A 65340-nucleotide genomic window follows, 5' to 3' on the forward strand; every position below is an offset into this window, starting at 1 on the left:
TGGCATGCTTGCCCTGGGAACCCAACCACCATGTTGCAAGGAAGCCCAGATGACAAGGAGATGTCACGCACATGTTGTGGTCAACAGCCCCAGCCACGCTCCCGGTCAATAGGCAGCATGAACTGCCCGGCCAGTGAACAAATGAAACATGAGATGATTCCAGCTAACAGCCTTCAAGTTTCCTAATTGAGGCCTTAGCTATTGTAGAGCAGACAAGCCATTCCCACTGTGCCCTGTCTGAATTCCTGACCCACAGAAAGTGAGACATAATAAGTGATTGTTGTTTTAAACCACTAAGTTTGGCATGTATTGTCACATGGCAATAGATGACTGAAACAGAGAAGATTTGAGGATTAAGTGATTAATACATATAACGTACTTAGGACAATGTGTGGCACCCAGTAAGTAGTCAATAACTATTGCCAGTACTATTTTTTTAGGAGAATGATCTTCATATGGAAAAAGGTAGCTGATAATTTATAAGAGAAAGATGGAAGCCCCAGTGGGGTGAGTAATTATGAGAGAGGGCCTAGTGGCTTTGAAGAATTTAAGGCTCTTGGTCTGGCTGGATAACATCTCAGGGAGAAGCCGTAGGTGTTCACACGTCCACTTTGAGAATTTCTGCCACAGAGGTGGTGCCAGAATAGGGAAAGGATTTGTTTTCTAAAGTGGGAAAGAAACACAAGCTAGAACCTAGGTGAGCTCAAAACATAAGTTATTTAAGCCTCTTGATGGGGAATTGACTGTACTCAAGAGGGTACCCAAGGAGGGATGTCTGGTGGAACACCAAGGCGCTCTGTTCAGCCCTCTGGTGACTTTATTGAAGATGTATGTGGCAAGCTTACAAATCTGTAGATGATGGAAAGTTGTTGAATTTGAAAAAAAATCAACATGCACTACAAGTTTTCATAGTCGGGCATTTTAGAGCTTGGATCTTAGCTCTGCCTCCTAGGAACACTCATTCTGGGCAAATTAAGTAACCTCTTTAAGCCTAGTTTTCCTTCCATCAAGTGTGGACAATAGCACTTACCTTGAAGGGTTTTAAGAAAATGTATGTAAAGTTCTCTGCCTGGCACATATTAGATTTTCACAACATGCAAATTATCATCATTTTTCCATTATTCATGCAGAAGAGAATCAGCTTCCAGAGATGTCCTGAAGCCCAACTGGCTAACTCAGTGAGGTAAAATGTAAAGCCCCTCCCTAGAATCCAAATACTAAGAGCAGATGGACAGGAGGGATGAGATGTTTCTTAGCAACCACCCACTGATCAAGGATGTATGGTTTTTAAACCAAAACAGCTCGAAATGAGTCAGCAGGCAGATGAGGCTGCCCCAAAGATGATGGGGGTCAAAGATGCATTAACAGCAGATCAAGAACGAGTGAAGTGATCCCCAAACTTTGCTCTGAATTAGCAAGAATGTATTTTGGCCTTTTCCATTCAGTTCTGAATGCAATTCCTCCCTAGTGAGGAAGGACTCAAAAGCCAGTTTCATGGGGGATCCAGGAAGGGATGCGGAATGCTTAGCTAGTGAAAAGGAGTCTTGGGGCCCATGAAAATTGCAGGTCTCTGAAAGGAATCACAGAGAAGACAAACATGGTAAACTCAAGGATCAGACCAGGCCAATGACGCAAAGCCACATGTTGGAGGATGGAGAACTTTCTAAGCAGCCTCCTTGCAGCAGATACCATTGGTGCTCTCCCAGATAGGCTGAGGACTATGCCTGGGGGCTCATCCTTCTTTTGGAAGGAGGTCCCATTCCATGATGGCTGGGAGCTGTGGGTGGTTCACCGTTCCTGCACTGCAGAGAGAAATTTCCAGGCGGGATAAGCTGTTACAGATTCTCAAACCCTATAGAATATAAGCCTCTCTGTGGTGCCAAGTCAGCTCAGCTGGCTGAACTCAGGGCCCACATGAGAATCTGCTCTCTGGCTGAAAGTGAGACAGTCAACATCTATACAGGCTCTGGATATCCTTTTGGGGTAGTCTGTGATTGTGTTATGTGATGGAAAACCAGAGGATTTATGACAACAGCTGTGACTCCAATTAAAAATGGGAAACAGGTGTCCGACCACTTAGACCCCTTGCGATTTCCAAATGAGGTAGCCAGGCTTAAGGAAGGAGCACATAGAGACGACAGAGCCCCAGAAGCAAAAGGCAGTTCCCTGGCTGATGATAAACATGCTGAGCTGGCTGCTCAGGAAGCTGCTGCTCTCTCACCTCAATTGGACAAGGTATTAAATCTACTTGGCTGACCACCTGACCCTCTAATTGAGGAACTGAAAATCTCCCCATTGAAAGCCCAGGCAGACTCAGTCCTGGACGTGGTGAGGAAGGAGTCGGAGAGCTGCGACTGTCTCCAGGGCTTCCAGCTGACCCACTCTCTGCGGGGCGGCACGGGCTCGGGGATGGGCACGCTGCTCATCAGCAAGATCCGCGAGGAGTACCCCGACCGCATCATGAACACCTTCAGCGTCATGCCCTCCCCCAAGGTGTCGGACACGGTGGTGGAGCCCTACAACGCCACCCTCTCCGTCCACCAGCTGGTGGAGAACACGGACGAGACCTACTGCATCGACAACGAGGCCCTCTACGACATCTGCTTCCGCACCCTGAAACTGACCACCCCCACCTACGGGGACCTCAACCACCTGGTGTCGGCCACCATGAGCGGCGTCACCACCTGCCTGCGCTTCCCGGGCCAGCTGAACGCGGACCTGCGCAAGCTGGCGGTCAACATGGTGCCCTTCCCGCGCCTGCACTTCTTCATGCCCGGCTTCGCGCCCCTCACCAGCCGGGGCAGCCAGCAGTACCGGGCGCTGACCGTGCCCGAGCTCACCCAGCAGATGTACTGCCCTTCCCTAGAACCCAAATACTAATGGCAGAGGGACAGGAGGGATGAGGTGTTCCTTAACAGCCACCCAAGGAACAAAGGTGCATGGTTTTTAAAGCACGAAAGCTTAATATGAGTCATCAGCAGAATGAGGCTGCCCCAAAGCTGATGTCGTCAAAGTTAATGATAGTTTTCAATCAAGAACAAGCCAAGTAAGCCCCTAGCTTCCATCTGAACTACGGAGAACATATTTTGGCCTTTATCATTCAATTCTGAACAAAATTGCCCCCTAGGTGATGAAGGACTCAAAAGCCGGTTTCATGGGGAGCCCAGGAAGGGACAGGGAATGCTTAGCTAGTGAAAAGGACTCGTGGGGCCCATGAAAATTGCAGGTGTCTGAATGGAATCACAGAGAAGACATATGTGGTCCATTCCAGGGCCAGACCAGGCGTGATGCAAAGCTCTATGTCAATGGGTGGAGAGGAAATTTTTAAGTAGCTTATTTGCAGCAGATACTTCCTTCCCTTCTTTCTCAGTTCTCATTCCCCAAATGGGGCTTCTGGGATGGGCTCCCTAATAGACCACTTGTATTCAAATCTTCTCTCAGGATCTGCTTCTGGGGAAACGCAAGGTGAGACACTCATCAAAGAGGAAATGGTGGGTTCACTATCTGTTGCTGTATAATAACTTTCCCTGCCATATGCCCCTCTCCATAACACAGCAGTTGCTGCTCCAAGGCCCGGGGGAGGTTGTCTCTGCTGCCTCCAGCTGGAGAAAACACTCTGCTTTCAAAGGCTCATGTGATCAGGTCAGTCCCACCCAGATAATGTCCTTATCTTAAGGTAAACCAATTTGGAAGCTTCATTACATCTGCAAATTACCATCACAGCTGCTCCTAGATTAATGTTTGATTGAATAATTGGGAGAAGGTGTGTGTGCACCAAAGGCAGGTGAATCTTGGGGACATTTTAGAATCCTGCTGACCACAGATGGAGTGGAAAGAACAGGGTGTTTGGAACCAGATGGACCTGTGTTCCCACACTGATTTCTCTCCTTACTGGCTGTATGGCCTGGGGCAAGTATTCTATCTTTTTGAACTTTAGTGTCTTAATCCAGAAAATGATGAGAATAGTACCAACTTCAGAGGGTTATTGGGAGGATTAGATGAAAGAATATATGTGAAGTATCTGTCACGTAATAGGAAAATAATTGGTGAATGGTTCTGTAGGGAGCACCCTGTCAAGGGAGGTATTCAAGGATTGGCTATATGTCTTCTTGTCAGGGATTCTGCAAAGGGGGACTGTGATGGTTTGAAGCTGTATGAATCCCAGAAAGACATGCTCTTAAAGTTAATCCATTCCTGTGGGTGTGAACCAATGATAAGCAGGATCTTTTTTTTAAAATTCAGTTTTATTGAGATATATTCAGATACCATACAATCATCTACGGTGTACAATCAACTGTTCACAGTACCATCTTATAGTTATGCATTCATCACCTCAATCTATTTTTGAACATTTTCTTTACACCAGAAAGAATCAGAATCAGAATAAGAAATAAAAGTAAAAAAGAAAAAAACAAGGAAAAAAATATGTAGAGCCCCCTTGAGGAGCCTGTGGAGAATGCAGGTGTATTGGCCTGCCCCACCACAATGGTTGCTAACATGACCACAGACATAGGGGACTGGTGGTTTGATGGGTTGAGCCCTCTACCACAGGATTTACCCTTGGGAAGACTGTTGCTGCAGAGGAGAGGCTAGGCCTCCCTATGGTTGTGCCTAAGAGCCTCCTCCCGAATGCCTCTTTGTTGCTCAGATGTGGCCCTCTCTCTCTAGCTAAGCCAACTTGAAAGGTGAAATCACTGCCCTCCCCCCTATGTGGGATCAGACACCCAGGGGAGTGAATCTCCCTGGCAATGTGGGATATGACTCCTGGGGAGGAATGTAGACCCGGCATTGTGGGATGGAGAACATCTTCTTGACCAAAAGGGGGATGTGAAAGGAAATGAAATAAGCTTCAGTGGCAGAGAGATTCCAAAAGGAGCCGAGAGGTCACTCTGGTAGGCACTTTTATGCACAATATAGACAACCCTTTTTAGGTTCTAATGAATTGGGGCGGCTGGTGGTAGATACCTGAAACTATCAAACTACAACCCAGAACCCATGAATCTCGAAGACAATTGTATAAAAATGTAGCTTATGAGGGGTGACAGTGGGATTTGGAAAGCCATAAGGACCACACTCCACTTTGTCTAGTTTATGGATGGATGAGTAGAAAAATAGGGGAAGGAAACAAACAAACAAACAGACAAAGGCACCCAGTGTTCTTTTTTACTTCAATTGCTCTTTTTCACTCTAATTATTATTCTTGTTGTTTTTGTGTGTGTGCTAATGAAGGTGTCAGGGATTGATTTAGGTGATGATTGTACAACTATGTAATGGTACTGTGAACAATCGAATGTACGATTTGTTTTGTATGACTGCGTGGTATGTGAATATATCTCAATAAAATGAACATTTAAAAATAAAGTTAATTAAAAAAAAAAAAAGTGAAAAAGAACACCCAAATCATCCCCCCCATCCCACCCTATTTTTCATTTAGTTTTTGTCCCCATTTTTCTACTCATCCATCCATATACTGGATAAAGGAAGTGTGATCCACAAGGTTTTCACAATCACACTGTCACCCCTTATAATCTACATTGTTATGCAATCGTCTTCAAGAGTCAAGGCTACTGGGCTGGAGTTTGGTAGTTACAGGTATTTACTTCTAGCTATACTAATACATTAAAACCTCAAAAGTGTTATCTATATAGTGCATAAGAATGTCCACCACAGTGACCTCTCGACTCCATTTGAAATCTCTCAGCCACTGAAGCTTTATTTTGTTTCATTTCGCATCCCCCTTTTGGTCAAGAAGATGTTCTCAATCCCACGATGCTGGGTCCAGATTCATTCCCAGGAGTCATATCCTGTGTTGCCAGGGAGATTTACACCCCCGGGAATCAGGTCCCACATAGGAGAGAGGGCAGTGAGATCACCTGCCAAGGTGGCTTAGCTAGAGAGAGAGAGGGCCACATCTGAGCAACAAAGAGGCACTCGGGGGGAGACTCTTAGGCACAATTATAAGCAGGTTTAGCCTCTCCTTTGCAGTGACAGGCTTCATAGGGGCCAGCCCCAAGACAGAGGGCTCAGCATGTCAAACCATCAGTCCCCAGTGTTTGTGAGAACATCAGCAACAATCCAGGTGAGGAAGTCCAACACCTCTGCATCCTCCCCCAGCTCCTCAGGGGGCCCTGAATATATATTTTTATTCTCTGCCCAAATTACTTTGGGATGTGTTGCTATTTCACTCTAACCTATACAGACCTACCATATCTCACTTCCTGTTCAAAGTTCCATGTAATTGTGGTGTTTGAACAAACTGACTGTAGAAGTTATATTGTTTAGAAAATATGGATCCTGCACCAAGTAAACATCTCTTCCCTTGGTCTCACATGGAAGTTGAAGTTTTAACACAGTCAGTTTCAGCCTTTACCTTTTGGCCCAATTTGCCCTACTCTTAACCAGATCTGCTTCATTCATATCTCTAATTGAAGTCTGGGCTCTTTTTCAGCTTTTTTTTTTTTTTTAACAGTAGCTGTATGCGTTAATACTGACATTCATATCTGCCGAGCTCTAGCTCTGAGTTACAGGTGTCACTCAGATACCCAATGTTCCAGAGACCAATCAGGTTATACACCAAGGAGCAGGATCTTTTGAGGAGGCTACTTAGGTTAAGGTGTGACCCACCTCGATCAGTATTGGTTTTAATCCTCTTATTGGAGTCCTTTATAAACAGAATGGAGAGAGAGAAAGAGAGAGAGAGGGAGAGAGAGAGAGAGAGACAGACTACCATAGAAGCAAGAAGCGGAAAGCTTCTTTGACCAGGAGACACTGCACAGGATCCGAGGGTCGTTGGCAGCTGGTCTTTGGAAGAAAACCTCACCTTATGATGCCTTGATTTGGACATTATCACAGCCTCAAACTGTAAGTTAATAAATTCCTATTGTTTAAGCTGACCCATTTCATGGTATCTGCTTTGAGCAGCCTAGGAAACTAAAACAGGAACCAACATAGATTCGTTTTGGAATATCTTTTTATTTAAGAATATAAGATTTTAAGGTTGCTTTTAACCATGAAAGTCTATAGTTTTATGTCAACACCCTTGGGAGAGTTAATATACTTATTCATCAGAGTGGGGACTTAACTGATTAATATTAAATTACTTCCTTGGTACAGATTTTGATAAGAAGGTAGAGCTTGCCCACTGAAATAGGGGAGGAATAGCCAAGAGATGGGATAAATAATCAAAAAGGAAACATGACCGCCCTAACAATTTCACTTAGGATGAGCTCTGATTCAATAAGTAAGTTAAAATTGCAACCCTGGATATCTACAGTGGAAATTCCTGTCTTAGGCTGGGCTGGGAGTAGCAATCTAAGATTTTTAGAGGAACCACTGCAGGGCAGAGGTCCCATTCTAACTTACCTCTCACATGTGTTTTCTGGTTTCCTTGTCTGGCTTTTTCATCGATTCCTTCCAGTCTAGATACAAGATTGCACACAGATTCCGGTGCTTGCATTTTCTGTGGGCAACTGGACAGCTCATTTATTGATTCAGCTCCTGATCTTGCTTAGTCTCTGTCTTTCCTTGCCCTTTCCATACTCAGCCTATGCTCCTTCCACCTTGTGCTGGGGACTGAATCACACCCCCCACAAAAGACTTGTTCAAGTATTAATCCACATTCCTGTGGTGTAAGCCCATTTGTAAATAGGACCTTGGAAGATGCTATTATTAGTGAAGGTGCAGACTCATTTGTGAACAGGATCTTCCAAGAGCCTGTTCAGAGGAGGCTAACTTGAATCAGGGCAGGCCTTAATCTATACAACCAAAGGGCCTTATAGGCAAAGGAAATTGGACACAGCAGTGAGAAGCAGCCAGAAGTCAGAGAAGGCCTGGGGGAGACCATGTGACAGAGGCAGCGATGCCAAGGAACCCCAAGGATTGCAGCAAGCCAGCCCCACAGTGCTACAGACTTCAGCAGAAGAAGGCATGGCATGTCGAGACCTTGATGGTGGACTTCTACCTTCCAAAACCCTGGGACAATAAATTCCAGAGTTTGAGCTGACACATTTTGTGCTATTTGTCATAGCAGCATTGGCAGACTAGATGCCTCATTAATTCCAAAACTCTCCAACCTTAAAAGTTATCTGTTATTTGCTCAGTATACAAGTATTCCATGAGTTAACAAATGTTTAACTTTGAAACACCCAGTACATAGAAGTATCTGGTAGCACATTGCTTCTCTATCCTATCACTCTTCCCTCCCCCTCCTCCTACACACACACACACACACACACACACACACACACACACACATACACATTGTGCCAGTTTGAATGTATTATGTCCCCCAGAAAAAGCCATATTCTTTGATGCAGTCTTGTGGGGTGGACATAGTGGTGGGGATTAGGTTCAAACATTTGGATTAGGGTGTTTCCGTGGAGATGCGCCCCACCCAACTGTGGGTGATGACTCTGATTGGATAATTTCCATGGAGGTGTTACCCTGCCCATTCAGGGTGGGTCTAAATTAAATCATTGGAGCCATATAAATGTGCTGACAAACCAAAGGAACTCAGTGCAGCTGAGAGTGACATTTTGAAGAGGAGCTACAGCCAAAAGGGACACTTTGAAGAAAGCACAGGAGCTGCAGATGAGAGACATTTTGAAGACGGTCGTTGAGGGCAGACTCTTGCTCCGGAGAAGCAAAGAGAGGACGGATACCCCAAGCGCAATTAAGAGTGACATTTTTGAGGAACTGTGGTCTGGAGAGGAATGTCCTGGGAGAGGGCCATTTTGAAGTCAGAACTTTGGAGCAGATGCCAGCCACGTGCCTTCCCAGCTAACAGAGGTTTTCCGGACACCATTGGCCATCCTCCAGTGAAGGTACCTGATTGCTAATGTGTTACCTTGGACACTTTATGGCCTTAAGACTGTAACTGTGTAACCAAATAAACCCCCTTTTATAAAAGCCAATCCGTTTCTGGTGTTTTGCATCCCAGCAGCATTAGCAAACTAGAACACACATACACATACACATGCACATACACATACACATAGAGCAACCAAGCTGTTCTTGGCCAGTGAGCCACCTACTGGCCAAGGAGGGGAAAGTCTGATCCAAGACCTCTTCCTCACCACCTCCTTCCACTTCCTCCGAGGCAACTGTGCATACAACATGCTCCTCCCTCTACCCTTTCAACTTTCACGGCTGTGTTAAACATCTTTCAGATGATGTATTTTCCAAATATTTGCCTCCATCTTCTTTACTGTCCTTATTTCTTACAGTTATTTTTAAAAATTCTCATTATCTATTTGTGAACCTACACACTTCCTTTTGGAGGCACTACCCCATGTCATATAAAAAATACTTAAAAACTTAGTCTGTAAACTTTTTTCATTAATTGTAATTTATATATAATGGTATTAAAGTTGAGTTGCATTTGACCAATTGACATGAATGTTCTGTAGATATTTGAGTAAACATCTATTAATTTGACTTTGGGAGTTTTCTTCTCATATTTTGGAGTCATTACCTTTTCCCCCCCAGATCTCACTTTCTTAAATCTTGAAAACTAGCAAGGATGATGCTTGTCATGCTTAATGTTGAAATTGGCCTTACCGATAAACTTAAAAGAGTGGAAGTACCAAATGTTTGCTCTAATTAAGGAAAAATATATAATTGTAGCCATGTTGCATAAGCATCAAACTATGAGTATTAAAATTTGCTGTCATCACAGAATAAATTTAACAAAATCAACCCACTGCACATTTAAAATATTCCTAGTACTATTTTTGTACTACCTGACAATTAGGCATAAATAATAACTGATTATAAATGTCATATTATTTTTATACATTCAAATCAGTTATTTCAGGGATTTAGTCAGGAAACAAGGGAAAAAACCACAAACACAAGAAACCACATAGTGGCTTCTGTGAAGACCCCTGGCTGTGCAACTGCAGCAGACACAAGATACTGGATTTTTCCATTCCTTAAACATGCTAGGCCCAATAAATGCTTTTTAAAAACCGTACCTCAATATCATTTTAGATTTTTTTAAAGGCACTCCATATATATTTTGTAAATGCAGTTTTACTGAGATATTTTTACACACCACATAAACCATCCCAAGTATACAGTTACTGGCTCACAGTATATTCACATAGTTGTGCATATAGCCCCATGATCAATTTTAGAACATTTTCATTACTCCAGGAAAGAAATGAAAAGAAAAAAATAAAACCCTAATCCTCCTTATCCCTCCCTATTATTGACCCATGGTATTGGTGTACATTTGTTACTGCTGATGAAAGAGTATTAAAATATTACTGTCAACTATAGTCTATAGTTTGCAATAGGTACATTTCCCCCTCATAAACCCCTCTATTATTAATTCCTTATAATAGTGTTGTACATCCTCTCTAGTTCATTAAAGAAATTTTTTATTTTTGTACAGTTAATCATAGACATTGACCACCACAAGATTCACCGTGTTAGAGATTCCTGTGTTTTAACTTACAACTTTCCTTCTGGTAACACACATGACTCTAAACTTCCTCTGTCAACCACACTCACACAGCATTCAGCACTGTTAGTTATCCACACAATAACATGCTACCGTCACTTCTGTCCATTTCATACTTTTAAGTTCAACCTAGTTAAACCTTCTGCACCTATTAAGCAACTGCTCCCCATTCTTTAGCCTCATTCTGTATCCTGGTAACCTATAGTCTACATTTTATGTCTGTGAGTTTATGTATAATTAGATCATGTTAGTGAGATCATACAGTATTTGTCCTTTTGTGTCTGATTTATTTCACTCAACATAATGTCCCTAAGGTTCATCCATGTGTCGTGAGGCACTGCATAGTTTGAGTCAGTTTTCCTCCCAGGTATTTTATGAGTTGGGTGGTGGTTGATTTTTTGTTCCTTTTGCAAAGACCATTGTTTAGAAAGCTTTGTGGAGCACGTTGGGGGTGAGGAAGGGAGCGGTGGCTTCTGTATTACAGGCTAACATACTAGCAGTGTGGAATGGGGGTGCTGGTTAAGGGATGTACTCTTTCTGGGGGAGCAGAGGTGGACAGATGTGGTGGTAGCAGGGAGAGAAAGGCTGAGTGGCATCAGACACATGGATGGGTGGGGGCCTTGCTGGGCCCACCCCATGGGGTGGCAGCTCCCCCACCCCTCCCCTGCTGGAGCTTACTTGCTTAAATTAGAAGGCAGAACTACTAGGCTCTCTATATCCTAACTGGCTTCCTAACACAAGGAGGAAAATGTTGGAGTAAACCTTTCGGTAATTGCCATTTCGCCTTAAAAGTGAAATGGAACAAACCTGAGCTTTGCAGTTTCCAAGAAAAATGACACTGTCAGTAGCCAGCGAACTGAGGTTTTGGCCAGACAGAGGACAGCAATTCCTTGGCAACCCAGATGATGGTGACGTGTGAAAGAGGCCTGTGTGCAGAAAATAGGTGGCGAGAGAGCCAGCCAGTTGAAAAGTGCCCAGTGCAGGCTCTCTTAGCTCTCCTGGACTTGGGGCACTGGCCCAGGGTCCACCCTCCCTGCCAGACAAAAAGAAGTGCTCTTGGTTGTCCTGAAAACCCTTGGGGTCCGGTGTGGGAAAGAGCGTTTGAGTTCTGCTGTTTGTTCGTCTCTACAGTGCCACCTTTCCTTCCGCTAATAACCTTACTGACCCATGCAGATCATAATATGGAGATGTGTCCAAAGTACCATGGGGCACACAGGAGGGAGCCTTTCTGCTTCAGGAGAACTTTGCAGAGAAAGTGACTTTGGAGCTGTGTCCTGATTTATGGAGAAGTGCTCCCCAGAAGAAAGAGAAAATGGCAGGAAGAGAATAACATCCATTGTGATCGCTAGGATTTCTGCATTTGCTATTTGGTCAGGTGGTACTCTAAGTGCTTTCACATATTAATTCATTCAGTCCTTTTAACAACCCCAGGAGTCCCACTTGCCAGTGAGGCAACTGAAGCTCGGAGAGGTTAAGTAACTTGCCTGAGGTCACACAGCTAATAAGAGGCAGAGGGAGGATTTGCACTCTCTCCAACCACCTGTACTCCTCTTGGAGAGTGGGGATGGGTTGCAGTGGGGGTGGGTGGGGGATCACTCCAGTCATGTGAAACGCCTTGGCCATGTGAAGCAGAGAGAGTTGGCTCAGAGAATTCCGTGTGGCCCAGATACTTTACGGGGCGACTGGCAGAAGTTGGGAGAAGGTGACATGGGTCTGAGAATCAGTGAGATTATGTCTGATTTAAGTCACAGTATAAGAAAATATAGTATTTCTTCATTCTTAATGTCAGAGGCAAAAATAATTAAAATTATGTTTAAAAGGAACAAATGAAAACACCTAAACAACCCACAAATAGGAATATAATAGAAGATAATATGTCAAAACATTAACAGCGAAAAATACACATCTAGAGAATACTAGATGTATGTGTGCTCTTTAGCATTTTCCAAATTTTCTAATTTTCTAATAAAATATTTATATAGTATATGTTTATATACTATGTGTGTATTACATGGAAGTACAGGTATACATACATATTCTTTTTTTTTTTTTTGGAAATAGTGTAAATGAGAATTTGACATCTGGCCAGGAGTGACATCTTCAGTTTTGTAAGGCCCATTTTGTGGCAAAAAATGATGCATCCTGGGATGTGACACTTTGCAGAAAGTGGCTGAAAAACATTACTACATATTTACTCCCAATTATTATTGTCATCTGATGCAAAATGGTGTACACTTTGGTGGGGTTGAGTATCTTTAAAATAAATTAAATTGGGGTTCAGACTGTTTATATCTCAGATAGTCTTCTTAAAACAGGAAGTACCTTCAGTACTTTAACAAAAATTCTTTGTCAAGAGATGTTTTACTTAAAACCTGAAAACATACGCTCATAGTTGCAGGGGCAGACGAGTCATTTTAGATGTGATTCTTGGGAAAGTAAAGTTGGGGGTGTATGGTTCCCAGATCCTTCTCTGAGGTTACAAACAAACAGGATGTAAGACTGTTCCGTAGCAATTGAGACAATTTTATTGCTGGGATGGTTCTTGAGTTTTCATTATTCTTCAGAGGAAACAGATGTTTACAAATTTCAGAAGCAATTCTACTTCTAGGTCTATACCCCAAAGAATTGAAAATAGCAATTCAGATACATGTACACAATGTTCATAAGAGCTTTATTCATAATTGCCAAAGAGTGGAAATAACCCATGTCCATCGAAGGATGAGTGGATAAGCAAAATGCACGTATACACACAATGGAATATTATTCAGCCATAAAAAGGAATGAAGTCACAATGCATGTGACAACATGGATGAATCTTGAAATCATTATGCTGAGTAAAAGAACCCAGAAACAAAAGGACACATATTGTATGAGTCCACTTATATGAAATACATAAAATAAACAAATTCATAGACACAGAAAGTGGATTAGAGGTTCCCAGGAAGAGGGGAGTGGGAGTTAGTGCTTAACGGGTATAGAGTTTCTGTTTGGGATGATGAAAAAATTTTGATAATGGATGGTGGTGATGATGGCACAATATTGTGAATGTAATTAACGCCACTGAATTGTACACTTAAAAGGGCTGAAAGGCAAATTCTGTTTTATATATATATATATTTTTTTCCCACAATAAAATTTAAAATTGCTTAGACCATTGAAACATATTTCAACTAGATCCTGTCACCTTTAGACATGGCATCAATTTAATAGTACCAATCAATCTTGTAATACCACATCTCCATAGGACCCTTTCATCAGAACTCTCTAGAACATTCCTGTTGGGGCCCTCTGAAGGGAAGAGAGGAGAAAGGGCATGTAGTGAAGATAAGATCTTGCATCCTTTTGTCAAAGACACACAGAGCCAGTCAAACCTGTTACCCAGAATTAAGTTCTCCCTTCTCTAGTCTGAATTTATCATCCTCCTCAGATGCCTTCAGGCTAGGGGTGGTGAGCTCGAATGCTTAGTGACATCAGGTCTGAAGCAGGAAATGACATGTGGCAGCAGGACATCCGTCCATCGTCGATGCCCTCCCCTATCACCCTTGCCCAGGAGCCCAAGAGCTGCTCCTTTTTAAAAACAGAGATAGAGATAAGGAGAGTATGGGGAAAAACAACCTTGTGACACGACTTTTTCTGGAGAATCAGTTGGCTCTGTTTCCTCCTGTTATTATCTGCCTCCGTGCAGTACAAAATAGCCCTGCTTGGTGACAGCCTCGTGGTGTCTGGGATATCTGCGACTGGGGAGAGCAGGAACTCACAGCCTTCAGATGAGTCACCCTTAGCTGGGCAGGCAGGATTTTAAAATCTGCGTGTGTGTTTCTCTGATTAAATGCTAATAGGGGCCCAGCTGTATGGGCTGCTACGTACCTTGGGTGGCAGGAGGAGCAAATTTGGGAAGAATGCTGGCTGCCAGTAATCCAGAAAGCAGGTAATCTGCAGTGCCTGGGCCCGCCCAAGTAAATGCTGTTGTTCGTTTATGTACTGCGTTTTCACTAAATGCCCGTCCCCAGCCATTGTCTCTCATCCCCACGACTTAACAGAAGCAGATTTCCGTTCTGTAGATTGGTCAGAGAGGCTCAGAGAGGTTAGGAGATTTACTTACGGGACCCAGCTAGGAAGTAGTAGCAGAGTGGGCAGTTCCATCCAGAACTCCACCTGCTAGGGGGTTAGGGGTCCCCGTTTCCCCAATATCATTCTCTGCTCCTGCTCGGCCCCAAATATCCACTTTGAATGAAACAAAAAGGGCCAAAAGGCAATTCCCTCCAGAAAATCTTCATTGGACTGCGCAGTTGGTAACGTATTCTGGGAGCAGGGTGATTCCCTGGAGAGGCCCCGGAAGGCTCCAACTGGTCCGAGGACCAAAGATATGGGCGGTGAAGGTGGGTTGAGGCCAAGGTGGAGGTCAGGTGGGCTGTCCAGGGAGAAGGCCCAGCGCATGGGGAGGGGCTGAGGTCAGAGGGGAGAGTGGAAAAGAAAGCACCAGAAGGCCATCCCCAGGCTGCCAGGGCCCCTGGCGGGTGCTGGGAGGGCTCAGAGGGCCTGGGCAGAGGGGTGAGGGGGCCTGACTTTACCCCAAGAGGCTACCCACAGATGACCGCATTCAGTTTACACCTCTAAGGTGTACCAACTATTAACCTGGCAAATAGGATGAATATTATTTATAATTACAGCATTGCCTGGGGTTTTACGGGGAGATTTTTCCTCCATAAACATGATGTGCTTTCATATATAGCTTCTCATTTCCTACTCACAAAGTTGGTTGGGGGGTACCTATAATTATCATCATTTTATAGGGGGAAGCAAAAGAAGTCCCCAGGCCCCTGCCCTTGCTGATCACAGTTTAAGATTATCTCTAAGCCTTTCAGATGCAGCCAGGCTTTCTTCCTCTAACTCCTTTACTGGCTTTGTGGCTAGTCAACTCTTTAAACCTCCTTTCTAAACTGGGAAATTGGGGGAGCAATAATGCTTACTTACAGTACAGGCTCAATCCAGATAGAGTGCCCACCACATATGTCATTTAAAATTTTCTAGGAGTGGCAGTTTCACAAATTAAAAGAAACAAGTGCAATTACTTTCAAAAAATGTTTCATGCAGCATATCCACAAATATCATTTTGATACATAATATAAAAATGAGTAAAGAAATATTTTACATTCTTTTACCTTGCTAAGTCTAGGAAATCTGGGCTGTGCGTGTGTGCATGTGCTGAACTTACAGAGCAGATCTCAGCTCAAACTAGCCACATGCAACTGCTCACGAGGCCACCATCTGGGACAGCGCAGGTCCATAAGCTGCCGCGAGGATGTGGGGACAAAATACGCGAAGCTCACTGACGCTGGCTGATGCTTGAACGTGACTATATGCCTCTCTCTCTCTCACGCGCCCACACATGCACGCAGAATTTTCCCCTTTTAAGTCGCCTTTCCAAGGACCCAAGAGCCCCAAGCAAACATGTGACAAACCCTGCGTCCTCGATGCCTCCGAGTCCCCCTTCCCAAGCCTTTCCCAAGCCCACCATCCTCTTTATAGCCGCACCCCTGCTCCCCTCGCTGCCCTCACCTCTCCCCTCCGGGGTGGGGATGTGTGTGTGTCCTTCCCTGAGCCCTTCCCCCCAGTCTCTCCCGGCATCTACACTCGCAGCGAATCCCCTCCCCTAACAGACACGGAGCGAGGACCCCGCCCGGGATGCAGGGACCATAGCAAACAGCTGTAGACCCCACTAAAAACCGCGTCAATTCTGGGCTCCCTACTCCGAAAAGGGTCCACGGCGTCACTCCCCGACCCCGAGCCCCCGGAAGCGAGGACAGCTTTTGAAGGCAGCCCCCCACGCCCCGGTTTCGGGGCCTCGTCTTCGGCCCCTCTGGGGGTCCAGAGGGACCGGGACCGGCTGGGGCTGCGGCCTTTTTCCAAGGAACTAGCGCGGGCGCGGGGGCGGGGGCGGCGCCCCAGGATTGGGGAGGGGGTTGCTGACGGGTTCCAGGACCTGACGGTTCTTCGCCGCGGGACCCCGGCCCATGCGCCCCCGCCGCGCCCCGGCTCCCCCTCGCGGCGCCGCAGTCCCCCGCCCCGCCGCCGCGCCCCATTACCTCACTCCGGGCGGGGGGCGGGGGGCGGGCCCGGGGGCGGGGCGAGCGCGCCCGCTGCTATAAAAGGGCGGCGGCGGCGGCGCGCAGGGTCTCTGCGCCCGCGAGCCAGCCGGTCCCCCTGCACCGACAGCTCCGAGGCCAGCGCCAGCCCCGCTCCGCAGCCGGCACCATGCGCGAGATCGTGCACATCCAGGCGGGCCAGTGCGGCAACCAGATCGGCGCCAAGGTGGGCGCGCCGCGCGCGGGGGGTGGGGTGGGGTAGGGCGCCCGGGGGAGACGGTCCAGGGCAGGGGGAGGAGAGGAAGGGGCACCCGATGACGAGGACAGGGCGGGGGCGGTAAAGCTGGGGATTTCGGCGGCCCGGGTGGGCGCAGGGCTCGTCCTGGCCTCTGGGCGGGGCCCAGGAACCCGCCCGACTTGCCGCGATGCACCGGCGAGGCGGCTTGGGCGCCTTGTAACCTAGGCGCCTTTGAAGTCCCCTTCGGGCGCGACCCTGCTGCGGGGTGTAGTGGGCATTTGTCCCCGCGGGGATGTGAGCCGCTGATTTGGATAGGGGCTAGGGTCCTATTTATCCGGTAGCCTCAAGGTGGCATTTAATCTGTATATTTTTGTCTCTCGTTTGAATGAAAAAAAAAAATGCCATGTCATTGGGGTGACGGATGTTATAGAGAAGCTTCTCGGTAGGTCACCCAGAAAAGGATGCTGGATACAGTCTCTTAATATGGGCACTGATGTCTGGAAAGGATGACATATAATGTGAGAGGCGCGTCGAGAATGTACAGGCGGCGTGTCAATTACTGGCGGGGTCGGGCGGTGCGGAGCGGGCCAAGGCGCAGGGGTGTGGGCGTGTGTCTGCGGAAGGATGGGGTCTCTTTCAAATCCGCCATATTGCACACCCCAACCTCCACCCCCTTTCCTGCTGTAAATTCACAATGGAGCCTCCTCCCTCATCACGGCCAGCTCCTTCTCTCCCGCGCCACCCCACCCCCAGCCTCCTGCCTGCACTGCCCTTTCCATTCGTGTGGTCAGTGCCTGGAGGCCAGTATGTAGGTCAGTGGTGTGAAACTGATGCTTGCAAGGTCTGGATGGGTTTGGTGCCAGGAGACCCTTACCCTGGGGAGGGAGTTGCAAGATGAGGTGGTCCATCTGCCAGGGTCCGTCTTGGTGGGGGGGATGCTGCATCCAACACTGCCTGGCAGGGGGGCGGGGAAGCAGGGTGTCAGAGCCTTCCCTGCCTTGCCAGATTCTTCCAGAAGGAGACCTGCAGTGCCCACCCTCCTCCCCCCACTCCCTGCCTTTCAGTCTATCGCTCTAACATGGCCGATGCTCTGCGGATTTCCAAGCCCTGCTGCAGCAGCAGCTGGAGGAAACAGGGGAGTCTGTCTAGAACTCCCCTGCCATGATGGCTGCTGCCCCAAGGAGGTGGGAGGAAGGAAAAGGGGCTTCTTGAGGGACAGTTAGGATGGCAGGCTAATCCGCAGTTCCATTTATCTTTTTCATCTCAGTTTTGGGAGGTCATCAGCGATGAGCATGGCATCGACCCCACTGGCAGTTACCATGGCGACAGCGACCTGCAGCTGGAGAGAATCAATGTCTACTATAATGAAGCTGCTGGTAATTTCTAGATTTTTTTTTTTTTTTTTTTGTCTTATCAACCTTGCTTTCCATCCTGTGACAGACAAAAATGTAACTGGAATATACATGTGACAAAGAACTGCTTCTGGCATTTATTTTAAATGCCTGCTGCTAAAATACATATTTTATAATTCCCTAAGACTGCAGCATGTTTGACGTGGCTAAACATGTTAATTATCTCCCTTTTTAAAACAGAAAATACTCCGTTTGTCTCTGATGCTGGAATGTTCTCTAATGAAATCTGATGTGAAAGCCGCTTGGGGCATAGCCTCTCTCCCGAGATTCCTTTGCCAACAGTGGGTCTCATTCCAGTTTTCCTTCCCTGACAGGGAACAAATACGTACCTCGGGCCATCCTGGTGGATCTGGAACCTGGCACCATGGACTCTGTCAGGTCCGGGCCATTTGGCCAGATCTTCAGACCGGATAACTTCGTGTTCGGTAAGTGGGTGGGATCGGTTGGAACTGGCCATGTGCTTCACTTTCTTCCTAATGTCTCTGACAATCATGATTCTTTAGAGTTCAACAGTGTGGAGAACTGTGTCCCTGCAGATACCCCAAGTCTCAGCCTGACTCCACCCAGACTGTGAGCCCTTCCTGTCTGGCCACTCTCGACAGCTCAGAGCAACACTCCAGCCCAGAGTGGGAGTGGGATGCTGTGTCCTCTCCATTATGGAGGCACCTTGAAGGTTTAAGAATAAAGAGCAATGAAAAGGCTTCAAACACGAGTTAATGGGCTACTGGTAGTTTCAAAGGCCAAATGACAATACGTAACCACTGAGGGAAGCCAAAGGCCAAAAAACAGGTTGTGACTGCATAGTTCAGACACCTGTTCAGAACCAGTCTTTTCCATCTGATTATATTGTGCATTTTAATTGTACATAATTTAAGGATGTACATCATGCCTGCAGTCTCTCTTAATTTTAAAACCAGTTGGGTTTAGTTCAACCTACTTCTTTTTCAGCTACTAACCTCATATGACCCAAACTTTTTTTTTTACTTTATTATGATCCTCAATGTTTTTGAAGGTCACAGCTACAGAAAAAATTATTTCTTAAGGTAAAAGAGGGATATCAAAAAAGAAGGATCTGCAACTTTAAGACAGATCTTACCTTCTCCAAAGTCAAAATTACTACAATTTAGAATTCCTTATGTTATAGTTTCTAATATTCCCTTTTCCCTCTGGCAGGCCAGAGCGGTGCTGGGAATAACTGGGCAAAGGGCCACTACACAGAGGGAGCTGAGCTGGTGGACTCGGTCCTGGACGTGGTGAGGAAGGAGTCGGAGAGCTGCGACTGTCTCCAGGGCTTCCAGCTGACCCACTCTCTGGGGGGCGGCACGGGCTCGGGGATGGGCACGCTGCTCATCAGCAAGATCCGCGAGGAGTACCCCGACCGCATCATGAACACCTTCAGCGTCATGCCCTCCCCCAAGGTGTCGGACACGGTGGTGGAGCCCTACAACGCCACCCTCTCCGTCCACCAGCTGGTGGAGAACACGGACGAGACCTACTCCATCGACAACGAGGCCCTCTACGACATCTGCTTCCGCACCCTGAAACTGACCACCCCCACCTACGGGGACCTCAACCACCTGGTGTCGGCCACCATGAGCGGCGTCACCACCTGCCTGCGCTTCCCGGGCCAGCTGAACGCGGACCTGCGCAAGCTGGCGGTCAACATGGTGCCCTTCCCGCGCCTGCACTTCTTCATGCCTGGCTTTGCGCCCCTGACCAGCCGGGGCAGCCAGCAGTACCGGGCACTGACCGTGCCCGAGCTCACCCAGCAGATGTTCGACTCCAAGAACATGATGGCCGCCTGCGACCCCCGCCACGGCCGCTACCTGACGGTGGCCGCTATCTTCCGCGGCCGCATGTCCATGAAGGAGGTGGACGAGCAGATGCTGAACGTGCAGAACAAGAACAGCAGCTACTTCGTGGAGTGGATCCCCAACAACGTGAAGACGGCCGTGTGCGACATCCCGCCCCGGGGCCTCAAGATGTCAGCCACCTTCATCGGCAACAGCACGGCCATCCAGGAGCTGTTCAAGCGCATCTCGGAGCAGTTCACGGCCATGTTCCGACGCAAAGCCTTCCTGCACTGGTACACGGGCGAGGGCATGGACGAGATGGAGTTCACCGAGGCCGAGAGCAACATGAATGACCTGGTGTCTGAGTACCAGCAGTACCAGGACGCCACGGCCGACGAGCAGGGCGAGTTCGAAGAGGAGGAGGGTGAGGACGAGGCGTGAGAACTTCTCTGAATAAATTGTGCATCCTTCGTGAACTTCAACTGTTGTCCTCAAGCATGGTCTTTTTATTTGTACACTATGGTGCTCAGTTTTGCCTCTGTCAGAAGTCGACACTGTTGATGTAACAATGTGGAGCTCCTCTAAAAATTACAGTATTGTCTGCTAAGATATCTATACTAATAAAAAAGCATGTGTTCGAAATATTTTGGTCTCTTTAATTTTGCTTCAAATAATTATTTTTTCACTAAAACCTTCATAATAAGCATGATGTTTCAGGGCATAGTAACTTTAGCAACAATATAGGATTTCTACTTTAGTACTTTTAATAGCCTTCCTGCCCTTTTATGGACCAAACATTAAGATAAGAGAATCTTTCAAAAGTGATACAGGAGTGCATTGTAGTTTGGGGATAAAGCAAGTAAATCGAGGCCCTTAGCCAAAGACTTTCTTCTATTTCTCTACTTTTCTTTGAGTAATATGATAAATACACAGATAAGTGAACGCTTGGATCTCTCAGATAAAACATACAGTGTATATTCAAGGTGCCCTAAAACAGAACACTATTACAACACTATTAGATGCGCCACCTAAAAAATTTCATTTGAAAGGAAAATAAATCACAGAGGGAATTGGTTTTTTAAGGCAATGGCAGAAATTCACAACTTAATGTTAAATGATCAGATTTTTAATTTCTGTAGCTATTAAAACTAGAGGATGCCTTTACGAAGTCATTATTTTTCCCTGCTGTTAGAACACCTACCCATTTGATCAGAGGCCCTTGTTACAGAGGTGTCGGGAGGCTGGGCAGGCCCGGGAGCTGTGGGGAGGAGTGGGAATTTCCAAGGCAGGGATAACAGCCATGACTGAGCCCCACACCAAGGAACCACTAAGACTCAGGAGTTTCTGGGACATGTTCACAAGAGGAAGTCTTCTACTAACTGGTTGAATTCATCTGCAAAGCGTAAGTGCAGGTTGTGCTTGCCTTCCGGCATCAGATGCAACCTGAAAAACACAAAGCTTGTGATCAGTGGCTCGTTCATTTAAAAAGTGCTCACATTTTGTTTCATGGTTTCTACCGGGGAGAAAATAGTAAGGTAAGTAACACGAACATTCCATGAATACAGACTTCAGGTAAGTCCTGGGCAGTTACAACATCAGATTATAACCGCAGGTGGCTATGGAACCACATCACTGAACAGCACAGCTCAGTGAATTTGGAATTCCATCATGCAACCAATGGTTTGATTATCAGGTTGACTGAGAGTGTGGGATGGGATCTGATGGTTACTTAAAAAAATGTATCAAATGAAGTTGGAAAGCTGACAAAAATAAATGTCCAGAACTCACTGGACTGGGGCAGGTGTTTCTTGGGGTACCAGGGAGTGTGGGGGTGCAAAGCCATTCACAGCCACTGCCACCTGCTGTTCAAGCTTCCAAATTCCCCATTTTTTACAATCTATATATATAGTATAGAGTGTTGGACAAATAAGTCTGTACATAAGCTCCTGGACATGCTGTTGAGAATTGTCCTTAGAATTGTGCCTTCTGAGACAAACTTCACTCTCCTCATTTGCATCTTGTTTAATAAAAGCAGCCTTCTCTGAGTTCTACATTTTACTAATTTGCCATAAATTGCTCAGAAACAGTAAAAGCTGTAAACAAACTAAAGCTTTTGGGATGTAAGTGCAAATTCAAGCTATTTTGTCTGCTATGACAACTGGACATTAAAAGGACTATATTGGGGCAAAATGCTAGTTTGCCACATGGCTTAATTCTCTGATCTCTCAGCAACTCTGAGAGCTCTGAGAGCCTCGATGAACACTATATGGGGAAAGGTAGGCTGGGGAGAGTAGAGCTGTCCTTGGAAAGTTCTGGGCCTCCTGCAACTCAATCACTGGGGAAATGAAGGAACAAGATAATCCAGACAATCTAACTGAAAGTAGGATATATTGTTAGCACCTTTCAGAGGCCCTTGGGAAACCATTAATAATAACCAGTAAATTCTAAATTCAATTTAATGAATTTTAGTGAAAAGAAGGATGAGCTGTACCAACCCAAAGGTAGGATCCCAGTTGCCCTACACAAGGGATAGGCTCAAGGCCTTTATTTTTCAGAGGCAGAACAGAACCAACTGCCAAGGATGCTAAGAGGTCACAGAAGGGCACATCTAGGCTGAACGTGTCCTCGTCGGTGCTAAACTAGATTCCAAGGCAGGGAACCCCGACTTGCCAAACATGAAATCCTCTGTGGAGGCCATCCAAGCTGGTCATCATGTCCCCTGCCCCAGTCCATGAATCTAGCCATGAATCCCTTTCTTGTAGCCATTCTGTGCTATCTGCACCCTTCCTAAAGGACTTGCAAAATTTGGGGGAAATAAAATCGAGCTCCCTTTCATTAAAAATAGGGCGGAACTGATTCCTGTTTTGAGGTATCATTCAAGACTTCACCGGGCTCTGGATGGCTGGGTGAATGAGGTTATGAAAAAAATGGCCCTTCTCCTTGATGCTTTTCAGTAGCCATTTCAAGGTCCTTAGTGAAACCCAACTAATTTAGATCCCATGCAGGTTTCACTATGCTTAAAACCTATTGCATATTTCTCTTTGAGAATAGTACACGCAATAGATGGGTGTAAATATATAGCTGTCGAGGCAATGCAGCAACTCTGCTGGTGATCTAGATTGTCACCAAGTAACAAAAGGATCTCATCACATGCTCCATGGAGAATGGTTTTCAAACAACCATATTCTCTAGGAAAATAGTAGGAGATTCCTACCCCCAAGCACACAGCTCAGTGGGAAATGAAGGAGCCTCTGGGAGGTCAGTGCAAATCCCCATTTGCTGGGCAAGACTCTTCATCACATTTGGCACCTTTATGAAAAAGGGAAGTGATTCTAGGTCTTTTGAGGAATTAAAAGATGTTTAATTCCACAGAGTAGGTTCAGCGGTTCCTTACTTTTGCTTGATGTGGTCCTTTGAGAATGCTCATTTACCGTCAAGGTGGCATATGAGAAACACTGGCCCTATAATGTTACCTTTCCTTCCTCATTCTAACCTTTTACCATTGCAGATAGGAATTCAGAAAGTCACAGACAGGAACAAGGCCCGAGGCCCTAAGGAATAAGCTGTCACATTTTCTTCACTTTTGATGACTGTAATAAAACTCTAAATTTTTTAATCCATGAACCTGTAAGTTCCCAGTAAGTTTGCAAACATTCTTTTTTAAACTGGAAAAACAAAATAGGCTGCTGGTTCTTTTGGAGCTCTTCCTTGATGAAAGTGGACAGCCTGGAGACTAACTAGGTGTCACGGTCACTTTTTCCTGAGGCCATCCACACCTGGTTGCTGACAACAGCTGCACTTTATTCAGAACCTAGGTCTTTTTTTCAGGTGGCTCCTCCTAGAAGGCCCCATCTAAAAGGCCCCTTCCAGCTGGTAGTGGTTGTGGGGGAAGAGAGCGCCCACAACCGCCCTGGCCAGCAAGCTCTTGCTTCTCTGCAGAGAGCCAGGGCTGTGTGTGACGGGGAAGAGACTGCTCACTGAAGGGCCATTTCCCTTCCTCAATGGAATAGTGTCTAAACCATTCTAAAGAAAGAAAATGGCCACAAAGTGTGCTTTGGGGGCAGGGCTGCAGCTTGAAGGGCACAGCTCTGTGCAGCCAGGGGCTGATGGACTGAGGGACTAAATGGTGTGTGGAGGACAAAGTCTTCCCAGACCTGCCAGGGTGTCGGCACTCAGCTGAGGCCTTCTGCCTGGAGGTGGGATGGGGTCAGAAGCATGGAGGCAGGACACACCTGCTCTAACCAGCCCGGAAACTACACTGGCAAGTTATGTAATCTCCCTCAGCCCTGAATCTTCACCTGGAACATGGGACAACAACAGTCTCTACCCCATAGGACAGTTCTGAGGATGAAATGGGATCATGCATTTAAGGTAGGCAGGGCATTGGGTCCCCAGGGAGCAAGTCAGGGAGATGTGCTGTTCTGTTATTATTGTACTTGTATTGCACTTTGCAATGTACAAAAGTCCTTTCAAAAGTTCTGATTCTATACAGCGAACTAATGAAATACTCCAACTGAGTAACACATTCACGTTTACAGGCTGACATGATCAACCCCCACTGGACGACTGTTACTTTACGAGACTGTAGAAAATGCCTAGTAAGATTTGCCTAGAAAGGATGAGCCACCCCTCTTTGAAATACAAAGGACTCAGTTTTGCAAGGCCTAGGCAAATCCGGTCACTTGACCACAGCAGGAGTTCCAAGCTGTTTTCCCTCTGCCCAGAGCAGCAGCAGTAGGAGGTGAGGAACTAAACATAGTACTGAGGAGGAGGAGTGGGATGGGGAGAGGTCAAAGAAGAATCATCTGGGCAGTTAGAGAAGGGCCAGGCTGGAGGGATCTGGAAGGAGAGCCCAGGCTCCTTCCTCTGGGGTCTACCTGCCCCTACCATGAACCTAGCCTCTTGTCCACAGGGCTGAAAACCAACCGCTGTCCTCAGGATAAATCTCCTTGCTCAGTACTCCATTCCTGCTAGTGATGGTTCCCACCGGCCTGTCATGGAGGACTGGGACCCCATCCCCACTGGTGGCCAGACCTAAAGAGCCAAGGAAGCTGCAGAGAGGCCCTTCCCTCCCTCTGGGATTCCGACAGAGGACAGCATCTAGCCCATTGGCTACCTCAGCCGCTGGCCTGCCAGCCTGCCCTACAGGAAACCCACCACAAGGCCAAGCCCTCCATGGACAGAGGCACACAGCCATTGGCCTCGACCTCACACACCTGCCCCAATAATGGTGCTGGGAATGGTTCAGAGGGCAACCTGCCCCGGACCTAGCACTGAGCAGCATCCTGGCTGTCTCCAACAAGCCAGTCCACCTGCGCAGCTTCTGTTGGTTGAGTGCTTGCTGAGTCCTAAATGTACACATGCTTCCTCATTCCTTCCTCATCCCCATTTTGCAGAGAAGGAAACAGAGGTACCAGCGTGTCAGACATTTTCTTAGGACCTGGGACCAGCCCTTGGGCCTTGGCCATCTGAGGCCCTGCCAGCATGCTGACCCACCACCGCCATCAGTGTTGCATGGATTCTGGTCTCCAGGCAACTCCTTCTCTGGACCCTCTCCCAGGGTGCTGGCACTCTGCACATACGGCCTGTAGCCCTGCTCCATTCTATCCTGCGGCCTGGCTCAAGCTCACGTGGCTAGACTATACACCCCGTGCTTGGGTCTGAGCCTCTGAGCCCACCTACCCACGGAGGCAGCCTTGGTGTGCCCTTCTCACTCTCGCCTTCTCTACCTCTCAACATGGATTGAGCACCTATGAGGTAGCAGACCTGATCCTGAGAGAGAGCTACAGGTGCTCAGCAAGGGGATGAAATTCCTATGGTAGCAGTTGTTAATGCACAAGGAGCCATGTGGCATGGGAAAGAGGAGTGACTGGAGGAGGGCTGAAAGTCAGGGAAGGCTTCACTGAAGAGGAGGCATCTAGCCCACTTGTGACTTGAAGGACGAGTAAATTGGGCCAGGCAAAGAAAGGGGATGAGGGGTGGGGAGGGGTTCTGGGTCAAGGGCTGAGTATCTGCAGTATGCTGAGCAGATGGGCTCAACCTGGTGTGAAGTCAAGCCCCGCTCTGGTCTGGCTCAGCCCATGGCCTCCTGGGATTCCCCACCCCAGCCTCAAAGGGTCTGATCAGTGCCAACCTCAGCTCAACCAGCATTCTCTGAGAGCAAGACTGGGGGCTCCATGGGTGAGGCAGATCTGGTGGCAAAGGATGCTTGGGCAGAGGTGGGAGAACACTCAGGAGGGAGGGAGAACTAGATATGAAGGTGTGAGAAGGTATAAGGTCAGGGGTTGGCACAAGGAGAAGAAAAAGTCTGGCTCTAGCCCCATCACTGTTTTACTCTGAGTAGCTCTTATTTTAGGGTCTACATTATGGACTTTTGTATAAGAGTTCATTAGGAGAAAGCATTCAACTGCCTAAAAACAAATTTTAAAACCACAGAACTGAAATGATCTTTCAGACCTCTTTGCTTCTAAGAGATTCTGATCTTTTTCTCACAAGGAAAGAAAGAGAGAGAGAAAGAGACAAAATAACATAAACAGGAAGCAAGTCTGGTCCACAAGTCTGTCCCTTATTCCGTCTCATTCTGAGGAAGGAAAGGCAGATTGGTAATTGTTTCATACCTTGTACCTACCTGTTGGTAAAATCTTTGAGCAGTAGACTGTGCCTGTAAATTTAATTATAAATGTACCTGGCCAGGGCTGGACCAATAAATAGCAAGTTCACTGGAGGCTTGTTACACTTCTGAGCTGCTGCCGTGTTGTCAGCTGGCCTGGTGCATAGCAGCACGTTGTGATTTTGGTACTCAAGGAATCCAGCATCCTTTTGTGGGGTCCAAAGTGAACCCACAACGTCCAAGGCAGGTTCATGTCCAACATACTAATAACACTTTACCCTCCACCCATTGGTTCCAAAGAATATTGCTTCCAGAAAACAGTCCGCTGAAACTGTTAACATCTGAATGGGAAGTGTGTATTTTACTGCCATCTTGATGTATTCTGTTGCTAGGAGATGGGTCTGGAACAGACTTCCTACATTAAGCTTTTTTGCAGACTGACTTTTATTGAATCTACTTGCTCTTTAAGGGAATACATTGCGTTCACTGTAAGCATCATTGTGCAAAAACTTGTTGTCATCTCTGAAATTAGAAGACAACGAGCCAGGTCATCAAGTGTATTAATCCAGCTATCATACCATCTCATTCATAGAAGAGCATGTTTATGACAGGCAGCTGTGCTGTGGGGGAAAGTATTATATCAGCAGAAAAAAACCTACAATCTGTCATTTACTAGATGTGCAGGCTTGGAAGATTACTTTATATCTCTCTGCCTTGACTCTGTCATCTGTAAAATGAAGATATTTATTCATAAATTTGTTGTAAGGTATAATCAGATATTTATGTAAAATGTTTTTTAAAATATAAAGTGCTATATTGATATAGGGAAAACAAAGGTTTTATAGTCACTGTGTTTTATTGTAGAATAAGAAGCATTTTTGTCTCCACTTAAAATTCTCAGAGGAATCTGTTGTTAGAATACATCATTTAACACTATGACTGGGCAGTAGTAGAACTGTTTCTGCATCTGCTTTCCCTGCTGGGTTGTGGAGACTTTGTAGACAGAGAGCACTACCAGCCATGCTGAGCAGGGCTTGCACTTAGCAGGCACTCAGACATGGGCTAACGGAGGGAAGGGGAAAAGGAAGGGACAGAGGGGCAGAGGGAGGGAGGGGCAGAAGCAGGAGTTTTCAAAAGAATTCTATGGAATTCTGAAGACATCCTGAGTAATGATAGCACCTCTGGAAATTACTGTCTAGTCTCTGAAGGTATCAGTGTTCACTTGGGTGTTCATTTTCTAGAACCTTTGAAAAAATGTAGGGTCATCTATCTCCCAGACACATCTCATTTTCTTCTTCAGAATACACAGCCATTGTATGCAAAGGAAACACTGAATCCATGCAACTTTGAATTTTCATCTTGATACAAGTAACAGGAGAAGGTGGCTCCTGTGTCAGCCAAAGCATGTAAAATAGAAATTTCTATTTCATACAAAACTTACGGGATTGAATGATAGAATTTCTGCTGACATATCTTACAAGGTTCTCAGACACCCAAGTCAACTGCCAGCAGTAAGGATAAAAGAACAACTGACATGTTCCTTCATTTACTCAAGTGAGCCAACATGACTTGGTATAGGTTTGTTATTCTGTGGTTCTCAGTAACAGGTTTCTAATGATGGCATGCAGACATATAAGGTGGAAATAACACAGAAAGCTTACAACATCATTTTAAGTGGAAACAAAAAGCAGGATTCAGAATTGCATACAAAATGTGATTCTATGTTAAAAAAATACTAGGAAAAAAAAACAAAAATGCTAATGATAATAGTAACTAAATGGGTGATAAGTAATGGATGATTTGTCCTCTTTTTTAGATTATACAAGTTTTCTTCACTGAGTAGATAGTGCTTTTATTATAATGGAAAGTTAATTTGAGCTGGAGAATAGGGAGTTTAGGACTCACTCCTTCATCCAAAACAGCTAGTAAACAGGAACTGTCTGAAACAACTGTTTTGGGGCTCTGGAGGCCAGGGGAGCATGGTACAGCATCCAGGGAAGAGTGAGAGGAAGAGGCTGAGAAACTGCAATGAAGAGCTGTGAGTAGCTCACTCTGTGCAGCAGCTGCCAGCACCCATCCACCACTCTCAAGGTGGAAGCCTTGGGATCCTGTCCCTGGCTAGCTGCTGCTTGGTCAGAAAGGGACAAAAAAAAATCCTCTTTCCAAAGAACAGTGGGGGACACATGGCTGAGCACTGATCACAGTTTTTGATTAGTGAATCTGGATGGCTGGGTCTCAGCTCTGAGCTACTATTTCAACCTTCCCCAGATAAAAGTGGAGGTAGCCACTGTTTTACCATGCCCCCTGACAGGAGTGGAGGCGGTGACAGTTTAAAGACACAGTGCCTCCTCAGGCTGTGGGGAACAGTTTGCTGAAGAGTGCCATCTGCTGGGCAGGCCAGGAAAGCACAGCTTCGGAGGCCTCAAAAAGGCTCTTGGGATCTTTCCCAACCATCTCTTTGGGGCACTTTGCAGCTGGTCAGCACCCCCTTCATGGGTCCTTGGCTCTGTTCTGGCTGTGAAATACTGACCTGGGAAGGTCCTCTCCATGGTGACCTACCTCCCAGAATTTGCCCTCCAGGCAAAAGCAGCTAAAGACAACAACAGAAGAGTGAAAGAAAACAACAGAAGCAAAACCAAACCAAACAGGACCAATCAAGATTCCCAAGAAGGAACAGAGGAAAGGAAGCTTTCTCCTGGGGGTGAAAGAATTGTACAAATATAATCTTAAAAACTGTACCACATATCCAGGCCAAGAATCAAATGAAGAATAGCTGAAAATATCTGATTAGTTAAACCAGGCTATTCTAAAGGTCTAGAATAAGTTGAACCAAGTGTCAAAGAAGAGCCTTAACACAAAGCCAATCAACAATAAAACGTAAGGCAAGAGAGAGAAACTGACCTTCCGAGTAAACTCGACAAGATAATCATATGCCTAGACATCAACAAAAAATTACAAGCCATACTAAGAAATAGGAGGAGATGGCCCAATCAAAGGAACAAATTAAAACTTCAGAGGAGACAGAATTTGGAACTAATCAAAGATGTTCAAACAAATCTCCTAAATCAATTCAAAGAGATGGAGAAAAATATGGCTAAAGAGATAAAGGATATTAAGAAGATACTGTGTGAGCATAAAGAAGAATTTGAAAGTATGAAAAGAAACACAACAGAAATTATAGGAATGAAAGGCACAATAGAAGAGATTAAAAATACACTAGATGTATACAACAGCAGATTTGAACAGGCATAAGAAAGAATCAGTGAACTAGAAGAAAAGACAATTGAGATCTTACAGACAGAAGAACAAGTAGAAGAATAGAAAAATTTGACCAGGGTCTCAGGGATTTGGGTGACAATACGAAGCACCAAACATACACATCACAGGTATCCCAGAAGGAGAGGAAAAGGGAAAATGGGCAGAAAGAATATTAAGGAAATAATGGCCGAAAATTTCCCAACTCTTACGGAAGACATAAATATAAAGGGCCAAGAAGTGCAACATACGCCAAACAAAACAAAACCCTAATACACCTTCCCTAAGACACATACTAATCAGAATACAAATGCCAAAGATAAAGAGAGAATCCTGAAAGCAGCAAGAGAAAAGTGATTCATCACACACAAGGGATCCACAATAAGACTAAGTTCAAATTAGAAACCATGGAAGCAAGAAGGCAGTGGTATGATACATTTAAAGTACTGAAAGAGATAAGTTGCCAGATAAGACTTCTTTATCCAGCAAACTATCCTTCAAAAATGAGAAGGAGTTTAAAATACTCACAGAAAAACAGAAACAGAGAGTTCATCAATAAGAGACCTGCCCTACAAGAAATACTCTGCAGGCTGAAAGGAAAGAGAGGCTTGGAGTAGAGCACAGAAATGAAGTTTACCAGTAAAAGTAAATAAAAGGGTAAAAAGAAAGACAAAAAAAGATATAACATAAAAAAACAAAGGATAAAGTGGTTGAAGTAAGTACTGCCTTTACAGTAATAACATTGAATGCTAATGAATTAAACTCCTCAACCAAAAGACACAGATTGGCAGAATAGATAAAAATGTATGATCCAGCTATATGATGTCCCAAAGAGACTAACCTTAGACCCAAACACACAAATATGCTGAAAGAGAAAGGCTGGAAAAAGATATTTCATGTAACAGCAACCAGAAAAGAACTGGGGTAGCTATACTAACATCATACAAAATAGACTTTAAATACAAAACTGTTATAAGATACCAAGAAGGACACTATATATTAATAAAAGAGGCAATCCATCAAGAAGAAATAACAATCATAACTATCTATGCACCTAACCTTTATGTCACTAAATACATGAGACAAACACTGGCAAAACTGAAGGGAGAAACAGATACCTCTACAGTAATAGTTGGAGACTTCAATACACCATTCTCATCAATAGAACATCTAGACAGAGGATCAATAAGGAAGCAAAGAACTTGAATAATATGATAAATGAACTAGACCTAACAGACATATACAAAATATTGCACTCCCAAACAATAGCAAATACATTTTTCTCAAGTGCTCATAGACTCTGGGAGAAAGCATGGCCTGTCAAGAGACACTGATGTTAGATTTCTAGCCTCCAAAACTGTCAGCCGATAAATCCCCATTGTTTAAGCCAACCAGTCTTTGGTATTTTTTCTAGCAGCCCTGGCAAACGAAGACACCCACAAATACAGCTCCTTGTCCTGTTCTCCATGTTACCCTAAGTACGGTGTTCTTATTATTGACATTGGGAAAATGGTGGGCAGCGGAGTATAGGCCTTAAAAAAATCCCAACTTGTCACTTTCCTTTTCCTTACTGCAGCTGGTTCCATTTACAGCCTCAGCTTCTGAGGCAGTGTGCCAACACCGTGACCTGGACTTACCGTGACCCTTTAACATGTTTATGAATGAAGTCAGCATGGAAACGTGGCACCAGAGGATCCTTCTCACCGTGCACAATCAGAGTGGGACACTGAATAAGGGGCAGCAAGTTTCGGCAAATATTACCTGAAAGGCAAATGAAAGAAGAGCTTGCTTAACTGCAGCCATTCCATGAGACAGAGGGAAGAAGCAGCAGCAACACAGAGCTCGGCTGATCACTGACTCTCTCTGACCTTGGTGTCCTTGACTGGGAAATATACAGCTTGGATTCAGTGGTGCTTAGGTTCATTCTAGCTCTAACATTCTGAGGGCTTCTTTCCAGTTTCTCTGCTGCTTTTTTAAGCTCTATTAGTAAACAAAGCAATTACACCTGTAATTCATGTGTAATTCATGTAAAAGAGTTGGAAAACCAACTAAACAACCCCCCCCAACTCATTAAATTAAATAGGGAAAGTTTCCAGTTCAGAAAATGATGGTCAATGGTCAGCACTGAAAATCATGTCTGAATGGTAGTTTGGGTCCCAGCCAGTGCCCTAAAGCTCATGTGCTTCACCATGATGTCACAGCTTACACATGGTAAATGGGTGTCTCCGCATCCATCGTGCTTCTATCGTGTCACCGACTAACAGACTTTAAGAGATTATTGAGACCTCAGCACCATTTATCACAACATTTCCAAATTGAACATGGGGGTTAAAGGCACACAGCCTGAGCTTTAGTTCCTGGACTGCCGTTTTCTACATGCGTGATCTTGGTGGCTTCCTTAACCCCTGGAAGTGTCAGCCTCCTCCTTGCTCAGCTGGGGATAATCGTGGCTCCCTGAGGTTGGCATCTGGCTGTATCTCAGGTTCCTGGCACACTGCAGATGCTCCATAACATGAGCTCCTTCTCTCCTCTCTCCTTTCTTCCCTTGCCTGCAGTACTGAGAAAGCTGTGAATAGGCCACAGGGTGCTGCATAGGCAACAGGCCTCTACCCTCCCCAGGGGGGGAAGGGGTCACTGTTTGCTACATGAGAAGGTAACATGCTGATCAGGGAAATACCGCTCTGGGTCTGTGCAGTTTCCCTTTCCTGTCCTGGACTGATAAGCACCTGATTGTATGACAATGACAATGACGGTGATGGTGATGATGGTAATGATGACGGAAGTGTGGTGATGGAGATGGTGGTGGTGATGGTGGTGATGGTGGTGGGGATGGGGATGGTCATGTTGGTAGTGGTAGTGGTGGTGATGGTGATGGTGATGGAGGTGATAGTGGTGATGACAGTGGTGATGGTGGTGGTGATGGTGATGACTGTTGTGGTGGTGGTGTGGTGGTTGTGGGTATTGTGGTGGTGGTGGTAATGGTTGTGGTGGTGATAGTAACGGTGGTGGTGATGGTGATGAGGAAGGTGGTGTGATGATGGTGGTTGTGATGGCGGTAGTGGTGGTGACGGTAACAGTCATAGTGGTGGTGATCGTCATGGTGATGATGGTTTAAGCCAGTATTTCTGAGCACTCACCATGTGTCAGGAACTATTCCAAAAATTTTCTACCTGTTGAATACTTAGAGTAGTGACACGTTCTAACTCATTTAATATATACAATTACTTATAATTATTTTTATAATAATTGTAATAATAATATTTCATTGGGCACTTACTCTGTACTTGGTACTATACCAAAGCTTAACATATATGATCTCATTTAATCCTCACAGCAACTTTATAAAATAGGTATTATCACCTCTAGTGTCAGATAAGGAAACTGAGGCTTAGAGAAGCTAAACTAATCTGCACAAATCCATTCAGATAGCAAGCAAGTGGCAAAGCCAGAATTCAAATCAAGGTCTGTGACTTTTGTAACTTAAGTCTGCTTCTACTTTTGAATCTTCCTATTTTTCACTGTTCCCTTCAATGAAACAAAAGTTTACATTTAATTGATTTGCCTTTTTATAGCTTTTTTGGAATTTTTTATTTTGAGAGTTGAGGGAAATATATTTCAAGGACCTGCTTCTACGTGTGGATGATGCATTTGAACAGGACCATTACAAAGCATCTGTCTGTCGTTCTGAAGTTAAACCAAAATGAGTATTCTTTCCAAATATCCTTTTCATTGTGAAAGTTTTGACAAATGACTCATTCTGAAAATGACTACCTAGGAGATCAAACTTGTCCTTCAATTACAGCCACTTTTGTAATTGAGTATGCTCCAAGATTAGATTTACCTACTCTATTCTTTCAGCAATTAAAAAAAATAGAGAAAGAAAAATGAAAGGGACAGACATAAATAGTGATATAAAAATAGACCTCAATTCAGAATTTCTCTTAATGATGTCAATTCTTATTATTGACAGAAAACTAGTTAATTTTTCAGATACAGCAAGGGAGACATCTGTTCATGGTTTAGATCATACAACTTGGTTCTGAAGATGAGAAAATAACTGAATACTCTCCTCCTCATGCAAATTCTACTAAGGCTGAAGGTTATGACAGAAAAAATGTCCTAGTAACAGAGGATGTAATGTGCAAAATAGGAAAACTACATGGGATATGTTAAGGCTTGCTTGTTTTCTAATTACCTATGCAGGAATGAGAAAAAACTATTCAAGGCTTCTAGAGAATTATTTTTCAACACACACACACACAGGATTGGAAGGGAAAAAGAACAATCTCCTATTAAAGAATGAACAATATGAACCTTTATATATACAGTTATGTCTATAGTTAATGGCAGATTTACATGTACAATAACTTGTACTGTAAACAATAATAGTATTCTCTTTTCCCACATCAGCGTGTGAAGATAATCAGTGAATTCACTGATTGCTGAGGCATTCTGAAATACCAGGGGAGAAACTCAAGTCCTCTCTAACCCTCTCTAGCTGGCAAAGGAACCATTAAAAGTTATGTAACCTACCATCTGGTAGATGTTTAAACTGCAGCATGCCTTCCACCCATTTTTCACACATTTGGGCAAAGTAGTCATACCCATACAGGGTTTCCAGAGGTTTCCTTATCTTCTCACTCCATTTAGAAACATCTCGGATCCCTGCAGAACAGAAGTGTGGACGTGGTATGCTTAGTACTAAACCAAGGTATTATCTTTAAGTATGCCAAGCACAGGTCACCTTTGAGCCTTTGTGTGTCCTGTTCCACCTGCTGGCAGGCTTCCCCTACGTGGGCACACGGCACACTCCCAACTTCATCCAGACCTCAGCTTCAGTGCCGGAGAGGCCTCCCTTGCCAGCCCTCCCTAGAATGGCATCCCTGTCACCCTCTCCCTGTCTCCACTACCCAGCATAAGCGCTACCTGGTGGCATTTCTGTGCCCATGCTTTACCGGCTCTCTCTGCACATGGGAAGTTCCACCAGAGCGAGGCTTGGCTTTGTTCACCACGGTACACCCCGGGCCCAGAACTATAAATACTTACCAAGTGAAGGAAATTAGAGCTGCATGAAATGCTTTCAGCTAGAGAGGTATAAGATAAAGCAAAATATCCCTCTAAGGATATCCTGTCCTGGGCTGACATGCACCTGATTGTATGAAAATGACCATGACGGTGATGGTGATGATGATGGTGATGGTGACGGAAGTGATGGAGGCGGTGGTGATGGAGGCGGTGGTGACGGAGATGGTAGTGATGATGGTGGTGCTGGTGGTGGGGATGAGGATGGTCATGGTGGTGGTGGTAGTGGCGCTGACGGTGGTAAGAGCAATATTATTTATAAAACAGGAGCTTTTTCCTGAATTGTATTTATGTACATTGAGAAAAGCACATAAACTATTCATTCTAATTTCTGCTACTTAAGAAATAAGGGTGTTAAATACTAGCTACTACCTTTTGACTATATTACAGGTGATTACCTATTAGGAAAAAAAGTAATAGCTAAAAACCACCTTTAAAAATGTATAAACAAATTCAGTTAGCCTAGTTTTCAACATTTCTTTAAATTTCATTCATTTCCATATTCCTTTAATTATTTAAATAAGAATTTAAAGATTTGAATCCTCTTTTTATTGTTGCTTTTCTTAAACGGTTTTATTCACACACCATACAATCCATCCTAAGTGTACAATCAGTGGCTCTTGGTATAATCACAATTATGCATTCACCAGTGGTCAATATGAGAACATGCATGTCTTCTGAAGAAAATATCCCCCTATTATTGACATTTAGCTTTGGCATAGTGTCTTTGTTACAATTAATGATTATTACAATGTTTCTGCTAACTGTAGATCTTAGTTACATTGTTTTTCCCCCATAACACCCTATTATTACCATCTTGTAATAGTGAGATATGTTTGATCCAGTTCATGTACAATCTGTCTTATATTTATACAATTAATCACTGTCATTGTTCACTGTGGGTTTTGCTAAGTTATACAGTCCTAGTTTTTATCCTCTAGCTTTCCTTCTGATGATATACATAACCCTAGCCTTCCTCTTTCAACCATACTCATACTCAGCTTTGTTACTTACACTTACAATATTGTGCTACCATCACACAGTATTGTGTTATTCATTTCTGAACCTTTACAATGACCCTTATTGAACATTCTGTACTCCTTAATCATCGGTTGCCCAATCTCTGCCCACTTTCTATCCCCTGATAACCTGTGCACTCAAATTCAATTCTCAGAGTTTGCTCATTATAGATAGTTCATATTAGTGAGAAATACAATACTGTCCTTTTGTTTCTGGCTTATTTTGCTCAACTTAATGTCCTCAAGGTTCATTCACATCGTTGCATGCTTCAGAACTTCATTCCTTTCTACAGCTGTACAATATTACATCATATGTATACACCACAGTTCGCCCTTCCACTCATCAGTCAACGGACCCTTGGGCTGCCTCCATTCATTGGCAATCCTGAATACTGCTGTCATAAAGATTGGTGTGCAAATGTCTATTCATGGCCCTGCTTTCAGTTCTTATGAGTATATATCTAGTAGTGGGGTTGTGGAACCATATGGCAACCCGATGAATCCTCTTAAGCATGATACATATTGTTTACCTGGAGCCCTCAATACAGTGCTCCCACTGAACAATGCATCTTATAGATAGCAGGACACTGATGATACATGTTTTCATCGAACAACAATCAATATAGAACTTTTGGACAGTGCCAGACACACAGGGGATTCTCAATATTGAACTGAAATAACTGGAATGGAGGGAAACTGCTATTTATCACTACAACTGCCTTGGAAGGCTGGTGGGCCCTCTTTCAGGCTAGCACCTCCGTTGTCTTCTGCTGAATGGTTTAAATTTGCATAGGGTAGCCCAGGGCCAAGTTGAACATAGAGGCTAAGGAGAGCTGAACTGTTCTGCACAACAGTGGAAAGACTTTAGTGAGGGGTGTAGAGAAGCCCGCACCAAACTGAGAGGTGGGGAGGAGGTTTGGGAGGAAGAGAAGGAGAGCTGAAAGAGGGAGGAAAGCAAAGAGGTAGCAAGACGGTGTGAAGACGGCCAGTATACAATCCCCACCCCCAACCCTGGATACCTTCTGCTTTTGGGCTACATGGCAGGCCACACCCTTTGAAAGAGCCTTCTGCAGAGGAACAACTCAATCCTTCATAAAATATCATTTTATGCACTTCTGGAGTTGCAGTAACTTATGGGCACTAGAATATGGGTGTGTATGAGTGTGTGTGTGTGCGTGTGTAAGAGAAAGAGAACCCTGAACGTAGAGCCTAGAAGAGTGGCTGGACCATTCCAAGGGAAAATGTGAATATTAGCATGAATGGATGGGAAAGTGGAACCTGAGTCTCCTGGATTAAGCTGCAATAAAATGGCCCCAAATGGGTATTTGTTTCAGTTTGCTAATGCTGCTGTTATGCAAAACACCAGAAATGAATTGGCTTTTATAAAGGGGGTTTATTTGGTTACAAGTTTACAGTCTGAAGGCCATGAAAATGTCTAAATTAAGGTATCAACACTAGAATACCTTCATTGAAGGAAGGCCAGTGGCGTCTGGAAAACCTCTGTTAGCTGGGAAGGCACATAGCTGGCAGTTGCTGATCCTGGGTTGTGTTCTAGCTCCTCTCAACTCCTGTGCATTCTTTAAAATGTTGCTCTTGGGGTGTTTTGTCCTCTTTTAGCTTCTCCCGAGCAAAATGTCAGCAAAAGTCTGCTTTTAATGGCCATCGCCAAAATGTCCCTCTTGGCTGTAGCATCGAGCTCCTCCTGTCTGAGCTCTTATAGGGCTCCAGTGATTTAATTAAGACCCACAGTGAATGGGTAGGGCCACACCTCCATGGAAATAATCCAATCAGAGTTATTATCTACATTTGGGTGGGCCACATCTCCATGGAAACAACCCAATTCAAAGGTTCCAACCTGATCAACACTAAGAGGTCTGCCCCCATTAAGTTTGCATCAAAGAACATGGCATTTTGGGGGACATAATACATCCAAACCAGCACAATATTATATCCTGGTTTCCAAAAGAAGCAAATGCAAATCCTCTCCATACGAAATTTATTCTCATCACCACACAGAGAGACAAGGAAAAAAAAGTGATACAGAAGACAGAAAAGACAAGGTCTAAAGAGGTCTCATGAGCCCCAAAAGAGGAGGGAATAGGGAAGATGGAGGAGACGCAAAATGTGAAGAAAAAACGGGTGAGGATGTTTTTCAGACTGATAAAAGGTAAGAATCCACAGACAAAAGTCAAATATATTCCAAATATTCTAAAGAGAAATCCATACTTAGACACATTACAGTGAAACTGCAATGCACCAAAGATAAAGAGAAAAACATGAAAAGTAGCCAGAGAGCTAAGACAGCTTGCTCCAAGAAAGGTCAATGAGACTGACAGAAAACCCCTCAATAGCAATTATGGAAGGCAGAAGACAGCAGAATAAAAAAGAAAATAATTGTCCACTTATATTTCTGACCCCAGGCAAACAATCTTTCAAGAATGAGGGTGAAATAAAGACGTTTTTCAATAAGAACTGAGTTGACCATTAACAGACCTGCCCTTAACTTCCAAAGGATGGCTTTGGAAGAAGGGAAACGATTTTAAAAGATACAGCTGAGATGTAAGAAAGAATAGGGGAATAGCAGGGAGGGGAAGAAATTTTCAAACCTATTGGTAAATCTAAAAACAAACATCCACACCAAGCTAATGATAAAACTAAAAAATATACTACTTCCTACATTAAAATTAAATACTTCTGTCCATAAAGTGAAAAGGCAAGCCACAAGCTGTGAAAAGACATTTGTCACACATTTAAACCCACCAGGGACTAGTAATCAGATTATTAAAATGTCCTGCAAGTCAATAACACTGTAATAGTATTGGCAGTGTTCTATTGAATTGTGGAGGGTCCCTGAGTAGTTGTTTTGCTGTCAAACTTCATAATGTAATGTTCATTGGCAAAAGCTAGTCGTAGAAGACTAAACACTATGAAATTATTTTTGTAAAGCTCAAAACCAAATGAAACTAATCTACATATTTTTTGGAACATATCCAAATGTGATGCTTTGTTTTCACAAAGGCCACAGGGAAGATTCTGGGCTCAGGAGGAGGGCCAGGCACAGAAGGGGGATAGTATACACAAACAACCATCTTAGTGCTGGTCTGTGTGTGGGTTTGTGGCAGGTTGACAGATGTCATAATTCATATGTGTTACAGACACTGCATTCTATGTATCAAATATTATACAGTAAAATAAAAAAAAATGCAGTTAGGAAAAAAGTCCCCTGTGATGTGAAGGCTAAGATCTTTCCAGAACCAAGCTGGCTGATGTTCCGTGTGAAGATGTTTTTCTTGTTAAGATATAAAGTCTTCCTCTTGGGACAGCAAGAGATCCTTAAAACAAATTCACACTCAGCGAAAGCAGGTATGTGGTATGTGAGGTATCTATGGAATGTAAACCTGGAAGAAGGAAAGCATATCGAGAGCTCAAGGGACAGGGAAGTCCAGCTACAGATGGGCTAAGCCAGATGGTCATATCAAGCAAGTTACTTAACCTCTCTGTGCTACAGTTTTCTCATCTGGAAAATGAGAATTCTAATAATACACTGGAGTAAAGAATAAATAAGTTAATACATGAAATGTGCTAACAACAGTGTCTAGCATAATAGTAATTAAATAACGGTAATTTAAAAATATCATCTTGTGGGAGAATAGTTTATTCCAATGGTTATCATTTAACCAAGAAAAAGAATTTAGCAGGAGGAACAGGTCTTGATGAAAGATGATGAGTTCAATTTTAGGCATACTGAATTTAAGGTATGTGTGAGGAAACCAGGTTAAAAAAAATAGATAAAATGTTGACAATCTGGGATCTGGCAATCAAGTGAAGCCAGGGGTATAGGAGTGAGATCTTAGAGGATGAGAGCTCTGGAACGGCCCCTGGAGTATTCCAATACCGAAGGAAAGGGGCACAAAACAATGGCCGAGAACAAGCAGAGAAAGGTCAACTTATTGGTCAATAAGGTCAATAAGGGAAAGCTTTAAGAAGAGGAGTGTGATCAGTGAACACGTTACATGCAGCATGCTCGAGGAAGCAAAAGGTGGCAAATGTTTGAGGGCCAGATGCCACCTTGTCACAGGCTGAGGAGAGATGGGTGTGACCATGTGGAAATGACGGCGAGGAAGAGAAACAGAGATCTGTAAGAGGTCTTCTTGTTTGTTTTCATAAAGAAGGGATACTCAGAGTCACTGCACACAGGAAGTTCACATGGCAGTGACCGAGGTAAAGGCTGACAATGCCCAATATGAAGTGTTACAGGGTTAAAGGGAAACAAGCACCCATCAACCCGAAGGCTCAGGGATGCCTTCACAAGGGAGGTGCTATGGGAGCTGGACTTTGTGGGATAAATATACGTTTCCTGGGAAGGACGTGGCTGGAGAGGAAGGCCAATCAAAGCCTACACATCAGCAGGCAAAGGCTAAGATGCAGGAAGGAGAACGTGTGTTTCAGGATGGAAAGTGTTCAATGTGGCAGCATCCAGGAAAGATGAGGGGAAAAGAGATGAGGCAAGAAAGGCCGGCCGGGACCAGACTGTCAAGGGCCCAGCCAAGATGCCTGAACTTCACCGAAGCTACTGGAGGATTTGAAGCAGCAGAGTTAAGTGATTGGATTTTTGCCTTAGACAGGAAACTCTCACGGAAGACAATCTACCGTAAGAAGGCAAGTGCCTGAACCAGGAAAATGGGAGAGGGAAGAGAGGAAATGGCATCAACAGAATCCTGTGGTAGTTAAATGCAGGAGGCAACAATGAAGGTTTGGGAGCAGGGGCAGGGGTGTGGGAAGTGTCGAGGACTGAAGGAACTCACTTTTGGACATACTGGTTTGACAAATCTACAGAAAATCCAGAGGAAGACACTTAGCAGGTAGACAGAAGTATGGCTCCAGGCACAGGAGAGAAATCTGGCTGAACAGAGCAATTTGGAAATCAGCAGCACAAAAGCCATGGCAGAAGCTATTAAGAGTTTATGGTTCTCCAAGGGGAAACACACACCACAAGAGATGGGAGTGGACCTTGAAAAATGCCAAAAGGGGAAGCAAGAAGAACCAGAAAGCCATGCTGTCCTAGATGCCCTCAGGGACAGAATTTAGAGAAAGGAGTGAATGACAGAATTAAATTCAGAAAAGATGCCTGCTCAAGCGAGTGTTGAGTATCCACTGGCTTTCCAGTGCTGGTCACAATGGAGCGAGCCCACTACAGTCTGTCTCTCTCACTAATTACAAGTTAAAATTCTAGATAGAACACCAAAAGCAACTCCCTAAGGACTCTGAAAAGTAAACAGGAGCAGGAGATTGAAGACTGAATCAAAACTTGAATAATGATTCATAGAGGCGATGAGTTCCTTATTTTTCTTTTCTTCCTTTGAGTCCCATCTTTGAGCTAAGGGGAGTGTGGTAGGGTGAGAGGGAATGATAGAACTGCAGGAGAAGCCCTCTGTTTGGCCAGAGGATGAGAAAAGGAGGCCCCTGCAAGCTAGAGACTGGTTTCTCTTATTTTCCTCTCTCTTTCTATCTCTGCCCAGCCTAGGCTGGGAAGCTGCCCTGGAAGAAAGGATAGAGCAGACGCCAGATCTCCAAGAGGAGACCCATCTTTCTGGTCAAACTAGCTGGGAAGAGTGGCTTCCATTGGCTGGAGATTGGAGGGAGATCCCCAATATTTTTTTCACTCTGTTTCCTCTTGCTGCTATGCCCCAAAGATGGCCCTAGTTGTGCAGAAGTGCACAACAGCAAGGGGGCCAAAACCCTCAGAAAAACCTGTCTTTCTGGCCAGAGAAACTTGGAAAAGGAGACACAGTGAAAGCTGGAGAGTGTGGTGGAAACCCCAGAGGTGGAGAATGGGATCCCCTAATTCTGTACATGAACTGACATGAGTCCTGGGATCACTCTCTAGCTGCACACACATGGGGCAGATGCAAGCAGTAGAATAAAGGCTTCAAGAATTGAGCTACAATATAAACCACGGCCCAAAATCCCAGGATAACCCCTGAGTGGGGCATGCACAGGACAGGCATTGTGATGGTTGGGTTCATGTGTCAACTTGGCTAGGTGACCCAGCTGTCTGGTCAAGCGGGCACTGGCCTGACGATTGCTGTGAGGATATTTGAGGCTGGTTAATAAACCAACGGGCTGGTTTGTTGGATCATCAGTCAATTGACTGCAGCTGACTGATGACTTATCAAGGGGGTGTGCCTTCCACAATGAGAGAATGCAATTGGCTGGATTTGGTCCGGGTGATCAGTTGAAGGCTTATAAGCCAGACGGTTAGAGAACCTTCACTTCTTCTTCGGCTGCCCAGTGAAGCATTTCCTGGGGAGCTCGTCGAAGTTGCCGGTTCATTTCCTGAGGAGTTCCTCGAAGTTGTCGGTTCGTTTCCCGAGGAGTTCATCAGACATCTTCCTTGGAGTTGACAGTTTGTTACATCTCTCACTAATTCTGTCTCCCTAGAGAACCCTAACTAATACAACTTGGTACCAGGAGTGGTTCTTGAGAAACAAAATCTTAAAATGGGCTTTTACAATTTGTTTTCTACTCTGCTTAGATTCAGAGGCACTAATGACTCTATTTCCAATAATCAAGAGGGCACTGACAGTCCATCAACCAGGTTGATTACATTGGACCACTTCCATCATGTAAAGGGCAGAGATTTGTTCTTACTGAAATAGACACATACTCCGGATATGTGTTTGCCTTCCCTGCACGACATGCTTCTGCCAAAACTACGATCCATGTACTTACAGAATGCCTCATCCACCGTCATGGTATTCCACACAGCATTGCTTCGGACCAAGGAACCCACTTCACAGCAAATGAAGTGAGGAAATGGGCACATGCTCATGGAATTCTGTGGTCTTACCATGTTCCCCATCATCCAGAGGCAGCTGGGTTGATAGAACGGTGGAATGGCCTATTGAAGACTCAATTACGGCACCAACTAGGTGGCAATACCTTGCAGGGTTGGGGCAGTGTTCTCCAGGAGGCTGTGTATGCTCTGAATCAGCGTCCACTCTATGGTGCTGTTTCTCCCATAGCCAGGATTCATGGGTCCAGGAATCAAGAGGTGGAAACAGGAGTGGCACCACTCACTATCACTCCTAGTGATCCACTAGGAAATTTTTGCTTCCTGTCCCTGCAAGTTTAAGCTCTGCTGGTCTACAGGTCTTGGTTCCAAAAGGAGGAGTGCTTCCACCAGGAAACACAACAATAATCCCATTGAACTGGAAGTTAAAAGACTGCCACCTGGCCATTTTGAGCTTCTTATGCCTCTGAATCAACAGGCAAATAAGGGGATTACTGTACTGGCTGGGGTGATGGATCCTGACTATCAAGGGGAAATAGCACTGCAACTACACAATGGAAGTAAAGAACAGTTTTCCTGAAATACAGGAGATCCCCTAGGGTGTCTCTTAGTACTACCATGCCCTGTGATTCAAGTCAATGGAAAACTGCAACAACCCAATCCAGGCAGGACTACCAATGGCCAAGAAACTTCAGGAATGAAGGTTTGGGTCACCCCACCAGGCAAGGAACCATGGCCAGCTGAAGTGCTTGTTGAGGATAAAGGGAACATGGAATGGATAGTGAAAGAAGGTCGTGATAAATATGAACTATGGCCACGTGACCAGTTACAGAAACGAGGACTATGATGACATGAATATTTCCTCCTCGCTTTGTTATGATTATGTTTGTATTTGTCTGTAAAGCAAATACCTTTGCTTTCTTCTCTTATCCCCTTATCATATGGCATAAGCTGTAACATTCATTTTGAAGGTATGGTTTTAGGTGATGTATACAACTGCCAAGTTGACAAGGGGTGGACTGTGATGGTTGGGTTCATGTGTCAACTTGGCTAGGTGACCCAGCTGTCTGGTCAAGCGGGCACTGGCCTGACAATTGCTGTGAGGATATTTGAGGCTGGTTAATAAACCAACGGGCTGGTTTGTTGGATCATCAGTCAATTGACTGCAGCTGACTGATGACTCATCAAGGGGTGTGCCTTCCACAGTGAGAGAATGCAATTGGCTGGATTTGGTCCGGGTGATCAGTTGAAGGCTTATAAGCCGGAAGGTTAGAGAACTTTCACTTCTTTGGCTGCCCAGTGAAGCATTTCCTGGGGAGCTCGTCGAAGTTGCCGGTTCGTTTCCTGAGGAGTTCATTGAGCATGTTAGTCGAAAATCCCAGTTCATTTCCTGAGGAGTTCGTCGAAGTTGCTGGTTCGTTTCCTGAAGAGTTCGTCGAAATTGTCGGTTTGTTTCCCGGGGAGTTCATCGGACATCTTCCTTGGAGTTGACAGTTTGTTACATCTCTCATTGATTCTGTCTCCCTAGAGAACCCTAACTAATACAGGCATGCACAGGACAGACATGAACAGCAAGGCAAAAGCTTTGCTCTGACACTGGAACCACTGCCCACAGAAGGCAAGACAGAACCTACAGTCTGAGCCTAACCAGATACATTGCATGCTAAGGAAAAAACATAAAAAATATCAACATTCTCCTGAGTATTTTAAAAGGATACAACATAATCACAATAAAAAAATCTAAGATACAGTCTAAAAGTATCTTTTAATAAGATAAATGTATTAATTAATACACATACACATACACACACAAACAGGAAAATCTAACTGATTCTCAACAGAAAAAACAGTCAACAAATGCCAAGCCCAAGATGACCCGGATACTGGAATCATCAGACAAACACTTTAAAGCAGCTATTACAACTATGCTTAGTGAGGTAAAGGAGAGTGTCCTTTAAGTAAGTGAAAAGATATATGTTCTCAACAGAAAAACAGAAACAATAAAAAAGGACAAAACAGAAATTTTGGAACAGAAAAGTTCAACATCTGAAATAAAAATAAGCTGGATAGGCTCAATAGTACATGGAGGTCAACAGAAATTATCCAATCTGAAGAACATAGAAGAAAAAAGAATAACAAAAATGAACAGAGCCTCAAGAACCTACGGGACAATATCAAAATATGTAACGTGTATTATCAGAGTCCCAGAAGAAGGGGAGAAAGATATTGCTGCAGAAAAAATGTCTGAGAAATAATGACCACAAACTTCCCAAATATGGTGAAAGTCATAGATTTAGAGATTCAAGAAGTTCAGCAAGACTAAACATTGTCAAGATGTAAATTCTACCCAAAGTGATTTATAGATTCAATGCAAGCCTAATCAAAATTCCAACAGCCTTCTTTGCAGAGATGGAAAAGCCAATCAATCAAAATAATTTGGAAGGGTGGGGTCCCCAAATAGCCAAAATCATCTTAAAAAAGAAGAATGAAGTTGAAGGACTCACATTTCCTGATCTTCAAACTTATTACAAAGCTAATATAATAAAAGACAACATGGCTCTGTCACAAGGACAGACATATAGACCAGTGGAATTAAACTGAGAGTTCAGAAACAGATCCACACACCTATGGCCAACGGATTTTTGACAAGGGTGTCAAGTACACTAAACTGGGAAAGAATAGTCTCTTCAACAATGGTGCTGGAAAAACTGGACATCCATATGTAAAAGAATGAAGGGGGACCCCATCTCACACCATATATAAAAATTAACTCAAAATGGATCAAAAAGACCTATATGCAAAAACCAAGATGATAAAACTCCTAGAAGAAAACACAGGGAAGCATAGTCAGGACCTTGTGCTAGACAATGGTTTTTTAGACTTTATAACAAAAGCACAAGCAATAAAAGGAAAAAACAGACAAATGGGACCTTATTAAAATTGTAAACTTCTATGCATCAAGGGGCTTCATCATGAAGTAAACAGACAACCCACAGAATAAGAGAAAATATTTGGAAATCACATATCTGAAAAAAGCTTAATTGCCAGAACTTATAAAGAAATTCTATAACTCAACAACAAAAAGACAAATAACACAATTTTTAAAATGAGCAAAAGATTTAAATAAACAATTCTCCAAAGAAGATATAACAAATGGCCAAAAAGCACATGAAAAGATACTTAACATCATTAGCCATTATGGGAATGCAAATCAAAACTACAATGAGATACCCTTTCACACTCACTAGAATGGATACCATTAAGAAAACAAAAAATATCAAGTGTTGGAGAGGATGTGGAGAAATAGGAACACTCACTCATTGTTGATGGGGATGTGAAATGGTGAAGCCACTGTGGAGAACAGTTTGGCAGTTCCTCAGGAAGTTAGGTATAGACTTACCATATGGCCCAGTAATCCCACTTCTAGGCATATACCCAAAAGAATTGAAAGCAGGACCTCGAACAGGTATTTGCACACCAATGTTCATGGTATCATTATTCATAATTGCCAACAGATGGAAGCAACCCAAATGTTGATAGATGGATGGATAAGCAAAATGTGGTATATACATACAATGGAATAGTATTCAGCCATCAAAAGGAATGAAGTTCTGATACATGCGACAAGATGGATGAACCTGGAAGACATTATGCTTAGTGAAATAAGCCAGACATAGAAGGACAAATATTGTATGATATCACTAATATGAAATAATTAGAATAAGCAAATTCAGAGAGTCAGAAATTATTTTAGAATACAGGTTACAAGGGGCTAAGGAGGGGTTAAGGAACAGGGAGTTAATGCTTAACTGGTACAGAATTTCTGTTTGAGGTGATGGAAAGCTTTGGTAACAGATGACAGTTATGGTTGCACAACATTGTTAATATAATTAACACTGCTGAATTACATATCTGGATGTGGTTTAAGGGATAAATTTCAGGCTGCATATAAATATGACTAAAATAAAAATGTTTAAAATTATTATTCAAAAATAAAAAGAAGCTCAGCAGACCCCAACAGAATAAACTCAAAGAAAATCATGTCCAGACACATCACAATCAAACTGGTGAAAATCAGAGACAAAGAAAAGGCTTGGAAAAAAAAAAAAAAAACAGATGAAAACAATGCATTACATATAAGGGAACAATGATTCAAGTCCAGAGGACAGTAAAGCAACGTCTTTAAAGTGCTAAAAGAAAAGAACTGTGAACCAAGGATTCTATATCCAGTGAAAATGCTCTTCAGAAAGGAAGGAGTAATAAAGACATCCTTGGATGGAAGAAAACTAAGGAATTCACTCTGGCAGACTACACTAAAAACAAAACAAAACAAAAGGCTGCAGGAAGCTCTTCGGGATGAAAGGAAGTACTATCAGAAGGAAACCTGGAATTTCAGGAATAAAGGATGAATGAAATTGCAAATATCTTGGTAAATATAATATTTGCTCCTCTTTGAAGTATGTATGATGGTTGAAAGCAAAGATTATAACATTGCAAGGGTTTCATTGAATAGAGGTATAATACCTAAGACAACTATAACATAAAGTGGGGAGGTAAAGGATCCTATATGGTCATGAGGTTTCTACATTTACTTGAAGTGGTAAAATACTAACTCTAAGTAGACTTTAAAAAGTTATGCGTGTATACTGTAATCCCTAGAGCCATCACCAAAAAAAAAAAAAAAAAAAAAACTACAAAGATAAAGCTAAAAAAACTAATAGATAAACTAAAATGGAATACCAAAAAAAATACATATATATATATATTCCAATAACCCAGATATAATGGTAGATTCATCTTTTTCTCCTTTCAATTTTTGCTTCATGTATTTTGGAGCTCTGTTTGTAGGTACATACACATTTAGGATTCTTACATGTTCTTGGTGAACTGACCTTTCTATAATTATAAAGTGTCCCTCTTTATCTCTAGCAATTTTTCTTGTTCTGAAGTCTACTTGGTCTGATATTAGTATAGCTGCTCCAGGAAATGGGGTACTGAGGAACAAAAAAAATGGGACAAACAAAAATGTTAGGCCTAATTCCAATCATATCTATAATTATGTTAAATGTAAATGGTCTAAATAAACCAATTGAAAGATAGAGATTGCTAGATTGGATAAGAAAATAAGACCCAATTATATGCTGACTACAAGAAAATCACTTTAAATATAATGATATAGATAGGTTAAAAGTTAAAGTACAGAAAAAGATATTCCATGAAAATACCAATCAAAAGAAAAACCGTAGTGTACTATGAGACTGCAAAAAAAAAAAAAAAAAGCAAATTAAAACCCAAAGCAAGCAGAAGGAATAGTAAAAAGTAGAAACAATGAAATTGAAAACAGGACATTATATAAAGAAATCAATGAAACCAAAAGTTCAAAATAACTGATAATTCTCCAGCCAGATTTGCCAAGAAAAAAGAGAAATGACACAAATTACAATATCAGGAATAAAAGAGGTGATATCACCACAGACCCTACGAAGTTTAACAGGATAAGGGGATATTACCAACAACTGCCCATTGTAGAATCTCCTTACTGCCCAAGTATAATCTCTGTGGTCAAAGTCAAAAGATGCAAAGTAGGTGTCCACTGGCTTTGACAACAAGGAGATAATACTTATCTCTGTGAGAACAGTTTCAGTAGCATGGGCCAGAATGAGCCAGAATGGGAATGGGCCAGAATGTGTAGAAGCAGAGAGTGCAGACAACTCTTTCAGTAAGTCTGTGGTGAAGGACAAAGAGTGGCATGGTAGTAATTACAGGTAAGTGAGGTGATTTTGTAGGAGGAGCTGTGCCCATGTTTTTTAAGCTTAGAGGAAGGATCAAGAGGAGAGAGGAGGACAAGGGAGGACCAAAGGCAGAATGTCCTATCTGCAACAGGAGGAGATGGGACCAAAACCAAAGGTGAATGGCTTACTTTGCAAAAGACAGACACTTGTCCTCTGTACCAGGAAGGAAAATCAAGCAGGATTAGAAGTTAAGTCTGATTTATCCTTTAAGAGTTTCATAGTTCTTTACTAAACAGAACGATTGGTAAAGGTCTAAGATTCTACAACAGAACATTGCCATTAAGCTTACTAAAGTCTGTGAATTGCAAAAGAGCTGAAAAAGTCTGGATGTGTGATCATTCTAGTGCAGAGGTCTGCAAACATTTTCCGTAAAGGGCCAGATAATAAATATTTTAGACTTTGTGGGCCAAGAAAGAAACACATGCCCCACCTAGCCTTGATTGTCTGGGGTTATCATCCATCCACTAGATACCTACTTGGGACAAAAACCACTGGGCCTAAAGGGAGTATCCTGGTGGGCTGGGGCCCATTGGGGGATATGTGGTTACCACTGTCAGTTTTGCTTTACCTCAGTGGATCCCAGATCCCGGAGCACCCTCTCTCCTCTCTAGCTGTCTTGCTTTGAGTAGCTGGCCAGAAGTGAGGTGACTCACAGAGTTGCCAGCCCCCAGACTCAAAGTCCACAGCCTGGTGCCTGATAATTGCCAACAGTTACCAACATGTAGGTGGCCAGCAGCATGGGCCCTGGGCTGCAATGAGGCACAGCTGTCCTCCAGGGAGGCAGGTGCAGAAGCAAGGGGGAAGAGGCAGGGAGGGACCAAGACAGCTTGGTCTGCATGACTCACAGCATCAGCCTGTCCCGTCAGTGCCTGTGCTGAATGAGAACAGGTGGTAGCTGGGTTTCATCTGTGGGCTGTCGTTTGCTGACCCCTGTTCTAGTGCCTCTAAAAAATCTCAAAGATGTGCTTCGAGGACAACCTTCAAAAACGCAGTAGCACAGAAATTCTTTTAATAATATAAGAGGTTTATATTTGAATATCGTGTTCCCTTTTACACTGTCATGTTATTTTCAACGAGGTTATTAATGGCACTTCACATCAATCCCCTCTTCCCTAACATTCACTATCCATAGAAAATGTAAATACTGATTTTACGTAGCCTTTTCCTGAGTCATCAGTTTCACTTCTGGAGACAGAAAGCTTTGAAACACAAAGACTGACTAAATTGCATTACATTTCTGAAAATGCATTCTTCTTCCTACATTAGAGTTGAGAAGCAAAAGCAGAGGAGATATGACTTGTCAACACATATCAAAATTAAGATTTGAGAAGGAAGAGTGAAGAATAGGATTTGGGTTGTCTCCCTCAGTCTTTCCCTAAGACCTAACTTCATCAAATCAACAGCATCTTTTACATCCCTTTCAAAAAAGTCCCCAGTGCCTGGAACCTACCCTGAAAAATCATTTCGTCTTCATCAGACACATAGGTGTTGGCTCCCCAGACCACCAATTTGTTCATGTAAGACGGATATTTCGCAGCTGCAATGAGTGCAGTGATCCCTCCGTCACTCCAGCCCAGCAGGGAGACCTGCTTAAACTTCAGTGCCTGTGATAAAGGCAAGAAAATGTGCAGCACACATTACTGCTTCTCTCTGCTGGAGGAACCTGATAGTCAATAAGCAGAATCAATACAGGTTTAGGGTTCAGAAAACCAATTGATAATTAAAGAAAAATCCCAAAGTCAGGCATTTGATGACATAGTTTTCTCTTGATTAGCTTCAGTGCAAATTTGATTGTCATAGAAACCTGAGTACATGTATTGTTTTGAACTATGAAGGACCTATGTCTTCTGGATGGATGAAATCTTAACGAACAGAATCAGTGGAAGAGATAAGCTGCATGTACTCAGATACGACAAAAATTGTGTGTGCACGTGCACGCATATGTGTGTGAGGATTTTGAGAGCAGTTTGGCAGGATGCTAGCATCTTATGATATAGATTAGGGAGGCGGACTTGAAATCTGCTACATGAAGTAAAGTAGCTGCATCTGTTAAATTCACTAAATGTAATTGTAGGAAGAATTGGCTAGAGACAGGTTGGAAGAGAATGGTATCACGAGGAGGTTATGTTAGTCATAGGGTGAATCAACCATGGTCTGGAAAATGTATTTGGCAGGGAAAATGAACAAGTATTAAATCTATGAGATGCTGCCTAGAAGTAAAAATAGAATGAATGTGAAAATTAAAGTTAAGGAATTAACAAACATCAGTCCAGTCCAAGATATCTGAGGATGGCACTTAATTGGCATAACTACTACAGATAATAATTTGATACTATCTTGTAAAAACATACTTTTGTATTTTCTATAATCCAGCAAGTCATCTCCCAAATACATATGAAACTCTTGCACGTGTGCACCAGGAGATATGTCCAGGATGTCCACAATATTGTTTATAATAGTGAAAATGGGAACCACTAAAATGTCCACGGACAAGAAAGTTTACTGCATTGCTATTTATAATCAAACAAACAACAAAACACTTAAAGTTAATTGTCTGCCATTAGGAGACTGGTGAAATAAGTAGTAGTACATCCATGCAACAGAACAATCATTTTAAGACTGATGTAAATCAGTATAATGACATGGAGGAATCTCCTTTGAAAAACTGTTCAACAAAAAGTGTAGACTGGGAAAACAATATATATATAGTATATTGCCATCTATGCAAAATTGTGAATTTATAAATTATATGTGTAATGAGACTGGCCTGAAAGGCAGTGTCTTAAAGTCTTGGTAGTGGTATCGCTAGAAAGCAGGACTGTGGGAAATTCCTACTTTCTTCTTTATACATTTGAACTCTTTGAATTTTCTATAGGAAGCACATGGTGTCTCCTTTGTAAAAATGATAAAAATTAAAAAAAAATAAATGAAGACAGGCCAGCCAGCCTCCCTCCCTCAGCCCTTCTCTAAGACCTACCTTCATCAAATCAACAGCATCTTTTGCATCCCTTTCAAAAAAGTCCACTGGGAAGTCTCGATGCGGGGGTCTGGAGTGGCCATATCCTCGAGGGTCCCAGGCTACCACCGTGAAGAGCTTCTTATTCAGGTTCTTAATCTGTGGTCCAAAATCAGTGTCTCCACATCCTACAGACAAAGATGTGGTTTCCCTTAGAGGAAGGCTTTTATTGTTCTGAACCCATTACAGTCAAAACAGAAACCATAACAATCTTCAAACGAAGTAACTCATGTACTCATTTCGACACAAAGCCAGCCATCAGAATGTTACTAGTAGAGAAGCCATGCCGAGATCGGAATCCCTGCACTGGGGGGCAGGCTTCCTTCCCAGAACACACACACAGGTTTCCTAGCCCCCCTCCAGTGGCTCCTTCCAGGAGGAGAGAGGTCTGATCCTCCATTTGGTCCTGTATTATTTCAACACATTTAATACCTCTTTATCTTAACACCACTACCACCCCCCGTTTTTGGGGAGAGCATTAATGAAAACTATATAGAAATAGACTTAAAGATATCATAAATTTCTGAGTAAATCAACCTTTCTTTCTTTCTTTCAAACCACTGTTACAAATGAGAGCTACCTCAGAAATACCTGCAGGCAAATTTATGAGATTGGGTCCAAGTTATTCAAAGTAGAATTCTAAAATTCTGGATGTTTTGAATAGGCTAATGTGACTAGACCTGCAGATTTAATTTTCTGGTTATAATTAGCAATCCAAAAACTAAGATGAAACACTCAAATGGGGGAGGGAAGAGGTTAAAATAGTTTTCTTCAGAAAAACAGTACAATACAGCATATACTAATGAGTAGAACCATAATCTTGAGCCCATAGTGGCCTTAGCTGGCCGTTCCTGCCCACCACGTGGTCACAGCCACTGTGGGCTCTGGCCCTCCTGCTCTACTCCACTCTACACCACTTGCAGCATGGAAGGTCCAAATGTCACAGAACCCAGGCCAGGAGCAAGTGAGAATTGTGGGGTTTTTTTTAAACATAAGCTTTATTTCTGAGACCTCATAGCTACGGCCATAAATGAATACAAACTAGCCTGACAAACTAGCTATATTTGGAAACGTCTTTCAAGGATGGTATAGGATAACTTAACACTGTCAAGGTTCATCGTTCTTCCTGGCAAGATCAGGTAAGTCCTTGGGAAAACCCAGGCCAAAAACAAATCTGTGGGTTTCATACCCTGTGTCTACTGCTCTGGCACCCGGGGCTCCTCCCGTGTCCCCTGGGCTGGAGGGACCTCCACACAGCTGTTATCCTGAGATATCTGATCCCCAAGAATCTGAGCTACTGTGAAGGAGGGGCAAGAGGTGAGGCGGTGGGGAAAGTAAATGGGCCAACTTCAAGACCAACTTCAGACATAAAAAGACAGTTGCTTTTCGGCATACCAGGAACACTAAAACCATAAACCAGTATATGATACCTGAGAAGGAAACACAGATTTCAACACTGGTGGCCTGGAGAGAGGGGAACTGGATTCTGGGTAATGGGGGTTGGGAGAGAAAATCTCACTTTTAATATTTCTTGAATTTTGGATCATGTTAAGGTTTTATATAAACAAAAATTAGATTAAAATGTTCAAAAGCTTTTTAGGCCTGGATAATGATTGGGATAAGGAAATAATGGAAATCTAAACTAGTAAATTGTTCATTGTTTTTACAGATAACTTTAGCTCTACATCAGCTGCTGGAGTAAAGCTCTTCATTTTTATAGTAGATTAAGGGAAAAAAGGGTACTAAATACTATCCAGAAAAAGATGCCTCAATAGCTAGAATGGCACCATTATAAAATAAAACCACAATCAGTTGAGGTTCAGTTAAGTGGCACCATCAACTAACTGAAAAATTTTAGCACTTTACTTTTAGAAGAAGTAAATCATAAGAAAATAAGAATATACTGAGATCATTGAATTGGATAAAAAAAAAACAATACTAAAACCCTTAAAAGCAAATTTGGAATGTCCTGGGATCACTGGGGATTTTTAGCTTGAATCTTCTCCATATAAACTACTGTCCTGTAAAATGGGGTTGCAATTCAGCTGACTTCACTCTGCCCCATACTCAAAAGAGGGTACTATACAAATCTAAGGTTGAGTTTCAAGAAGGGTTTAAACTAAGGTTTATTCTTGGCTCTTATCTTAATCAAATATAAAAGCAGCCACAACCAGGGTGACCAATTCCTCTTAGTTTTAGCACTGGAAGTCCCATGTCCTGGAAAACAGGCCAACTGGGATGGCTGTTTGTCCCTCAACCTACTGCGTCCATCCATCCCTGCTACCCTCACCCCACTCCCTTACCCCCATCTCTCTTGCCCCCAACTGCTGGCAATCATGGTTTCTCTGCACTTACATGGGGAAAACTGGGTTCTTAGAGGAAATAAAAATATGCGTAGTAGTAGAAAACTGTCTACTTGTCTAAATCACTTAAATTTAATAGTAGTAAATATTTAAAACATTTCAGCAAGGCATGAAAATAATCACTATTTGGCATTATGTACTGGGAATGTTTCATAGACAGTAGAACATACAGAACATTCCATTAAAACAGTGTCCAGACCTAACATTCCGGGAAGCAGCAGGACTGCGTGATCTCCCTCTCCAGTCTGCTGATAATGCAGGCAAACACCATTCACATTCACTTTAGCCGAAGTCACTGAGGTGCTGGAAAGAAAAAAAAAATCCATCCCCAAAGTAAAATCATTTAGCAGTACAAATGTAATATGACAAAACTGCCATTGTATATGCCCAAGTCAGCTCCAGTACCCTGCTCCAGCTTCTTGGATTATTTTGGCTTTGTGCCTCAGTTTCCTATCATAAAAAAATTACATGAGTTTGTATCTTCCTCTCTAGGCTGCGAAACTGGACTGTGTCCTCATGTTCAAAAATCCTACAGCACCCAGCCCAGCGATGACCCTATAAAAGCACTGAGACGCTTGCTGAAATCAATGACTAGACAGGTATGGGCATATGCCAAGTGAGCTGGCAGCCAGTGGCACTTGACTCTGACACCATTAGTCTGAGTCTCAGCGGGACCTCCTTTCTCGTGTGCCTAAGGATGAGGGTGGCCCTAGAGATCCTGAAGGACGGACTTGAAGCCAAGGGAGTCCTTCCGTATAAGCATCTTGTGTTTTCTGGTCAGTCAATGTGCACTAACAGAGCCATGCTGGTTTTTAAAATGTTGAACTCCTTCTGTGTGGACTGTTAAGTAGCCACGTTCTTAAGCTCCATCTTCAGAGCCCTAACCTCTGGCACTGCTCCGCCTTGGCCTAAGAACCCCCACGATCCCATGATCTGGCACCTCACTGGGCCATGCTCAGCACAGGGGAGGGCCTTAGGACAGGGCTATGCTGGTGTCTGTCCTGATGGATGTGTGTGCCAGGCCAGATGTTCTGGAACCCTCCTCAGCTGCTCTTCTGGAAGCTCTCGAATATCAACAGGGCCTGTGCAGCAGGCCCTGAGAGTCTCACCATTAATTTACTGGCACAGATGACTGAGTGAAGCACAGGAGGGGCATCATGCAGGCTGAAGCAGGGACTGAGAGGAAGTGCTGTCTCCTCTTCTCCTAACAGATTTAATGAACTCAAACCAACCACTGACTCCTTTTACTTGTACATACTCCCTACCTCTTACTTCTGCCCTTTGTCAAAATGGTTATTGAAATGTGAGCACTTTTGAAAACACAAAATCCTGTTTCCTCTTTTGGCTTTGTTGCATTCAACAATTTCAAATAAGAATGCAGAAACAAATGTTGAATATAGGTATAGATATACTGAGTCCTGAATAACATGCAATTTCTGGAAAAATATAGAAAAATACAGAACTGATTGGAAATAAGGCCTGTGTAACTATTAGCGCATCTACAGAATCACTATGGAAGGAGGAAGAAAGCCACTGAGCAATGATGGTGTCATACTGACACTGCCAATTTACTTATTATGAACGTCTTACTTCTCTGAGTAATTCATTTTTATGATTAAGATGGCTTCAGGATCAAGATAAAAGCAAGTAAATCCACTCTATATTCTGATAAAGACTCATTTCTGCAAATATCTGTTCACTGGCTTTGCTTACCATCTAGTAGGAAAGAAGACAAACACACAGAGAATGCACTCTGTGACCCTTCAGGGGAGGATAATTTAAAACAGGGAAAAAAAAGGGGGGCTTGAGCCATGCAGTTGGACAAAAGCTCTTATTAGCACTTGCTGTATTTAGTCAATAAACTGAGGCAACTCCCTACCAAGAGATGACCAGCCTTTGCACATCATGTTAGTGATAATGTGTGCAATACCGTCATTTCTCTTTATTACACCTTGTGCCCTGGACATTTCTTAGGGGCTCCCTTCCTTGCAGTATCAAGGAGAAACTTGTCAAGGTCATTTTGCACTCTGAAGATGAGGCTTACGGGAGGAATCCCACGCACCATCTTTCTCCGTGTCCGAAGCCTGTCTGTTTCCATGACTGGTGGTGACTGTTGCTGTCTGCATCTCCTGAGAGCTGGGGACCCACCAAGGGCACCAACTCACGGCTCTTCCAGGGTCAGGCTTCATTTCTTTGGACCTACATTAGCATTCCTAAGTCTCTTTGGCAAAACGCCTCTAACTTCCTTCTGCACTTTGCTGGATCTATGTTTTGATGTCTCACTCCAGAATTTTTTCTCTACTTACTGCCATCTAATTTTTTTTTTTAATTGCCTAGGAAGAATATAAAGAAAACCCGATAGCCAAGAATTTTGCATGATGGGAACTCAACATCAGGAAAGGTTTACACAGGTGGATTTAAAGGCGAGCCACAGATCGTATCAGGGTAGGGTAGAGGTAAAAAAAGAGGAGACCAAAGTAGCACCTGAGATAAATTTCCAAAGTAGCACCTGAGATGAATTTCCAAAGATGGGTAACATTCTGAAACAAGAATGAGGTGGGAAAGGCATTTCTGCAAGAAGAAATAGCATGATCAAAGGTCTAGAAGCAACGGACATAAGTGGGGACAAGCTAGCATTAGTGTTCAACCTGGCAGGAGTGTGGGGCAAAGAGCTGAGCAGGGAAGGGCTGAGTTTTCATTGCAGTAGGGGAAAGAAATCGTCCCTAGAGTTTTGTCATGACATCCTGCATGTTGATCACACCAGAGGTATGTGCCATTATCATATCAGCCTGTCACGTAGGGTTCATGGAGGCTGCCAAAAACTTTTCATGATTCTCCAAGCTGGAGAACTGCTTATGAACAAAAGCAAATCAATCAATTTCAAATACAAGGAAAAGTTTTATTTTTAAAGATAATAGTAAGTGAATGCTGATGTACTTCCACACATAAATACAAGATACTTGAAATGAGTGTAACACTTTTTCTCCAGCTTATCAAGGCAACTTGCAAAGTGGTAGTCTGGGCTTTGGATAGACCCTGTCATGTGACACTGAAAGAGGATCACGCTGTAAAGTCCAGCCCCTTGAATGACCCTATGCTTGTTACTTGGACCACATTCAAGGTATCAAATTTCCCAAACTCTCAGGCAGGAAAAAGGATAGAACTTCAGAAATTTTAAAGAAAAATGAATCCCTTTCCCTTGGGCTGCCAATGTGTCTACCACTTTCTCCCCTCCTAATTATCTCTTCTCTACTCCAGATGTTCTTACACAGGTGTGTTCATTAGAATCACCTGTAGTGATCCAACCAACTACATACCTAGGACAATCCTTGGAGAGTGTAAGTCAGGAATTCAGGGCTAGAACCCTGCTATCTGCTTTCAAAAACACCCCAAACAAAACTCTACTGTACTATTCATTCATTTGGGTATTTCCCAAGCACACACTTTGTGCTGGGTGTTCAAGATACATGTCATGTAGCTGAGAGTCTAGCAGGAAAGGAGAGTAATTAAACCCGCCACCAGAATTTACTATGCAGTGTGAGAAGTATTGTGAAAGAGAAGCAGGGGTATGAAGGAGACTGTGGGGTGTAGGAGGCAGGCACCAAGTTCCCCAACACCTCCTGCCCACTCAAGTCCTGGAATACTAGGGTATTTCCTGCCCTCCTACTAAATGCATGGAGCTCAAACTTGGACTTGAATCATCTGGCAGACTTTTAAATCTCTAGATGCCCAGGCTGTACATCAGAATCTCTGTGATGGAATCCAGGCACCTGAATTTTTAAATTCCCCAGGAGATTCCAACAGACAAGCAAGACTTTTATTTCCAAGGTTGAGAATTGCTATACTAAGTTCATTTCTCGGAGAAAAAACAAAAAATTCCTTTGTCTCCCTTCTTAAAACTCCCTGCCTGTTGGAAGGCCTGCTAGGATAGAAGAGGGGGTCAGACCTCTATTTGTTCTTGACTCCCTTTTTCGGGGAGGCTGGACAGACAATTCTTTGAAAGCCTGGGGGCAACAATTAAACTAAAACTATGTTGTCAAGCATATAGTAACATGAAATAAGAGATAAAGACAAAATGAGATTAATGAGATGAGATAAATGTGACAAGAGCTTTACTTATTTCCTTTACATTTCTTTCTAGGAGATGCATACCATACTTAACCTAATTTTACAGTACAGGAATCTTAAGATTAGAATTCAGGGAACTGCTGCCTCTCCCCCCTCCGCTGGCCCCATGCTAAAAACCAAGAATAACATCTGAATGATTTGATTATCTGACACCAGAGCCACAGCGCTTAAACACATCGCTTAGAGATAAAAAATTAAAAAAAATTTTTTTAAATGGGGGCTACTTAAGACAAATCCTCACTTTGAAAGTTTTACATATTAACTGTATCCTATATGTGCAATTATTTCTTTTGTATATTAATTTTCTCTAATGTAACCATTAACTACAATGAAGCATTAGCTACCCACAGGCCTTTCTGCTTGGATATGGTAATACAGCCACTTGAACTTCAGTCCAGGAGTCTTTTCTAACCCCACGGTGCCTGGGGCTAACAGAGCCCCCAGCAGAGTTCAGGCACTCAACTCTGACTACCTCGTGAGGGGGGTGGGGTGGTGGTGGCAGGTGCCAAAAGAAGGATGGTCTCTGATTCCCTCCCTGGCAGGGCTTCCCAAGGTTGAACTCTGTAAATATTTTCTCCAGGCAGATTGTTTTTCATGGTGTTTAGTTTCTGTAAATTATTAATATTGTAACTGAACATAAAGTACAATTTCAGGTAGAAAAGGCTATTTTGGCCTGACCTAGGAACAAACCACTTTGTAGACTACCAAATCAGAAATGGGTCAGAGTTCCAAATAAGTTTTTGCAACACAACTGCAGGTTGGCAGCTGGCTGTTCTGAAGCAACGTTTTTACAGAAGGGCTTCCCTGTGCTGGGATTAACCACAACTGCTGACTATTTTCCCAGATTACATGTCATATCAACTTGCAACCACATTTATAAAGTGGCAGCTTAAAATCCAGAGAAACCTGTTTTTTCAGATACTTTAGGAAGAGTAATCTGTAGGGCAGCTAAGTGGATGGGACCGTCCTTCAACCATTAAATAACCTATCATAACTTTAATACTGGTACAATCACACTAACCTTATTTCAGTCCCTTTCTACAAACAAGAAACTGGATAAAATATTCATTTTTTCACTATTGATTTATATAGCTGGAGCCATTGACATATTTTCCCACCCGTATCAAAATAGTCCTGAAAAATCACCAAAAAATTCTAAATTAATAATAATTTTTTAAAAACCTAAATCAAATATGAAACCCAGGAGGTGGGTTCCCACAACATGAAAATTAAAAGGCAGGTCAGATTTTTCTTCCTTTTTCCTTCTTCCAAATTAGTTTGCAAATCAGAAGTTTCCACATTAGATCAAGTAAAAATGCATTTGATTTTTCTTCCTAGTCATTAATAAAATTGACCACAGTAACAGTTAACTGCATGTGTGTCTTTGCATGAATGTATGTGTGTGCACATGTATGTTGGTAGGGAATAAAGAGAGCTTCATGCTTCTCTACATTTTCTGCCCAGTATTTCTTGGGAACAAAGACACCTATTTTCTAGCGATCAGAATTAATCCAGACTTGTGTTTTTTGTGTGTTGTTGTTTTTTTTATCTCAAAGGGGAGTTAGGGCCAGGAACGAAAAAGGTATCACTACAGATCTACAATGTTAGAACCTCTGGAAGCGAGGACGGGGAATCTGAATTTTCACGGGTTTCCAAGGATGAGTCTTCTGTACAGGGAAGTCTGAGATAGCGAACAGAGAAAATAAGATTCAGGGGATTGGGACCCGAGACCTAAGCCTTATCAGCCTTTCTCGGGCTGATTTTTGACATAAGAGGCAAGGGAGAGTACTGTCCTTACGGCCAATAAGGTGTGGAGGCTGGGTTTGGATTCTTAATCTTTGCTCTGCCGTGAGTGAGCTGTGTGACTAAGAGCAAATCACTGTACCTCCCTGGATCTCCCGACTGCATGGTGAAAGACTGGACCCGACGACCGCCCAAATGCTCTAAAGCTCCTGAGTCACAAAGCTCAAGTGCCCAAGCCAAGAGGGAGTAGGTAAATTTTGAACTGTTTCAACATGGCCAGCTCCACCAGCGCCCGCCCACCACAGATGGGCAGGCTTCCCCATTCATAAGGATGAGAGAGGGCAGTGGGACCCCGCGCCGACCGACTGTCCCACACCACCCCCTCCCCTCCCCCGGAGTGACCCTCCTGCCCGCCCCAAAGCGCAGACGCGGGAGGCTCCCGGGTGGAACGGGCGCCATTACCCATAGGCGGCAGTGGCCTGGGCTCGGGGGACGTGCACCCGGGCCTTCAGGGGCGTCAGCGCCGAAAGGATGACCCGCACAGCAGCCCGCAAACCCACCGCCTCCATGATCCGCACTGCCGGAAGTGCGCATGCGCCGACCCCCTACCGGCCACCGTAGTTGGCGTCGGGTATTTCCGCGCACGCCCGCGACGCGACGCTCGGTTGTTGCTGTCGCCATGCTCGGATCTTTCCAACGCCAGATAGAAACGCTCTTCGCTTTGCGTGGTCTTTCTGGCTGTACCCGCCCCCCTACCCTCCAGCTGGGCTCGCCTTCGTGTTGTCAAATGTGACAGGGGATGGTGGCCCCGCCCCCACACCTGTGCCCACTTCCCGGTGGGCTGGCTGGACCAGGACACCCTGGTTAGTGACGGCCGAAGGGCGTTCATTTTGTTTTAGGGATGATGAGTTTTAGCACACTCGAACTATGTTCCTCTACCCTTCTTTCTGCCCACTTTTATGTAGTTCTTGTCACAAATTACATACTTGAGTCCAAAACCATTGATTTATCATTAATTTTATGCATTTGCCTTTTTAGATCTGTAGGAAGTAAAAAGTGGAGTTACCAAAAATACAGTAGTGCTGGCATTTGTATTTGCCCATGTCATTACCTTTCCTGGAGATCTTTTACTTCTTCTTATGGCTTGGCTCTGATGTCTAGAGCCCTTTCCTTTTCAACCTGAAGAACTCTCTTTAGCCTTTCTTGTAGGTAGGGTCTCACCTTTTATTTATCTCAGAGTGTATTAATCACTCCATCATTTTTGAAAGACAGTTTGCCACCTACAGAATTCTTGGATGGCATTTTTTTTTTTTTAACCCTGACATTGCTCTAAGTATGCCATCCCACTGCCTTGCCTCCATGATTTCTGATGAGAAATTGACACTTCCAATGTGAGATGTCTTTCATTAAATTTGGTATGTTTTTAGTCATTATTTCTTCAATTATTCTCTGCCCCTTTCTTCTTCTGGGACTCCCACAGATCCCACTTGACCTGTATCCCACAGGTCCCTCAGGCTCTGTTCACGTTTCTTCTTTCTTTTTTCACTCTTTCTCAGACTGAATGGTTTCAATGGTCTTATCTTCAAATTCACTTAATTCTTTCTTCTGCCAGCTCTAATCTGCTGTTGAATCCCTCTAGGGAATTTTCAATTTCTGTTACTGTGGTCTTTCGTTTTGTTTAGTTCCTTTCCAAGATTTCTATCTCTTTATTGATATTCTCTTTTTGTTCATCTTTTTTTTTTTTTCCTGATTTCCTTTAGTTCTTTGTGTTTTCCTTTAGTCTGCTGAGCATATTTAAAACCATTTTTTTAAATCTGTGTGGTATGTCCCACGTATGGTCCTCCTTATTAATAGTTTCTAATGCTTTATCCTGTTCCTTTCTGTTGTTCATCATTTCCTATTTGTTTTGTAATCTTTTGTTGCAACCTGATATTTTAACATGTTAGCTCTGGAATTTAGATACTGAGGCATCTGTTTCTTAAGCTTGTATCCAGCTAGTGTTATGATAGAGATTTCCTTGAATGCCAGCTTTCAAAAAAGAAAGAAGACACCTTTTCCATTCTTTTCTGATTAGTCTGTGCAACTGTTCTCCTTCAAGTTTATTCATACAAAGAGTTTAGAGAACAAACAGCCCAAGGCGAAAAAAAAAAAAAGTCTCTCTCTCTCTCTCTCTCTCTCTCTCTCTCTATGGACTTCCCTCTTTTCTTCTGGGCATGAGCTCATGGCCCATTTACACAGATCCAAATACCCCCTTTCCCCCAGGAAACTGCACTTCCTTAAGGTCCAGTTGCCAAACTGTTATGTCTCACAGCCAACAATCCTTTGTCCCAGGCAGCTGCAAATTTAACTGGTTTTCCTACAGTTTTAAGTTGCCTCCTTCTTGAAGTGGCACTTGCCCTGTTACTGCAACCCTTTGTTTTCTAGAGCTTTGAGAAAGATGTTTCTGCTGGTTGTTGCTGGTAGTTCAAGGTTTCCGTGGGTGGATGGGGCCCTGGAAAGTCTCACGCTACCCTCTTGATCAGGACCAGGCACTAGCCAGGGGGTGATGGAATTTTAGAACAAGTTTTCTTGAGACTGTGTTATTCAAGCTTTATAAAGATTGTGAACATCTGCAGTTCAAGGCTCAGTGGAGAAAAACAACTAACCCTTTAGTTCTCACTACCATTCTGCCTTACCTTAACTGGAAATAAAAGGCAGATTCATCACTACTATTGGAAATTTTGCTTGATTTATTTGAGATGACAACAGCTTCTTTGCATATTGCATTATTTTGCCTCCAAAGGAATCTTTTGTTATCCACAGTACTTTTAAGTGTTCCAGCCATGGAAAGTTCTCTTACCTGCTGTGCCCTCACTGGTCCATTCGGGTTTCTTGAGTAGTAAAGGCAGGTATGGCCTAGATATAGAATATGTAAAAGTGTTTATATTCTACTTTTAACATAAATCTACCACATCAATTTCTTGAATAGAAGGGAAGAGAAATGTAAAATGTTTCAGCTGTTTTCCGTATCATTTGACTTTCAGGAATCCTTGCTAGGGTCAACATTTCCTTATTTTCTTCTTGAAATGTTGATAAAGTTTCTTGTCAGAGATCAGGGTTAAAAACAGTTGTGTGCATAATTTCAACACCAGTTATCCTACTGTTAAACAAAAATGGTAGCACTGTGAGTTTTTAGGTTATCAGTGTCATGATTTATTATCTTTAAGTATGTGCGGTCGCAGTTGACTCGTCTGGGGGGGGGAGGTGGCGGCCGGTTGCCAAATTCTAGGCTCTCAGGATTGCTTGGAGGGTACCGGCGGCGGGGGCTCTTTCCCGGAGGCGAGGGCGAGGCGGGGGACTGGGCCCGGTCCCCGGCGTAGGCGTGCAAAGTATGGAGGGCGGCGAGAAAGGAATAGGCGGGACACGGTTCTTTTAGGGTGAAGAAGCCAAGAGAGTTTATTAGGGGAGAGTACAAGCTTATATCGGGCGTTTAGAGGGCGGGGTAGCTGTAGAGGTTAAAGGCTTGGATTGGTTCTGAGAGGGCGCGGAGGTTGATTGAAAAGGGGCGAGAGTTGTTCCGGTAACGGTGTCTGGCAACAATGTATGCGCACTGGTGGTGATGGGAGTTGCACTGGCAAAGGGGAGTGTCCGGGCAAGATAAGGGGGTGGGGAAAAGACGGTTCCCTCCGGCAAGCCTCCCCTAACAGTGGTATTTTGGGTGAGGAAATGGGGCCTGCCTCCGGCCTCACTTTCCCAGGCCCGGGGGGCTGCGGAGGGCGCTGTCGCCCGTGCCCACCACCCTCCCCAGGGGCTGATCAGGTCCCCCAGCCCAGGCCCGCCAAGTTGAAGCACGTAATCAGTGTCCCGCATTTCCCCCTTCTTTTCTAATTAAAGGAAGAAGCTTACCGGAGAGGCCCGCTAAGGGATGAGGGAAGGGGGAGGCCGGGGAGGGGAAAAAGGGGTTGACGGTGGCTCAGCGAGGCTGGAGCTCGGCGTTGGTGTGGTGCCCGGGCGCTCGACAGGGGCCTTGCTGCTTGCGGGATGGACGAGGGTGGGGGGTTTAAAGTTGGAGGTTTAGAGAAGCTGGAGCTTGAGGTTGGTGCGATGTTCAGGCGATCGAGAAGGGCCTCGCGGTCGGCGGGTTGACCGGTGGCGGTGAGGTCGCGGAGGGTTGGTTGTCATCTCGGAGTAGGGAGCGTCAGAGGTGGCGAGTCGCTGGTACTGGACTTGCACGAACGAGGAGAAAATAGCATCCGTTTGTTTCCTTACAAGCTGGACAATTCTGCGGATAATGCAGGGTCCTAAGGTGAGAGCTAGAATAATCATTAGTAGGGGGCCGAGGAGAGGGAGGAGGTAAGGGAGGAGGGGGGTAAAGATGTGGGACTAATAGCTGGTGGCTTCACGGTCTCTTTTGCGTTGTTCCAGTCCCTCTCGGACCTTTTTTAGGCTGTCCTCGGCGAGACCTGTGGAATTGGCATATACACAGCACTCTTCTCCTAGGGCGGCGCAAAGGCCTCCTTCTTTGAGGAGGAGAAGGTTGAGACCTCGGTGGTTTTGGAGCACTACCTCAGAGAGGGAATTGACAGAATTTTTAAGATGGGAAATAGCGTCTTGTAGGTGACGAATGTTTTTGTCAACAGCCGCCCGGACGTGAGTTAGGGCGGAGCCTTGACTGGCTAATGCAGCGATTCCGGTGCCAGCGCCTGCAAGACCTAGGAGGGAGGCAATTGTGAGGACGGTGATGGGCTCTCGCTTTTGCAGTGGGGCAGAAGTTGCAGTTGTTTCCAGGCGGAGGAAGAAGTTTTCCTCGCTATGGTATAGGACCCTAGGGATGAGGACAATTAGGAGGCAAGTTTCATTAGTTGTATTGAGGGTTTGCACGTTAAGGCAGGGGGTAAGTCCTGTAGAGGAGCAGAGCCATTGGGAGGAGTTATGAGGAATGAGAAATTTGGTAGAGCTGCTGGGAGATGAGTAGTTGGCACAAGCTGTGAGGTTGGGAGAGTTACTTGAGCGAGGGCGGATGCACTTTCCTGTAAAGGAGACTGAATGAAAGGTTAGGGGGACGGCAGAGGTATTTCAATTGCATTTTGAGGGGCTGTTCTCTGTGTTTTCTGAAAAGGAGAGGTTGGAGGCAATTGGTTCATACAGGGGGGAGGAAGTGGAGAGGCAAAGCCAACAAGAGGAGGTAAGATTAGGGTTGGAGGAATTCACTGAGGTGAAGGCCGCTTGGATAAGGCCGAGGAGGGGAGAAGAGTAGCGAGAGGAGTAGCGAGAGGGGGGTAGAGGAGGTCGGGGTGGTGGGGCTGGCGATGCGTTGTTTGCAGCCGAGGTACGGTTTTCGGGTGTGCTGCTTGTACTCGAGGTGCGGCTGGGGGGCTGTGGAAAAAGGGGGTTAATGATTTGGTTGGGACTTATGCCAGAGGGTGTTTTTAATGCAGTATTTTGGCCTGGTTGGTTTGCAGCCTCTTTTTTTATGAGAATATGCGTGGGAAGGGGCCACTGCTCCACCCATATAGGTTCCTCAGTATCCCACTGCAGAGGAACGGGCGCTGGAGGTGTTAAACGA

At 43.9% G+C, this 65340-nt stretch overlaps 2 protein-coding genes across 2 annotated transcripts; one reads left to right on the plus strand and one right to left on the minus strand.

Annotated features, from left to right (window-relative positions):
- The first annotated feature begins 16629 nt into the window (after positions 1 to 16629).
- On the plus strand, positions 16630 to 20638 carry LOC119539860 (tubulin beta-2A chain). Its single transcript, XM_037843696.1, has 4 exons — positions 16630 to 16777; positions 18057 to 18165; positions 18516 to 18626; positions 19375 to 20638. Exons 1-4 carry the CDS (start codon positions 16721 to 16723, stop codon positions 20433 to 20435), a joined length of 1338 nt encoding a protein of 445 aa, XP_037699624.1. The 5' UTR covers positions 16630 to 16720; the 3' UTR covers positions 20436 to 20638.
- Positions 20639 to 21104: 466 nt separating this feature from the next.
- On the minus strand, positions 21105 to 60411 carry BPHL (biphenyl hydrolase like). Its single transcript, XM_037843697.1, has 7 exons — positions 60258 to 60411; positions 54124 to 54227; positions 51523 to 51689; positions 49996 to 50149; positions 34393 to 34524; positions 31497 to 31620; positions 21105 to 21437 (listed from the first exon to the last, which is right to left on the minus strand). The coding sequence occupies exons 1-7, from the start codon at positions 60362 to 60364 to the stop codon at positions 21350 to 21352; spliced, it is 876 nt and encodes a 291-aa protein (XP_037699625.1). The 5' UTR covers positions 60365 to 60411; the 3' UTR covers positions 21105 to 21349.
- Positions 60412 to 65340: the final 4929 nt, after the last annotated feature.

The sequence above is a fragment of the Choloepus didactylus genome, chromosome 7 (assembly GCF_015220235.1).
Source record: "Choloepus didactylus isolate mChoDid1 chromosome 7, mChoDid1.pri, whole genome shotgun sequence".
Lineage (NCBI taxonomy): Eukaryota > Metazoa > Chordata > Mammalia > Pilosa > Megalonychidae > Choloepus > Choloepus didactylus.

What these genes read in the sequence shown, in the direction of transcription:
- LOC119539860 (XM_037843696.1), top strand. Translation starts at nt 16,721, where the DNA reads ATGCGCGAGATCGTGCACATCCAGGCGGGCCAGTGCGGCAACCAGATC. An exon ending in GCAACCAGATCGGCGCCAAG is followed by an intron (nt 16,778 to 18,056) that starts GTGGGCGCGCCG and finishes TTTTCATCTCAG; the next exon opens with TTTTGGGAGGTCATCAGCGA. An exon ending in CTACTATAATGAAGCTGCTG is followed by an intron (nt 18,166 to 18,515) that starts GTAATTTCTAGA and finishes CTTCCCTGACAG; the next exon opens with GGAACAAATACGTACCTCGG.
- BPHL (XM_037843697.1), bottom strand. Translation starts at nt 60,364, where the DNA reads ATGGAGGCGGTGGGTTTGCGGGCTGCTGTGCGGGTCATCCTTTCGGCG. An exon ending in CAGGCCACTGCCGCCTATGG is followed by an intron (nt 54,228 to 60,257) that starts GTAATGGCGCCC and finishes TTTTCTTTCCAG; the next exon opens with CACCTCAGTGACTTCGGCTA. An exon ending in AAACATGTTAAAGGGTCACG is followed by an intron (nt 21,438 to 31,496) that starts GTAAGTCCAGGT and finishes TGTGTTTTTCAG; the next exon opens with GTTGCATCTGATGCCGGAAG.